At 40.5% G+C, this 72,089-nt stretch overlaps 3 protein-coding genes and 1 long non-coding RNA gene across 12 annotated transcripts in view; all 4 read right to left on the bottom strand.

Moving 5' to 3' along the window:
• LOC131463046 (heat shock protein beta-7-like) overlaps nucleotides 1–5,625 on the bottom strand; it is a 6,142-nt gene extending 517 nt beyond the window's left edge. The window contains exons 1-4 of one of the 3 annotated variants that reach the window (XM_058634708.1): nucleotides 4,750–5,625; nucleotides 4,456–4,634; nucleotides 4,066–4,374; nucleotides 678–838 (exon numbers count right to left, since the gene is read on the bottom strand). In XM_058634708.1, the coding sequence (XP_058490691.1) occupies nucleotides 678–838; nucleotides 4,066–4,300 (396 nt within the window). In that variant the 5' untranslated portion in view covers nucleotides 4,301–4,374; nucleotides 4,456–4,634; nucleotides 4,750–5,625. The remainder of the gene's footprint in view (nucleotides 1–677; nucleotides 839–4,065; nucleotides 4,375–4,455; nucleotides 4,635–4,749) is intronic. The other 2 variants (XM_058634705.1, XM_058634706.1) reach the window with 2 other exon arrangements.
• An 8,692-nt stretch (nucleotides 5,626–14,317) lies between these two features.
• fam131ab (family with sequence similarity 131 member Ab) lies at nucleotides 14,318–44,627 on the bottom strand. Of its 7 annotated transcripts, none has more exons than XM_058634691.1 (6): nucleotides 44,125–44,627; nucleotides 36,902–37,041; nucleotides 28,303–28,396; nucleotides 27,944–28,126; nucleotides 20,643–20,774; nucleotides 14,318–19,554 (listed from the first exon to the last, which is right to left on the bottom strand). In XM_058634691.1, the coding sequence occupies exons 3-6, from the start codon at nucleotides 28,370–28,372 to the stop codon at nucleotides 18,902–18,904; spliced, it is 1,038 nt and encodes a 345-aa protein (XP_058490674.1). In that variant the 5' UTR covers nucleotides 28,373–28,396; nucleotides 36,902–37,041; nucleotides 44,125–44,627; the 3' UTR covers nucleotides 14,318–18,901. The 7 variants fall into 7 exon arrangements, with proteins under 7 accessions (XP_058490674.1, XP_058490670.1, XP_058490671.1 ...); XM_058634687.1 differs by lacking the exon at nucleotides 44,125–44,627 and adding an exon at nucleotides 43,965–44,115; XM_058634688.1 differs by lacking the exon at nucleotides 44,125–44,627 and adding an exon at nucleotides 43,965–44,115 and having other exon boundaries at nucleotides 14,318–19,491.
• A 3,023-nt stretch (nucleotides 44,628–47,650) lies between these two features.
• On the bottom strand, nucleotides 47,651–49,787 carry LOC131463056 (uncharacterized). The gene is made up of 2 exons (XR_009240939.1): nucleotides 48,857–49,787; nucleotides 47,651–48,813 (listed from the first exon to the last, which is right to left on the bottom strand). It is a non-coding gene; the product is annotated as an uncharacterized LOC131463056 (long non-coding RNA).
• Nucleotides 49,788–50,156: 369 nt separating this feature from the next.
• alp3 (alkaline phosphatase 3) lies at nucleotides 50,157–69,738 on the bottom strand. The gene is made up of 11 exons (XM_058634400.1): nucleotides 69,630–69,738; nucleotides 65,548–65,664; nucleotides 65,212–65,327; nucleotides 64,090–64,264; nucleotides 62,282–62,454; nucleotides 61,599–61,739; nucleotides 60,302–60,371; nucleotides 58,360–58,520; nucleotides 54,350–54,389; nucleotides 52,347–52,463; nucleotides 50,157–51,563 (listed from the first exon to the last, which is right to left on the bottom strand). Exons 1-11 carry the CDS (start codon nucleotides 69,697–69,699, stop codon nucleotides 51,259–51,261), a joined length of 1,485 nt encoding a protein of 494 aa, XP_058490383.1. The 5' UTR covers nucleotides 69,700–69,738; the 3' UTR covers nucleotides 50,157–51,258.
• Between the last annotated feature and the right edge of the window lie 2,351 nt (nucleotides 69,739–72,089).

Below are 72,089 nucleotides of genomic sequence, written 5' to 3'. Positions count from 1 at the left end.
AACAACACACAGGAAGGAGAGAGAAGGGAGGTGAGAATGAACGTTGACTGCTTCTCTCTGAAGATGTTCTCCTGGATGTCACAGGCCTTTAGGTCCAACAGAACGATTGTGGATTTTTTACCACTGTAAAAATGATGGTCCTTCAACAATCACTTGATGCTCCTCCTTGATCTCACCTTTAAACATCATCACTAGGCATCAGTGGAGAGAAAAAAAACTCCCTTTTAACAGAAGAAGAAATCACTGACAGAACCAGACTCAAAGATGTGCAGCATCTGCCTCGACCGATTGGGGTGAAAGGAAAAATGGGGGACAGAGGAGAGGTGGGGGACAGAAAGGACCAGAGGGAGATGAGGTAGAGACAGGAGAGAGAGAGAGAGAGAGAGACCAGGAACAGATACACAACAACTGTATCAAGTTATAAGTTTAGACAAGACAGAGTCAGTGATGAACTATGATGTCATTTATACAAGCAGCAGCAGAGACTGTTATTAAACGTTATACTGGTATCAACTTTAATTATGGCATAATAATAATGATGATGATATGTATGATAATAATAATAATAATAATAGCCTCGAAACTGATCTGGATCTGGATCCTGCAACCTACAAGATGAGGAGAGAGAGAGAGAAAGAGAGAGGATCTTGTGTCCTCATAAGGACAAAAAAACACACCTTCTGGGCGTGAATGACAACATGGTGGTTGTAGGCCATCACCACGATGTCATGCGGCTCTAACTGGCTGACATCAGCTGATATGTAGTAGCTGTCTCCCAGGCAACACACGCTGCCTCCTGTGCCGCTCTGGCGACCTGTCACAGCGCCACACATAGGTGCTGCAGAGGAATAACACATGACAGGACACATAAAGGTTTGAGCAAACATCGGCTGTATATCACATGAAAGAAACAACAGCAGTTGACCAGAGTTCTGTACAGTAGTATTAATAATAATAAATACAATCAAAAAGATCAAGCTAGAACAAAAAAGATCAAAAAGATAGAACATTAATGGTTGGTGGGTACACAATATTAAATAATGACTCATTATGGGTTTGTTGAGAGGCTTTGGTCAGTGTAAATGTTCAAATTCACTACTATAAATATTATTTATTTATATTTCCTGATGCTCATCTTTATAATTTCATTATAATTTCATTATAATTTCATTTATCCATTTCTAAGCATTCAATTGAAATAAAAATGTATTGCAAGACAAATAATCATCTAAATATATTGAATACATTTTATACATTAAATAAAACCCCAATAATATGTAAAAATAATAATATATATAATATATTCCTGCGCAGCATCATAAAAAAGACAGCAGCTTCTTGTTCGGGCTGTAAATGTGTTTTAGTGCCAGTCTGATGAACGCCTCTTCCAATAAAGATGAGAACAGGTTGTATCGTCAAGCACTTGTGGGTGGTTAATTTATTTTTCTTTATTTAATATTTTGTTCAAATTGTGTGAGCCATTCACTGCTCATGTCATTTTATTACACTGTATTGATTGAATTTGCCTGTAGCATCACACCAACAATAAACCAGTTTTTCTTATTACTCAGAAGATTCTTTAATATCAGCTTTCATTACTTTTTTTCCTTTTATAATGTGACCCAGTAGAAAATGACTGGAGTCGTACAGGCTGCGGTGGACTGGCAACTGTCCAGGGTGTAACCTGTCATCCCCCTGTCAGCTGAGATTGGCACATCACCCCCGCGACCCTCCTGTGGAGGATAAAATGGTAGAGGATGGATGGATGGTTGCCAGTCCAGTACCCAGTCCAGTTCCCAGTCCAGTTCCCAGTCAGTGCAGCTGTGAAGCAGGCTGTGACACAGCTTTTGTCTCTAACGTTCCACTGGAGCTGTTGAACCTCCTGATCAGCAAGCCTTCAATAGTACAAAGTGACATGACCGGGCGACAGAAGCAACATGATCTGTAAGGGTCAACAGGTCATCAATCATGACACCCATGTTTCTTGCTATTTTGGAAGGAGCCAGAGATAGGGAGTCGATATCAATGCAGATGTTATGATGTATTGTTGGCTTGGCTGGGAAGACCAGCATTTCAGTTTTGGAGAGGTTTAGCTGGAGGTGATGGGCTTTCATCCATGCAGATGTGTCAGAGACAATCTAAGGTGTGGTTGTCAGGTGGGAATGACAGATACAGCTGGGCATCATCAGCATAGCACTGATATGAGAAGGCATGTGAGTGGATGATCTGGCCCAGCTGGTGGTGTACATGGCAAAGAGGAGAGGCTCCAGCACAGAGCCTTGGGCCACCCCAGTGGCAAGGCTGTGTGGTGCAGATGTGAGACCTAGCCTGGACACATTGAATGATCGCCCAGTGAGGTAGGCCACTTTTGAAGCCAGATTGGTGAGGGTCAAGGAGGTCATTTTGGGAGAGGAACTCAGTGACCTGCTTGAACACCGCCCTTTCAACGGTCTTAGAGAGGAACGGGAGGAGACCACCTGAGTGGTAGTGAGGGATGGTTTTTGAATACAGAAATGTAGCTGATGTCGAAACATTGATCACATGTGTGATTCCTGCTGTGACAGTCAACGATTGCATGTAGTAGGACGGCTACATGTAAGGAGTTTAGAAGCCTCGCTCTCTGAGAGAGGGGAAAATGAAGAAAAAGATGCAGCAGGACTTCAGCAGGAGTGTGTAGTTGGACTGCTACATGTTGGAGGATTGGTGAGGCCCATTACTGGAGGAGCAGTGAACTGACTGCTGATAGCTGCCACTTTGTCAGTAAAAAATAAGCGCCTGCTCTCAGGTTGATAGTCATTATATTCTCTATCTTGCAATTGTAGAAACACTTTTTTGCAGCAGTGACACTGGATGAGAAGGTCAGAAGTGACTGGAATTTGTTTAGGTCAGAGGAAATGTTCGTTTTGTGCCATTTTCTTTCTGCAGCTCTGAGGCTGGTGCGCAGCGACTCGAGGCTATCAGTGAGCCATGTGTGGGACTGAGAGGATCGAGCAGGTCTGGTGGATAGAGGACACAGGCTATCCAGACAAGATCTTAGCAGAGAGAGTGAGTGGCATCATTAACCTCCAGGGAGGAGAACGTGCTGGTGGAACCATGGAGTTAGAAGCAGATCTTTGTTCTGGGAGACCCACACTAAACTGAATTAAATGGTGGTCAGAGTAGTGTAGATGTGTGACCATGAGGGTATCCGTCTAAGAATTTTTGGTTAGAATGAGATCAAGCTTTGTGAGTTGGAGTGCTGTTAACCCGCCTATCGCCCTATGTCAGCTGAGATTGGCACAGCACCCGCAACCGTCCTGTGGAGGATAAAGTGGTAGAGGATGGATGGATAGATGTCAGGGCCAGACTATCATCGATCCTAGCAAGTTTGGTTCAGATTAGACCAGGATTTGCAAAGTTATAACAGGTTATCTTTTTATTACAAAAATCCAACTTTGCGCCACTGCCATAGCAACACTCATTTTAAGGAACATCACAGTCTGAAAGTGGATAGATTTACAAGCTAGTTTTAAGTATTTCTAGCCAAACAAAATTATCTTACCCCATTGGCAGATTATTTTATTTTTTAGAAAATTAAATACAAAAATTAAATAGCAAGCCCATGCTCCTGCCCCGCCAACCTGTCACATACCCTGATCACAAAGCTGAATGTGACAATGTTGCCTCATTTATCCAATCACAGTCTAGTTCACCACAGTGGAAAAAAAGCTGGGTTGTGCTGTTTCATAGAGATCAATTGAAACTGAGCTTCCACTGGTTTTAATGCACCGTGCTGCTGCGCGAATGTATGAGAAGAAAAGCTGATTATAAATGAATTTAGAGACTATAAGTTCATTTATAATTTCATTACTAATTTTCACTAATTTTACTAATAATTTTCATTACTAAAAGTGCGCAAGAACTTGATCAACTATAAGTTATAGTTGATCTGCTGTGTACTGCTGTTTTGATAATGTAAAAACAGCAGTACATGTTTATTTGCAGAGAGCTTCCCTTGATGTCATATAGCAATCACCTCTGTAGTCATGTAGTGTGAATTTGGATTTAAAGAAATCATTTCCTTACCAGTGTGTCCATATGAGGATCTGTTCTGCCTGGTAAATGGGGCCAAGCAGTCAGGTCCTCCGGGGCCTTCTTCTCCAAACAGGCTGGAATGATCTGCAGAGTCCAGAAATGGCTCAAATAGACAGTCTAGACAATCGGATGATCCTTCAGAGCGGTAGGAGCTGGAGGTGCTGTACCGCGACGACGAGCGGTAAGATGATGAAGATCTGCGGCTGGAGGATGTCAGAGAAGCCATAGCGGAGGATGTGTAGTATCCTTTCACACTTCTATACAGAAAAAAACAAACTCCCACTTGTTACGCCACCAATCCTAAGAAAACAAGACCTTTTGTCACATATGACTTCCGTTGAGTCGCCTAAGAATAAATTCTGATTCAAAAAAGAGATTCACCTCTCAGTTACTGCCCAGGAGTTTTTGTGGTGGGTTTTTATAACGTCCTGATGCATTGTGGGTCAGTAGAGCACTGTATGGTCTTTGCATTGTGTTCTTCCTTCATCCATAAATGGCATTTTCCAACCACTGGAGCCAAGAATGTAACGGACACACTGATAAGAAGGAGACGCCCACCTCTTATTTACACACACACACACACACACACATACACACACACACAGTCTGGTTTCTATGACTTAAGAGGACATTTCTTTGAGATTTACTCTAACCTTAACCATAACTACTACTTACCTAACCCTAGCACTGACCTCATCCATACCATGCAACATGTCCTTATCTTCAAATGTAATAACTGACATTATGGGGAAACACTTTTTGTCCCCATAAAGAAGACAAGTCTCCATAATGTGACTGTGTAAACAGATTTAGGTCCCCACAACAGGAGTAATACCTGGAACACACACACACACACACACACACACATATACAACATGGAGTGAGTGATAAAGAAAGATAGAGAGAGAGAGAGAGTAGTGATAAGGCTGAAGGGGGCCTCTTGCCTCTTGGAGGTGCTTCTGGTGTGTGGTCAGAAATAGCAAAGTAGAGTAGTGGTCAGGTCGTCCGTTAGACTGACCCTGCACACAATGTGAACACTTTATCAATAATGCATGAGGAAATTGGCCATTTAAGTTTCTTTCCTGCTAATGGCAGAACAGAAACACTCCAGAGTTCAGCTCGGAAATGTCGAGTGCTTCCTAACGGAACAGCTTCAAGGCCAGAATCACAAAAATGGACTGAGGAATAACTGCAGCCCTGGGTGACCTTTGCGTTCCCGCTGTAAAACCTTTAATTGAAGTGACATTTGCCTGTTGACATCACAATTGTCCTCGGAGCTCTGTCACATGTCAACAGTGACATTCAGTACTGTCATATTAAGGGTGTTTGTTTGTGTGTGTGTGTGTGTGTGTGTGTGTGTGTTTTATTTAAGGTTGTGAAACATGGCATTCAGCAGCACTACGTTGTGCCCTTCAGCAGAGACATGTAATGTGTGCGTGTGTGAGCTATAAAGTGGAAACAATCCAGTTAAAACCAGCATACGATATATTTCGTGAAAGGCCTTTTAAAAACATAATTAAAGCTGCAGCATGTAAGATTTAAAGACCTCCTTGTTTCTGTCTCTCTCTGATTGACTTCTTCTTCTTCTTATGAAAAGAAGGCAGTGCAGATGCTACTAGATGTGTTACTGCCCTCCACAGGACAAAACTTGATCAACCTCACTTCATATTTTTTGTAAGGTCCATGTTATTAAAACTTATCAAACCTGCATAATTTGCCCACTTAGTACCCAGGTAGAGAGAGATAAGAGAGAAAAAGAAGACAAGCATAGATCTGAGAGTCTCTTTCATCACATGGCGGGTCAGTTGCTAGCATTGTTGCCTCACAGCAAAAAGGTCATAGGTTTGAGGCGAAGTTTGCATGTTCTCCCCTCGTGTACGTGGGTTTTCTCTGCGTCTCTGACACAAATAATTCAGACAGGACGCATTTACCTCACCGCCGTTGCATTGATGGGACGCACACTGTATCCGGCCCCTTTGTTGTCCCCCTCCCCGTCTCCGCTACAGTGCACATAAAGTAATTGTGTTGACCCATTGCATCAGAGCCTACATTTCAATTCAATTTTATTTGTACAGCGCCAAATCATAATCATACATTATCTCAAGGCTCTGAACATAGACAACATCATGGAGAGCAGAGAAACCCAACAGTTCACACAATGAGCAAACACTAGGCATCAGTGGAGAGAAAAAAACAGAAGAAGAAATCTCTGACAGGACCAGATGTGCAGCATCTGCCTCGACCGATTGGGGTGAAAGGAAAAATGGGGGACAGAGGAGAGGAGGGGGAGAGAAAGGACAAGAGGGAGATGAGGTAGAGACAGAAGAGAGAGACCAGGAGCAGATACACTGTGTCAAGTTATAAGTTGATACAGGACAAAGTTTTCTGTCCACCATATTCAAATGCAACTTGATCCACGGCAGAAGGACAACGATCCAAGAGAGTTTGTTGATCTTACACCAGTAGAGATTTGATTTGTGGAGAAACAATGGTCAGAAAAAACAGGATTACAAACCACAGAGACAGAGGTAGACGGCCAGCCTCACACACACCACCAAGCTGCAATAGATAAATCTATGTGACTACAAGTGTTCCTAATAATATGATAGGTTGTCTTCTGCCACATATCATATTAGCACAATCAGTTCATATCAGTGGTGGCTGCTGGTTTGTGAAACAGGGAAAGATCGTTTCAGGCCCAGTTATTCATACATACATTTAGCAGGTGCAACCTCCTAACGACCAAACCAAAAATGAATGGACAAACAACTGGAACAAGGACATGAGATTAAATCTGAATCAAGGAAACAATATAAATTGTGTTTGTATTTGCAATGTATAATATGTACAAATGTAAATCTCTGAGCAAATAACTCACAACCGGCTGTTATTTCTTTGTAGACTTTCACGAACTCCGTATTGGACTGAGACAGGAAAAGGCTCCAGTGTTGTGTGTAAATACACAACAACACACACAACACTGAGTTTTTGCCACATTTATCCAATCACTGTCTCACTGAAAAAGCTGTTCTGTGATGTCTCATAGAGATGAATTGAAGCTGAGTTTCAACTGGTATTAATGCACCATGCTGCTACAGGAATGTATGAGAAGAAAATCACTTCAGACGATCTGTGACAAACAGCTGATTCTAAACAAACGAGTCTTTCATCGTGTTCTGACAAACATTTAGTAATGAATTGTAAATATTTGACCACTTATTTTATGGGGAAGCAGAGCTTCAACTGTGACAGTAGCTCAGTGGTAGAGCTAGTCGTCTTTCAACTTGAAAGTTGTGGGTTTGATTCCTGGCTCCACTAGTCTACATGCTGACACTTAAGCCTACATTGCTCCTGACAGCTCTGACAGCTGTGTGTGAATGTATGAAAGATGAGTGGTAAGAACAATGTGCTGTGTGAAATTGTGAGTGAATGGGTGAATGGTGTTGGGGATCAGCTCATTCAAGATGGAGTCACATGCATCTTGGATGGAGAACACATGGCCCCTTGCTCAGAGACAAAGAGTGTCATAAAACTCAGTCAATAAAGATCCCTTATCTTCCACACATCAGTGGGAAACCCACCTCAGTGGTCACTTTGTGACATGTGACCCCATGTCACAGGCAATACAAAAGCCAGGTTTCCCCTCCTTCCTTTCTCTTTTCTTTTCTTCTCGTCTCCATCTCACCGGAGGACACAGGCTCCTCTGCTCTCCCCTGCCCTTTTGGGTGCAGGAAGGACACAGACGTCAGCTCTTCGACTGAAGACCCTTCAGCACAGAGCTTAACAAGCTTCCAGCAGCAAGAGACCCTCTCTGCTGATCTTCGAGCAGGCCCGCTCACAGCAGCCTGCTATCCTCTTATCAGAGGCAGCGACACCAGAGCCTGCCTAAGGATCAACCAAGGATCCAGAGCCAGGTTAGCTCCAACTAGCTAACTTTGTGAGGAGGAACCTGAGCCACAGACACCAGAAACACAGTCAACCATCTACTGTTCCTGGACCAACAGACAGCACCTCAAAAGGACACTTTGGCATCTTTTAAGGACTTGGTAACGTAACTGGGCCTAGCATAGCATTACACTGCTTGGCTAAGCATAGATGAAATGTTGTACTGAGATTACTTGCTCACATAAAGTGTTGTTGTAATGCCTAGATTTAGGTTAATATGATGTTAGTTATGTCCATGCTTCTTAGCTCTCAGCTCTAGATGTGCATGCTTCTAACCTCTCATCTAACCTGACATCTCACTTTACAAAAGTAGTTAACCAAGAAACACAGCAGCCATGCGGTCAAGAAGCCATCTTTGATTCCACCATCTTGTTGTAGTTTCTTTGTCAGCCGCCATCTTGATTTGTAGTCTACCTCTATCTGACTTGACCATTTGACCTGCATACACACAGACTCTCTCTTTTTCACACACATACACTGTATATAGTTACATTTAGTAAATATTCTTGTTTATATCTTTGATGTCTTTTTAATAAATGTTTTATAAAATATACAGTCTGGTCTGATTAATATTGCACAAGTGTGTATATTGCCAACCTCTTCCCTGTAGAACTCCAATCCTTCAATTCACCTAACTATTGATGTAGAATTGTGATTTATCAATTATTAAGTTAATTATTAATCATAATCCAAATTGGTAGTCGGCTTAATTTATGAGACTGTTTTTGGAGGTTATGAATTAATGGTTCATTCAGAACCGATTGTTCTCCTCTGTTTGAGAGGAGTGGTGCCCCGATTTGAGTTTGACTCAACTTTTTATAAGAAATGAATTATTCCATAATTAATCAATTATTAATATTCTAAATTCATAACCAATCACGCCCCTAATCCCAACAATGGCAAAACTGTAGTGTAAAGCAGTTTTGAATGGTCATAAAGACTAGAAAAGCCCTATATAAATACAGACCATTTATTATTATAATAATCATAATATATTTTATTTAAAAGCAGTGATGTGGATGGAGGAGGAGGATCTGAGGGAGCGGGAGGAGGTGTTGAAGGGCCAAGATTGTGGATGGACTTGAAGGTGTATAGGAGGATTTATCATTCCCTTGCTGTCATAGAGTAAATTGCCTCTGATACATATATTTCTAGTTTTTCTGTCACCATTCCATTATCTTTGCTATCACTGCCCCATAAAGGGTCGTGTGAAAATCACCATAAGTTACATACTGCAGCTCTGAAGAAGCACTAGAGTCACTACAGTTCAGGATAATAGAGAGTGTATGAAACTTATAAATGTAGAGACTCTGCTGTCTCCTTCAAATGGTCACAGTCAGCAGTATGAGGAGTTCATGTGTTCAGCTATACTCTCCCTGAGGTCTAGTAAATCCACTGGGAGTATACTTTTATTCTCTCGGCAGCACGTGTCCTCTCCTGAACTCTAACAGATAGTAGCAGGTGCACCACCATGGCCGAACTGAGAAAACAGGGAATTATGATATGATGTTAACGAGGCAAAAAGCAGATAAGCCTGTGGAGAAGCCGAGGAGGGTGAAGGAACATCAAAGAAGCTTTGTTTGGCCTTTCTGAACATTAATTATGGTCACATCAACCATGAGCTCCTGTGAGTGAGTGAACCCCACAGTCGAGACAAACTGCTGTGTTGTACTTCAGTGATTTTATTTTTAATGCTGTGTCAGGATGGTGCAATAGGCAGAAACCCTGGAAACGTAGCAGTTTCTTGATTCATGTGTAAATCCTGCTGAGCCTCTTCCAAATTTAATCCCTGACACAAACTGCAGGGATGTTGCTCCGTCAGTTGGTCAAGACTTAAGTTCAGACTGAAATGGAACTTTATTTTCAACTTTAAAACATAATTTAAAGGTCTAGTGGATGGTTAATTGGCAGAACATCATTTTCTACCCATTTGTCTCATATTTTGTGTAAATTCTACGATTTTACAAGGGCCACAGAGAGTCAACCATTCACTCTCACGGTCAGTTGAGAGTGTCTAATTTACCTCATCAATCAACCAATCTAAGTATTATGAACACTATTCAAGACGTTCATTTTGGGTAAAGTGGGATTCAAACTTGCGACGTTGGAGCTTTGCTCCCAATAATGAAATGATCCTCTACAGCCATTGGTGGCTTGCCCCTGTGGCAAAGACAAGAGTGCTAGCCATTACACCAACCATGTGGCCCCACATGATGACCATTTTGTAAAATATAACATTATCACATTGAGTCAAATGTAATAAAGTGGGATATCAGCAAACACATCTAAATACTGTTACTTCTGGTTTCATGGGAATGTCACAGTGGGTTGCCACTTGATTTCAACTTGTTATAAAACCAGTAAAACTATAACGGGGTGGAGTGGCTCAGTGGTTAGGACCGGCAAAAGACATCATGTTCGCAATGGTCGCAAGTTCGACTCCACCCTTGTCTGATTGTACTCAGTTCCATTGTATATCACTTTGGATGAAAGTGTCTGCTAAATGACATGTAATTTAATGTGTAATAAATTGTTATGTGTTAACATTCAGTTGTATTCAGCAATATATGGTGTTCACTAACCACAGCAGATGATTTTTATTTGCAAGATATTTTCTTTTACACCAGATGCCCTTCCTGACACAACCATCCCTTGACCTGCTAGGATTCAAACTGTCAGCCCTCCATTTACAAATCAAGTTCCCTTTCCCCTAGGCCATGGGCTGCCCAAATAATGAATAGAAAATAATAAATATATGAATACAACATACAATGTAATGCAAGATAAATTAATGCAACACACATTTTTTTTTAATATGATGCAATGAATATCCATGCATAGATAGTTATAAATTGGCAGTGGGGAACCTTCAGGGCCTTCTACACTGTCAGAGAAGGCCCAAAAATAACTGTGGACTAAATATGAGTTGATGTTGTCTGTGTACAGAGCCTTGAGATAATGTATGTTATGATTGTGCTATACAAATAAAATTGAATTGAATTGAATTGAAATGAATAGTTAATCAAAAGAAACAAATGTGCAAAGACTTCATGGTCACAAGTTGAACTCCACCCCTGGCAGGTTGTACTCAATTCCCTTGTAAGTTGCTTTGGATAAAAGCGTCTGCTAAATGACATGTAGAAAAGAAAAATATGAGTCAGAGAAGATAGTTAGATATATTCCTCTTTGCAGTTGCAGTTGTGTGTTTGGATTGAAAATAAAGTGGAGACAGCAACAAGTTATTGATTTCCTGCTGGCGATGGGTTCATGTCAGGTCTGGATTCCTTGCATGTCTTGTGTACCTGCCCTATTCGTATGTATGGTACGTTAACTGGTCTCATCAGTGACTCACCATCAGGGTGACCTGAATGAACCTTTTTCTTCATCTTTTATCTGGATACCACTTCACTTATAGTTAGGCACATGGAATGGACTTGTCTTTCGCTCACACGTCCAGAGAACACACCACTGACACAATGTGATTGGACTTGGAATGAAAGATATCATGGTCAGGTTGGTCTGAGTCCTTCTTGTGTATCTTGTGCTTCTAGCTGTAAACATGTAAACACATAAACATCTATTTGGATGGTGTTATTTACTCCCTGAACTACTGTGCATCAGTGTTAGAATGGATGGCAGAAGTTTGTTATTTTCTCTTTTGGATTTACTTGTACTTCAAGTGACATAAAACCAGAGGTGGAAAGTAATTCATTACATTTACTCACGTTACTGTAATTGAGTAGGTAAGTCATTTTTAAAATTTGTAATTTTACTTTTTTTTTTTTTGGTAGTACTGTACTTCACTACATGACAACCCAAACCCTGGTGTGCTGTGGCGTGGCGACCCGAGTGGAAAAGGGCCATTAGCATCTCAACATCATGTGACGCCGATCACAAGACGCGCGGTGGTGTTTAGAAGCCAGATTCTGTCACCCTAACTCAGCGGTTCAGACAATGTTGACTATCGACTCGCTAGGCCAATGTTTGGGTGTGTCGCTCCATGTGGTTGTCGCGGTGTCATCAGTGCTGTTGTATGTGTGTGTGGTGAGGGCACGCGCCAGCTTACCTTACAGTGGCAGTGAGTGGTGATGTCGGTGCCAGGCACCGCTCAGGTGTGTCATGCGTGATCAATGGGAAACAAGCTTACCATCATGCCGGGTGGAGTGGCTGTCGGAAAGGGAAGCACGTACCCTGACTGCAGAGCTTTATCTGGTATTTCCAGATGTACCGGGAGCGCAGTGGTACAATTGGTCTCGATTTACGTCTGTATTGTGTGTATCTCCTTTTCAGTTGCTGTATTTAATGTATTTTGATTTTCTATAACAAATGCGTTTATTGTTGTGTTAATAGTGTAGTGTATTGATTTGAAACTGTCCAATCTGATCTCACCTGTAAAGTGCAGCCAAAGCTCCTTTAAGAGAGGAAGCTCCTTCATTCTCTTTTTATTATTTTGTTTTTACCCCTTTATAAATCTAAGTCATTATTATTATTATTATTGTGTCGGAATGTTTTTTTTTTGTAAATACAAGCATTTTTCCCCACTTTAAATGACAACACAGGTTCAACTTTGGTGGCTGGCATATAGAAAAACAAAGAACCTCCTCTTCACAACCTCTGCTGCATCATCTTTGGCTAAGCCAGACCTCCTGTCACAATACCCTTCCACAGTCTCTGCAAGTTAAGAATGTTGCATGTGTGTGTGTGTGTGTGTAGGTAAGAGAGGCCCAGATGATAATACACACAAGCCATGGCTTGAAATCAACAAGGTCCTGCTCTGATATTCCCCTCTCCATCCCAGCTCACCAAATTGATTAGCAAGCTCCCCGAGGACAGATGATGTCATGGAAGAAATGAAATACTCACTGTAGAATCACTGAGACCAGCTCACTGCTGTCCTCTGCCCTGGTAATAACTTAATAATGATGATGTCTTCGTGTCAGGGAGCTAATTGCAGCAGACTTTAGTGTGCACCACAGTGAATGTACAGTAGTAAATGATATTGAAAGAGGTGAATGTAATAGTCCATTAAAACTCCTCATAGCCATTAAACACTGTGTCTCCGCTTTTGCTCCCATCTCTTATCGAATTTAAAAAAAACAAACCACATCACACAACCTGTTTTTTTTGCAAAGAACAATGACAATATTTTATTCATTTGAATTAAATTTTTTTTATTAACTTAAAATCATATTAGATGCAGCAAACAATCATCAAAACCAGGTGGGAATATTCAAATAATTACATTCAGCTAAAAGAGGAAGATAATTACTATAAATCATAAAGATTTCAGAGGGACTGTGAAGACAAGTGTGTGTTTGACTGATGAAACATAATTCAGTTACGATGTAGACAAGATGATACATTCATTTAGGGTCATCTGTTTGCCTCTCACCCTGTTAGTTCATGGTGACTTTGTCTCTGTTGGGGAGCGGTATGGCTTTGCTCTCTGAACGCTCATGTGCCATCTGTGTTGTGTGTCTGTTTCCAGTATGTGTGTGTGTGTATCCAGTGTCACTGTGTGTACACATACCGCTCGAGGATGGTGGCACATGTTAATTAAGACGGAGGAGGCTAATGTGGGTTAAACACAGATGCTCTCAGTGAAGATTAGACTCTGTAAGTTCAGCACTTTTCCCGCCCCAATGCCTTGTTTCCACGTAGTTTTGTTTTGTATCCATAATTTATGCATTCTGTCCCCCATGTTCAAAGCATGGAAAAACATTTATTTTTGGATAAATATAGATGCCAATGCAGCTTTGTGGAAAATCAATGAACCTGGTTAGTGGTTAAAGTACATTGTTTAGGTCCATTATAATACCCTTACACTGTATCTATTGATACACACAAATAAATAAATGTAGGATGTATAAATCGCAGCCAGCATGGCCATGTGGGCTCCATTTGGAATATATTTGGGCTGAAAATATGGGTCAGCACAAATATACGGTTTGGGCGGTGTGTCCGTGGTTTCCATGCTGGCCCCATATGTGTTTGCCCACTTCAAGCCCATGCACACTTAGGCTACCTGGGTACTATCTTATTAAGTGGGCGTGGGCAAATTATGCAGGTCCCATATGGTGTCAAGAACATGGGCCCCACATGGGACACACATATGGACAAACACGGGTGGAGACACCATGGAAACTACAGACAAATCCACTTGGGACTCATATTGTCAGCCCAAATATAAGCCTTATGTTGGCTGGAATGTAATAATAATAATAATAATAATAATAAATAATAATCTTTTCCATAATAAAATGACTAACATATTTTAACCACAATAACATAATTAAAATGTGTTCAACTAGCTGACAAAGTCTTTATTTAATTATATAATCACACACATTGAAAAAGAAAATGGTTGACAGGCAAGTTCACTCAAACTAACTTTAGCAAGGAGATGTTGACAACTTGCTTTCTTAATTTGAATGCACTTCATTTATTTAGTTGTAACCATTATAAAGTTTGTTTTCTGTTTACTTGGTTTTTTTCTGCAAAATGTGACTTTTTCAACTTACAAGAGGCACATTTCAGCACAAAAATTAAATAGGTTGTCTCGCAAATTGGACACAGAGATATGTGGAACTGAGGCATCTGTCTAGGCTATTATTACAGGTTAGCTCCCAATATTCACTGCTGGAGGTCTGCAGGACTGGTCTCTGGCCTGGACCCTGCAGCTTTGTTCTAAAATGGAAAGTAGGCCATGTGATGACGGGGCGCATCACCACCAGTTGAATATTCATGCACCCATCCTCCTGCCTTGATAATGTCCACCAGATGTTTTGATGTCTTTTCATAGCACTGGGTGCTTCCGTCACTATCACACAACGAGACTAACACACACACAATCTGGGTCACTTGATAAGTGTCCAAGGGCATGGCAGTATGGTAGGCTTAGCAGGCAGTTGCTTGGGGCCCCAGATCTCAGTACTGAAAGCTGCTTTCAGACCTGCACTGAAGCCCATATATGTTCTTGAAGTTGTACACGGTAACTGTATGTCAGAACAAAAATATTCACAAAAGTTAATCTGGACTTTTCTGAACTTCTCCTTCCAGCAGTCCTGGATTTAAAGTCCTGGTTTTCAAATATTCACCAGCTCCTTTAAACATCACACATGTCATATGTGAATGACAAACTCTTTACCAACAACAAAATGTGCAAATCCAATTTTCCATGTTTTTTCCAGACTGCACAAAAATGAAAATAATCATTTAAATACCAGCAACAGTTACTTGACACCAGTCAACTTCTGTATAAACTATTAATGCATGAACTATTACTGTATTTGCTGTCGTTTTTTGCATTTTCATTGTAAAACATTATGAAGAGTATAAATGATCTAAAGTCTCAGTTGTGAACCAGCTCCTAAAGGGTGGAAATAGTAAGTGTTTGCTGTGTCGCATTGTTCTTTGCGGAATTCATTAACGGGCAACACTGTGTCACATTGACATCAGGCTACTAACATGGCTGACGTAGCTATCACCATCTGACCCATACACTTTAAACTGTACCATTTGGATTGGTGGAAATGAGCCTTTAGTTGAAGCCGCCCAGGACCCTTTTTTTACCTGGGGCCCCCGAAACTCCCTTGGATCGCCGCTAGCTTGATGCAACAAACCAGAGCACACTGTCCACAGACACACGCGTGTCTGACTGTCACATGTCATCTGTCATTGTGCTGTGAAATATTATCACCTGTCCACAAACGGTGGAGAGTTTCCTCAAAAAATGCCACTTAGAAAAGCTTGTGGCAGCGATGAAGGGAAGTGAAGGGGAAAAAGACAGGAGGGTTGAGAAAATGAGGCAGACAGGAAAGAGATACGCATCTCTTGTTCGTCAGGCGCTTTTATAATTGAGGCTAATTGTCTGTCGGCAAAGGTAGCACTCAGATGTCCTCCTGGTTACGTAATGTGCCCCACTGTCAGGATAGAGGGAGGGAAGGCGAGAAAGAGAGGAGCGAGGGAGGGAATGGGAGAAAAGAGGGAAGGATGCAGAGAAAAGGGGGGGGGGGGGGGGGCATGGGAGGATGAGGAGGCAGAAAATGACAGGACAGAGGGAGAAGGATGGCGAGGGGAGACATTCGTCAGGCTGTCTTTGTGTGTCAGCGGGAAATGCTCCGTTCCTATGGGGACAAGATGTTCTCAAAAAGGCCAAGTAGATGGGGAACTCGGCCAAAGAGCAATTTCTACAAAGGGATCCATGTTAGACAGTGGGGAATGAATGAATGAATGAATGAATGGATGAATGGATGATCCTCATAAGTAAGTCACTTCAAGGAACACGTCTTCTCTCGCTCTTTCTCTCACTCATTCATAAACTTACACACTCATCTCTTCCTGGGGACAGGACAGGGAAACATTCACCAAGACAGACAGGGGAAAATGCAGTGGACAGAGGACAGAGGACAGAGCAAGCTGATAAATGAAAAGAGGAACAAACGATGCTGCACTCACGTCACCATGCAGGTCTGCACAAAAGCATCGGCCCGGCTTTTAATGTCAACTGTGACAGTCACAGAGATCGGCGGGCTGTAACCTCCAGCTGCACTGAGCGACACACGTAGGAGATACACACAGGAGGCGCACAGAGGAGACGCACGTAGGAGACACAAGTAGGAGACGAAACAGGATACATGGAGGCCTCGCCCCAACTCATGTTAGCAGCATTTTACACATCTCTAGCTAAAAGAGAAGGGGAAGGAGGCCAAGCTTTGGACTGTGAGTGACAGAAGAGTGGATGTGATGATGGTGATGATGATGATGATGATGACAGTACAATTTGGGAGGTGAAATGTGACAAATGAAAGGCACAGCTTCAATGGTTCCCCCTGAGTTGCCACTGTCACTGAGTCTCTCCATTAGCAATGTTATCCTCCTTACCATAATTAAAAAAATGCCTCAAACTACTTTATCTTTGAATTTTCTCTTTGATATTTTTAATTTCCAGTGCCAGGGAAAAAAAAATCTGCCTCCAACGAAAGCCCAGCTACACCACACACTCTTTTAAAGGGAATTGCTGCATCTGAGGGGTTTTGGAATGAGACACACACATGCAGTGCAAGCTCCAGTAGCTTGATGACATCGTACATTACAGCCACACAATAACAGAACGTCGACCACACCCACTTTCTGCACAGTCACGCCACATGAAAGAAGAATGCAGGGAATTCATCTGTGCTTTAATTATTTGTAGACAATAACTTTTGCACCAATCACACACGCACAAATATGGAGGATCATGTGGTGTTATGCGTTGATGCTCTGGTCCAATGGGATTTCCTGAGTTGTATGAATGACAGTCCCTCTGGGGGAACCTCAATGGGGTTCCTCACATCACCATGGAGATGGAAGTTTCTGCATGTGTCATGTTAACATGCCCTTTTGGAAACATCATAGAAAAAAAGGGAACGGTGTATATTAAGAGGCAAAGCTTTTTTTTTCACAAGTCAGTATGAGAGAAAAGAAATAAGATAAAGAAGAGCATTTTTTTTTAATTTTTACAAAAGAAAATCAAGAGCTCTTCATGAGGATGGTGACAAATGGCGATAACAAACCAGATCACAGTATCCTCTTTTGAAATGAAAAATAAAATCATAGAAACGTTTGTGTTCACATTGGTTAATCGTTTTTTCCCAGTAGACTATATCACATAGTGATAACGAAGAAAAAGAAGAAATCTACAGCCACAGTAGCTTCGTGCAAAAAACCACATACACTGGCACGCCGCAAAGGCAAAGAGATCAAGCAAGACAACGCATACAAAAATATAGAAAATCTCCAATGCAACTCATCTCTCGCTTCAACCTGTGCTACTTCCTGCCAAACACGTGGTGCGGAAGAGTTGCTTCAGGAACATTCTCTTTGTGTTTGTTGTCGACTGTTGGCTGCTGCTGTTGTGTAATGTTTTTTTTTTAAAGACAACCAAAGTTCTCGTGACTTCCACACAGGAATCCACAGAACCTCAAACGTATCCAGTAGCTATAGCTGATCATTACGGCAGATGTCCATCATAACGACGCTCAGGATGATTAGAACAACAACATGTGTTTGGGTGATAAAAAAACTAGTACAATAAAATCATTCCATCATTCCCTTTGTGACAAATCTTTTTTTTCAACTTTACATAAAATACATACTATGCCCTGTCACTGTAAAGACATTCCAGCATTTGCTCATAATTGGACGTGACAGGGTTAAAAAACGGTTTTGGCAAACTCAGCAAGCCATGCCCAAAGGATGCGATTTTGTCTCTTGCAAAGGAGTGGGGGAGGGAGGGAGGGAGGGAGAGGTGGAGGAGGTAAGGGCAAGTCCAAGGATGCAGTGGTCAACCTGCCCCCGCCCCCCACTGGGGGAGATGCTGGAGAGATGGGCGTGGGTTACACAGAAGAGCTGAGATTATAAACCGTGCTCGGGACCTCGTCAGCCCATCGGCGTCAGCACTTGAGAAACACATGCACAAGAGAAAAGTCAGAGTTTTGGACTTGGTCGTTCTGTCTGCCTAGCAACACAGCATCAATGTTTGGAGTTACTTTTCACAGGAGGGAGGGGCCAAAAAACTGTGACCACAAGTACGTCATTGATCCATTTCTCCTGTTCTCACACTGATAAAAAAGATTGTTTGGACGCCTTCAAAGAAATTAGTGTTGATACACTGGCGGAGGGCGAAGCAGTTATGAGGTGGAGAGGAGGAGTTTTAACCTGCTGCAAGTAAGGCAAAGACGAAGAAGATGATTTACATTTTTAGACAGAGGAGGAAAAAAACCATACATGCGCAATTGTTAAAATTTAAAGAAAACACCGCGGAGGGTGGTTGATGCAAAATAAAGAAAATGCTCGTAACAGTTTGGAGGCATGTAATGCTGATGTGGAAAGAGAGGAGTCATTGGTTGTTTGGTTCTCCTGCCCTCTCTTCATCTTCCTCTTCTTCATCCTCTTCATCAAGTGACACCACACCAGAGGAGGCCACGTCAGAGACCCTCCGGCGTAGGTCGTAGTTCGGCGGGAACTCCACCCCATTTGCCTCTGCCTCCACCTGGCACACGGTGTTCTCATAGTCCTTGCAGGGGGTGTCGTCGTCCTCCCCTGGTGACAGGTACGTCTCGGAGTAAGACATGGAGAAGCAAGGAGAGTCCTGACCCCTGCAGGGCCTAACGCCCCGCCCACCTCCGCCCAAGCTGTGGAATACACAGTCCCCCCCACCGGGCCCACTCTGCCCCACTCTCTGCAGTCGGGCCAACAGCTCCTCCCCTCCCTGCAGTGCTGACAGGATCTTTGCAGCAAGCTCGGCGACATTGCTGTGGGAGTGGGTGCCATGGTGGCCGCCCAGGTCACGCAGCAGTGGGTGGTGCTCATCCAGGCTGCAGAGGCTGGAGCACAGGGTATCTGGGGAGCCTGCCGTGGGGGACGGCTCTCCGCTGCCACCTCCCTCGCCACTTCCACTTCCACCCTCGCAGCAGGGACCTCGTAGACCTAGATGTTGGCAAAGATGGCTGTGGATTAGGTCCTTCAAGTAGGGAGGATATGAGGGCACATCTAAAGAGAAGGATATAGACTGTGAATGTGAAGTCCGGGAGACAGCCGAAGAACACAATGAAAATGTAGCCTAACGTGTGGTTCATGCTTTATGTGTCTGTGTGCCCACAGAGGTCCACGAGGGACCGCGTAACGTACATTTATCAGAATTAATCAGCCACCATTTTGCACTTTGGATCAAGCAGAACCTACTTGGCATGAAATTGTAAATGATTTATGATAAGAATAAATCTGGAGTCCAAGCATCTAAGTCATTTGATGTACCATCAAAATCATCTTGGAGAAGTTTGCTGAAGGTTGAAATCCTACATTGTGTTGCTTTTAGGACTGACTTTATGATGTCTGTCAGACAATATATCCCTACTGGCATGCGGTATTGTTTATTTTTGTTTCCCTTGTTAGATCACCTCTAATGAATGTAAAGGAAAAAGTGTGGTCTGAAAATACGGAAATCAAAATCTATAGAGCAGTGATTCCCATAGTCTGGGTTGGGGGTGAATTTGTGTATAATGTGTATATATTCTGAATAACATACATACAATATATACTTTTTACCAAATCAAAATATGGCTGTACATTACATATTTTCACTACATAATGAACAATGAACAAATGTTCTGTTTTTTCCCAATTTTTATTGTGATTTGGGTCACGACCATTTGTCATCTTTAAAAAGTTTGGGAACACTGCGATAGCATTAGCATATCACGATACAACAGCCACATTGCAGGGTAGTATTGGCTGCACAGGTTAATGCTGGTTCAGTGTAATCAAAGTGAAAGCATTGGTACACACACACACACACACACACACACACACAGGGTCCCCCCCTCACAGATCATCCTCACACACAGACGCTGTCTCTGCAGCAAAGCCAATCATATTAAACTTGCAGGAGGGAGATCATGTTGCACTGAGGAAAAAAAACAAAACGTCGCGAGCGGATGAAAAGTAGGGCACTAGGACAAAGACGGACGCAGAGAGAAAGAGGGTTAGGGAGTTTGACAGAAGAGGGCAATATGAAAGCAATAAATATGATTTAGCCTCACCTCGGCTATTGTAGTGTGTGTGTGTGTGTGTGTGTGTACCTGTGCTCTGTGTGCTAGGCTCGTTGGCAGGCAGAAAGTCTTCATCATATGAGTCATCGTTGGACTCGTCACCATCCACAGAGGACCAGGCTCTCAGCTTCGCCTCTGCGATAGCGAACTGCTCTGCCACACCTTGGAACACACATGATTACACGTTATCCACACCCACATATTTGTATATGGAAGCAGTTAGATGGTTGGCACGGTAACAAGTACATGTGGCTCTTTTTCGGTTTTCGTTGGCAGGTCCGAGTGAGAAACCGCGAGCACTGAGAGGTCTTTGGATCTCTCCTGTGGCTGGTGGAGTAAAGATGGCTGTCACTGGACGTTTGACAGGTTACAGTCTGTGCAGAGTGACGATGACAGCAAATGTCTGGAGAAGAACGTTAATATAAAACAAACACTGGTTGAGTCTGTCATGGTGGGGATTCTTGAGAGAATCAACAACGTTTTCTATCTTGATACAAGAACAGGAAACCAACCGTGGTCAGGCTAATGAGGCTAATTTACGACCTCTACTGTAACACTTAGAACAAAACAAACTTTTCATATGCTCTTACTGTGTATTTGTCAGAGCAGACTCATCAGTGACACGCCATCACTGTGAAACAATACAAAACAGAGTACATTTATAAGATTGTCATTATTATTAACCTGATTTTCTCCAACAAGTCACGGCCACTGATTAATCCTGATAAATCCTTAAAGGGGACATATTATACCTTATTTCCCCCATTAAAATAGTTCCCTGGTGTCCTAATGAACATGTCAGTGACATGCTTTGGTCAAAATACCATAAGGATGAAGCACATTAGCAGTTCAATAACCCTGCTAAACCCGCCCCTTTCAGAACGCTCGGTTTTCGTGCATGGTCCCTTTATATGCAAATGAGACACAGGCAAACACACACCCACTTCTTCCAGGGGGTTTCTGATTTGTCCTCTTTACAGCGCTCACTCGCTCAGCTGCTTCTCGTCTCCCCCTCCCTCCACTAGTTCTCTGACAATATCAACATGGCAGCGTGCGCAGAAAACAGCGAGAGTGCCGTCACAGGAAGAGACGTCCTACATAAGGATCAAGCCGAACACTGCCCAACTGTAAATCAGTTAAAACACTTAGGGACAGCACAGCTGATCGCCACCGCTGATCGCCAGCAGCGCGCGGTGAGCTGAATAAACTGGCGCTGTATCAGACCGGTGACTGTATGCTCCGGAGCTGGCGATCAGTTTATGTGACACAGCTGCCGCTGTATGTGACTGTATCAGACTGAGTCTGTGCTCCGGTCATGGAGGACGTACTGAACAAATATGTTTAATTAGGACGTGTCAGAATGGTCAGTTATGAGCTCTATGTGACCTTTTCTTAAAAATGTGTGTGTTTGTACGTCGGTGAAATACGTTCGCTGACTAAATACAGCGACCGCTGGCCGCAGTCTGATGTGAAGTGGTGCGAACACACAAACACACGTTTGCTGACTTTATCCGGCACATTAGCTTCATATATAAAATCCTCTGAGGCTGGAAGTTTGTGTAAAACACTGTGCTCCACTGTGCAGCCACCAACAGCACACTTGTCCCTCCGCGTTGACATAATACCTCTCTTCCTCCCTCGCCTGCACTCTCGCAGGGTGGAGCTAAGGTGGAGCTCTCCAAGTAAACTTACTGGTGGGCGGTAACAATCGCGGTGAAATGCGCATGCTGCCGTCATAAGCGCAGGGAATTCAACATCGCGTGTTTTATCGCCTATACTTACACTAAGGGGAACCACGAAAACATGACGGAGTATTCTTTTTCCACACTTTGGTGACTGGTAGGGCCTCCAGAGTCCCAAATATAAGTATTAAAATGGTTAAAAAGTTGATTTTGCATAATATGTCCCCTTTAAATAAGGGAGAAGTAAAAATAAATAAGTGGACATAATGATGTGTAGTTTGAAATCTATGTAATTTTTATTGTATGTTACCAATAATGACGAAGCTCATTGTGATTATGATTTTCTTTTGTGAGTTCCTTCACAAAAATAATGACAGATCCATGTCATTCTCACTATCCCCACCACTGACCACTGATCATTTACTTCTCCAGTCTCTGGTTGGGCTTTTGTTTGTAAAATAGATTATAAAGCTGACAATGTGATGCAAAGCACATACACACATAAACCATACAATTATAACAAATATAAGTTTAGCTATTTTTAGTGCCTGAATATATAGGGAGTGTAAATACACTCACACACTCACATGCATGTAAACGCACATAACAGTAAAAAGACCAACATCACTGTTGGTCACCGTGTGTTTGACCGGAGGTGACTCAGCATGTGCCAGAGCTGGTAAACCACAAGGTCCATGAAACCAATCACCGGCAATTATCATCAGCAGCTGACTGAGTCCCACTCTCCCTTTCTCCTGCCTGGGTCTCTCTTATCCATCTGTTTTGTATTCATCACCCGCCTTCTTCATGTCATGCTTTTCTTCTAAGCTGCTCTCTTCATAAAATGCTCTATCGACTCACCTAGCTCCCTCCCTAGCCTTGTCCCTCACTTCTAATTTGGATTTCAATCTCTCTGACTCTCAGTGTCCCCCCTCTGAGTCTCTCGTCTCTGGTTTTTACTCAGTATTCATGCGTTGTCTCCCACAGAGAGCGATCGATGGACTAATTCATCTTCCACTGTAGCTGGGCCCTGAACTCTACTCACAAATGCTGGCGTGTCTTCTGACAAATGCTTTGAAAGACTTGTGCAATTCTTGTGAGTGAGAAAGAAAGAGAAAGAGAGTTTTGACCTGCACATACTTTTTAAACTGTACATCACTGACCTACCGAACCCCAAAAAGTAACACTCAGACACTCAGATCTGTACTGCTGTTCTCCTGTATCTAAACTAAACTTTCTATATGTGGACCCACTTTTTTGAATTAAATCTTCATTTTATGTGTATTGTTCAAAGCATATACACATACATCATACGAGTAAAAAGTTTAGTTTAGGGACCCAAAAAAGGAGGTTGAAGTAATGGAAAATGACACCAAACCGAGTTGAATCAAGTAGCGCTAGAACTGTATAATGGTAAAGTGCCACATGCGATGATGAAGTAGAGCACAAAACCCTCAGGAGTTAGTGTAAGACTTGCATACAAACTAACTTTTTTGCAACCAGTGGAAGTGCCACCTGCTGGCCATTCAAGAGAATACTGATTTAAAGGGGAAGTTTGTAGTTTCAAGTGACATCGAGAGAAAGGCTGAAAACACAGAAGTGCTCCTCTGCTCACCATCACATAAGTTAAACTTGAGTATATTGTTATTGTATAGATCATAGACGTGTGTGACAGACAAACTTACTGTTGTTTTTTTCATATCCTGTTAGCATATGTGCACTACCTGGTCTACAATATGTATTTATATAATGTTAGCATCTCTGTCCATTAGGGCTGGGCGACATACCGATAGTAAGAGTTATACCGGTATATTTTTGAAAGAGATATGTAGTTGAGACAATATCGCCATACCGGTATATTATATATTATGTTTATGTTGCCTTGCGAACGCTATTTAATAAAGCCAACAGCTTCTCTCTGAGCCTACAAGCCTAGTTCAGCTGCTCAGCCACGCCCCTTACATGTACGTACTAGGTAGTGTTGTCCCTACAGCGCTACGCATCACAGCAGACATTTGAACGAAAATGTGGTGGACACGGTGCAGGTGGAGAGTGAGCAGAAAAAGAATAATGAACTATTCTTAAATAAAATGTGTACTTTTACTCCAATACATTTTTCTTAAACATCTTCGTTACTCGTTAATACAAAATAAAAGTTGAGTTAGTTTTTAGCGGCAACAGCTGTTAGCCGCAGATTTAGGCTCCAAGTGGACTTAAAACACACCAGCGGCTCGTTGTTTACCGTGTCCGACACCGAGGCTCTGGTCTCAGGGTTTCTGGTCTCCTGTCTCTGGGTTTCTGTTGTACACGCCGGATTTCAGCTACCAGCTGTTTCAGCTCTCAGGTGTCAGCTGAGCAGCCAACCGGTGAGCAAGCGAGCTAACCCGTTTTGTTCAAAATGTCGTTATAATATCGCCATTCAAACAAAAAATATCGCAATATCAGTTTTGGTCCATATCTCCCAGCCCTACTGTCCATCACATCATACTGTAAACGACAGTGTAATCGACAACATCACTTTGATGGGTTCTCACATTACAACAGTTGTTGCCTGAGTAACTTCAGCTGAATGATTATGAAAAAAACAGGAAGGAGAATTATGACTAATATTTATGTTCCATACTTTTATGTTACTGTAATACTGAATAACCTACAAACCATCTGATTCTGATTCTGATTCTGATTCTCCTGCTGGTGTGTCAGAGGTAAACTGGTGTTCTTGTGCCAACTGTAGGGACATGACTACAGACCAGGAGAGGAAAATCTAAGGCCAGATTCCAACCGTGTAAAACTACAACACTGCTCCCAGTAACTGCCTTGAAGGGTTTTGTACATTCACAGACACTGGGAGGATTTTACCTTCATTATCCTGCCTGTAGATATTTCATATGTTCATTTCAATTCATAACCAGAGCTGGGTAGTAACGCGCTACATTTACTCCGTTACATATACTTGTACTTATACACGTACTTTTACTTTTACTTGAGTATATATTTGAACGCCGTTCCATTTTGGCTAAGTGGCGGTTGTTACTTTTTTTTTTTTTTATTACATGCGCATACATACATCTATTTCTCTCCCTGTTGGCTATGGCTGACAAAATCTTTCTCCGGGTTTTGGTCTCTTATCTCTGGGTTTCTGTTGTACACTCCTGTTCTGTTGTACTTTTACCGTGCCGATGTGTCTGAATTGGATAATCAAAATTTGTTGTACTTTTAGTCAAACGGTGATGTAGGCTAATTAATTTCCCAAAGGTTATTTATTTTATTATAAAGACCGTATTTATTCTTTATTTAAAATATTATTATGTAACATATCACACAAGGACGCTTGCAGGTAAAAACGACAAAATATTTTATCGGAAGTGCCTTTCGTTTAGACGGTGACAGCGTTTTTGGGGCTTAAAAACGCAAAAATCTGAAGCCACCCTCCAGAGTGGAAAACTTGAATACGCTCCGCCGTATCGTCTCCGTCTACACTGGCAAGAAGCATCGAGTTTACATCACAACGAGTTTACATCACATACATGTGCCAGTACAGGGAAATAAACAAACATGTCAGATTATTTCCATGGGACGGACTTTCAAGCTGCTCTGGCAGCTCTAATAAACGTACAGGAGTCTTTCCACGAAATGTACACGATATGTACAGATAATATTACTGAATAATCTGTTTTGCTTTTCGCGGAGAGGAAAGAAGATTTTGCACATGCGCTCATACATGGCGGTGTTGTGTGATAGTGTATCACAGCGCCACCTAGCCGCCTGGCATGCATACCCAATCGAATTCCACACACTTTTGTGTCACCGTACGCACGCAGATTTCCTCCCGAAAACGCTCGTCTAAACGCGGAATAAAAAGTGAAGACGCGACGCCGCTTTTGCGTCTTCTGTTCAGACTGTCATCATGTAAACGTAGCCTTAATTTGAACATTGCTGTTTTATATTATAGTGTGTCTATTTTGTACCGTTTGTGTTGTTTTGAGTATTTCAAAAATAAATCCGGAGAAACTCAGTACTTGTACTCTTGAGTACTTGAGTAGTCTTTTTACTGCATACCTTTTTACTCTTACTCGAGTAATTATTTTCATGAGTACTTTTACTTCTACTTGAGTAATTGTTATCTTAAAGTAACAGTACTTTTACTTGAGTAATTGTTATCTTAAAGTAACAGTACTTTTACTTGAGTAATTTTTTTGACACATCTACCCACCTCTGTTCATAACATACATTATTAAGACTTTCTTTGCTAATATAGCCCCAGAAATACTACAAACTGTACCTTTAAGGCACTTGTGCCCTTGCTTTCTCTTTATTAAAGCTTCATCAATTGATGTATTAGGCCAGATTCAAAGTAACTTGTTTCAAAAGACTACCCATGGTGTAAAAGGACTACCGTCTTTAAACAATGCACTGATTGTTTCATCTGCCAAATCTGAAAATTCACTTCAGGTTCTCTGAACTTTAACATTTGTCTTGTTTGATCCATCGTTCCAGTTTCAAATAGCCAGAGAATACTTAAGTGGATCTTGTAGGAAAAGTCATGTAAATATTGAGATAAAAGAGGACAGAATAAAGAAAGGAGGACAAGAGGAGGCACAGAGGAAAAGCGCTCAGTCACTGTGGCTATAGCCAGGAGCAAAACCTTACTGTGCAAATTAACCTTGAGAGTCTGCATTGCAGGGGGTGAGCAAGCGAGCGGGGGGGGGGGAGGCTTCAGGAAGGCCAGGATGACAACGAAAGAATAAAAGATAAGAGAAAAAGACTGAGGGGAACTTTCACAGGATATGAACGGGAAAGAGGAGGGAAATGCAGAGAGCAGGAATGCAAATAGTGGAAAAGCAAAAGTTGAAGTGAGTTTTTGAAAAAAGAGGAGATGGGTTAGTGGTAGATGAGCAGTACTAATTGTAAGATATCTTATGATATGTTCACTGCTTCATCTCACTATTGTACAACCTTTTCAAACTGGAACATTTATTTCACTTTCCCACACCAAAGTCCATAGAGAAGTCAGTGGTTTTAGCTGACAGGAACACAGGAGCTGCCTTCTTTTATTTAAGTTTGTCACTTAAATAAATCAGAACGAAGGATTTTTAAAATCAAAGACACAAAATAAAACTTTTGAACATACTTAAACAGTGGATCCACAACTCCTATGTGCTGTGATGTAAAATCATTGATTTTGTCCATAGACACTGGTGAAGGAAAGTGACACAATCTACAGACATATCTATAAGATATATCATGCACAGATTTTTAATAAAACGGATTCTGATTTTCAAATCAGAGTTAAATCGCTATTTGGTTCTATTTCCAAAATTGCAGTAATATCATTTTACATTACAGTCTTTTAAAAAGGCATCATTTACTACATCCTTATGGAATCGTTTGTAATCAGCAGTATTGATTGTTCTTGACCAAATACATTTTTAAATCTTTACCCTTTTGTTATGATACTTACTGTCATCCCTGCTGAACGTTCACCATTGATTTGTATATTTACATTTTGTATATTTACATGAGGCCTTTGCCATAGGTGTTTTTATGAAATGGCTAAAGGACAGTTGGACATTGCAATATTTGTGTAATGAATAAACAAACTCTACACACGGCACCAGAATAATAATGATAATACAATAGAGGTCTTACCAGCAGCAAATCGTGCCTCCTGTTCTCCCTCAGTAAGATCAGAATAAGAATTGAAGTCTGGTTCCAGGGCTGCTTGAGTGTCTATAGGCTTACACCAGCCTTTCCACTCAATCAGGTGGGCCACTCTGCCCTGCGCCATTGCTGTGGGCTTGGTCACATGGTCTTTCACTACCTGGGAAATACCTACAAGGCAAACATTAAAGGTTACGCCACAGCATAGCTTCATAGCATCACACACCTCTCATTGTGTGCTGTGTGTCATCTCCATTTGGTGTGACAGTGTTCTTTTTATCTTCAATTGCATAATGTTTGCAAGTAAAGTGCATTAAAGAAGCATGTGTGTTAAATGTTGCACTCACCATGCAGGGAGGATCGCGCTAATGCAGCAATCTCTTGAATGGTAAGAGCTCTTCTTGATTTTGGTAACATTTCAACGGTGTCGTCAGCATTCACCTGCAATGACAACAGTGAGAAAAGTGTGATTCTTTGGATAAAAGTGGCTCGACTCAGCAGCGTTGAATTACTAACTATTTTTTCTTTTTCAGACACTAATCAGAGTTTTTACACAAATATAATGTGCATGGCAGCAATGCACACACTCACACCCAAACACACACACACACACACACAGATATTCTTCTTAGGACACTGCATTGACTTCCATCCATTTGGACAGCCTAAACAAAGCTGTATCCCTATTCTTAACCATAATCAGTTAATGCCTAACCATAATTCAATTGCACTTAAAGTTCCTCAAAAATGAGGTTCTGCCTCATTAGGACCAGGTTTTGGTCTCCATGAGGACTACTGGTCTGGACTAAGGTCAGTGTTTATGCCAGAAAAGCTCCTGAAGAGGTAACAAATGCAACACACACACTTCTTACTTTTAAAGGTCAACTTTCTGGGCATCTTTGTTGATCTCCACCTGTGTTATTGTATGTTCACTAAGTACCTCAACAACAGCCAGTTAACTGTTATTGTTATATACACAGAGTCACAACCAAGGAAAAATGATCACTGTAACAAGAGGCATCCACAAACTGCTTTCATCTGGACAATGATATTAATAAATAATAATAACACTAATATACTTAATTTATCATACAAGATAAACACAATAAAAGGAAAATAAGATTTAAAAAGCAAAGACAACAATGAAATACAACAGTAAAACACAACACAGGGTGGAATGAAAAGGAAAGGTCTAAAGTCAAAAAGTAAAAACCTCGTTTTAACTTTGAGATAAAACAAAAGATGCAAATAAAACCGGAAAATACAACAAAGGGTGGAATTAAATAGGAAAAGGCTAGAGTCAAGAGGTTGAAACCCTGTTTTAACTTTGAAATAAACTAACACACAACACAGGGTGGAATAAAAAAGAGCTAGTTGAAGGCTAGAGTAAAAAGCAGAGCCCTAGAGTGTTTTAGATGAGCAGTATGTCAGGGGTTTTCTTTGAGAGGCCAGTATAAAGTACATTACAATAGTACAATAACTTGAAATAAAGGCATGTTTTAGTTTTTCAGTATCTTTTTTTTTGCGACCAATCTTTTTTTTATTTTCATTGGGACGGTTGATGAGTGAGGGGTGGACTTATGGGTATGTGTGGTTGTGTTTCTATCCTGTGAGGCACATTGTTTCTATGGATTTTTATGAAACATGCTGTATAAACAAAGTATGATTGAGCCATTGATTCAACAATCAACATTTTTTCTTAACTATAGCTTTAAATATGACAATTAAGTAATGTAAGCATATTGTAATGCATGATCACACTGTCAATTATTATGGGCCACCATCCGTTCACCTGGCACTTGATTTGCATGTTAATTTATGCAGAAGAGTAGAAACAAATATTTCGACATAAAGTCCACAAAAATGAGACTGCATGTTACTTTACTGGTCCGTTAAATTAGCCTCATGGCTAATGAGCACACTGTTGAGTTCTCTCATATTACAAATAATGTTTTGCTGCAATTAGAGAAGTACTATGTGTACTGAGGTGTAGAATGCTATGTTTTTGCACATCATATGTGGACAGAGCTCTGGGACAGCAAAAGATGTGAATGAAGAGAATTTTCTTTCAAGTCTGAATGAATTACAGTATGTAATAAAACCTCTTGAAAGAAAAAGTGATGGAGCTTGGTGTCCAAATGAGCAGATAGGTCATTTCCTTGCAGTGAGTTAACAGAACCAGACAGTGACAGGGCTAGAGCTGGATTAACTCTGTCTGCACACTGTAAGTCGAACCCCAGAGGGAGTATCAGGTGTTGACTAGTTCCTTTATCCGCTAACCCCTTTTTTAGTCCTACCTGGACTCACGTGGGAAACATGCACGTCAACAGCAACGGCCGCATGCAGCACTCATGCTCTTGTTGTTGTTACCTAATATGGGTCAACACACATGGCTGACTGAGCCCTTTAATGACAGCTTCAGGTAGACAAGTACATCTCACCTGGTGGTACAGATTGTTTCCAGTCGTATGGCCACAAGCACCTCAACAACATGCAAGGGTTCATTTGGGAGCAGCACCAAGTGAAACCTGAACAATTAGTAAACATGATAGTAGTTAGATACTTGTTGTGGTAGAATTAACTTCTGGAAGTTGTTTGCAGCCATATTGTTTACTAGTGCAATATTGCTGTTGGCATCGTGTCTTGACGTAAAACAAATCACTTACTGTGTGCTGCATGAAAATGTCGCCAGGGGATACAACATCTAAACACTGCTATGGTGGAGCTGTCTTAATAACCATTGTGTGAATGGACATGTATTTAATATTCAAAAAATTTTGCACAACAGCTTTAAATACTAGCATTTTAGGATCTTTGATCCCAGCTCCTGCTTTCAGATAAGCAGACACAGACACATTCATTCATACATGATGGGCAAGCTCTCCATCTCTGAAGGGCTCTGATACTGACTGTGTTTATAGCGCAATTCTATTTTACACTTTTATTTCATTTTATTTCATGCAACGCTGAATAATGCTGGAATAAAATGATCATTAATAGGACATATGCGTGCAGTTGCCGGGTTAAACCATCCTCTGTCTGTTTCAAGTGTCACGTCACAGGCCAGATTTTGCCAAAGCTTTATATAGAGTGAGAGACAGGTGTGTTGCAGGATTCAAAAAGAAAAAGAAAAAGAAAATTGGGGTCCCCAAACATCATCCATCCAGGTCACCAGTCCACCGCAGTGCCAACAAACATGGACACATAATAATAATGTACTCTCACACCAGTGAGCAATTTAGAGTGTCCTATTTACCTCTGCGTGTTTTTGGACCATGCACATTCATGCAACAACATGCAAACTCCATGCAGGAAGGCCCTTGTTCCAACCAGATTGTGAACCAGGCTATTTTTGCTGCAAGGCAACAGCACTAACCACTACCCCACCTTGTGCCCAATTCCTGAACAAATTTGCACAATTTTCCCAAATGTGTAGTTTTATGTTATTGAATATTACGATTTATATGTATATGTTTAAAATCTCTGAACATCTCTGGAAAATGATTTGTTAAAATAATATTAGCTTTAACAGCTATGGCCATAAATTAGTCGCTACATTATGTTCAAATTTGCTCTTGTCATGAGCCATTTTTAAGAAATGCATCTCCACATTGAGAGTTTGGGAAAAGCTGTAGAGCAGAAGTCGAATTCTCCCTTAGATCACTTAATTTACATTTTGATAAGGTTTAAGGACAGCATTTCATTCAGAAATGCCTAACAAGATTGATGACCCAATTTTTCCCTGATGAGGTCACCCTGACCTTCTTCTGTCAATTCCACTGAGTGACGACAAAGAACCAGAAGAGCAAACAATAGCCATGCCAACAAGACGTGTCTATAGGAAGTGCCCTGCAGGAGAGAAGAGAGAAGGGGGATCCTGAACTGGTGACGACATCAGCAGCCATTGCAAGGTGTGACGATGATACTCCTCCTGTGCTGCTCACAGATCAGCGAGAGGATAATATGGGGGAGACATGCCTAATACCCTTGAGGAACATTTCAGTGATGTATAGTGTTGGTCTTCTATTAAAAACCAGATGTCAGGCAGGTAACGTTGTTCCACCCACAACTGAATGTGTTTCATTTCTTGTCAAATGGTTGCCCAGAGAATTCACTGCATAGCGTGGAAGGATTTTATACATCTTCGGGGCTACCCAACCTTAAAATGTCTGTCTCACTCTGCTCGCTGCCTCGTCTGCACTTGATATTTCTTCCACTGGAGTATCCCATAGTGACAGGAATGATATTTCAGCGACATGTATGAGAACACAGCTCGTAAAGACAACTTGACATTCCTGCAGTTTGGAGGGGGATAAATTGAAGAATACGTACAGTATATCAATATGAGTTTTTTAAAAACCAGGGCTCCTTCATTCACACCTCCCTCCCCTGCTTCTCTACTACCATACTGAACAACAGAGGAAGACAGCAATTGAATTGGTCCACTGTAGCATATCGTATTACTACACACCCTAATATGCAGTGTATACAGACACACATGCTAATTCATATGCATTGATTATCTCAAACATAAAACCTAATTTAAGATTCCCCCTAACATTAAAGGGACTAATTGTTTAAAAAAAAAGTATTATAAGTAATAAAATACCATAATATTTCATCAGAGATTAAAACAATAAACAAAAAAACACGTTAAATTAAAATACTGGCCACATTAGATACCATTGGTGCATACAGTATATCCATGTATACTTAACATTTTTAACAACTTCCGCACACCAGTTGACAGGAGTTACTTTAACACAGCGAGTTGCAGCTATGGGTCATAAATGCCGAAAGTTACCAAACCAAAAAAGTCTCACTACCCCTCTCAAAAACATCTCAACCAGAGGAGAAACATCGAGGGCTTGCTGTAGAGACACAGTAGAGTCAGTATAGACGACTCAAAGTTGTAAAAAGATATGCCAATGTGGATACTTTTCTCCTGGATGGAGGGAAGCAAAGATTCAACCACGGTTATATCACATCTCCTCTGCTGTTGCTGCGGCTAGTCTACAATTTCCCTTTCCAGCTACACCTGTTGCTCTAACAAGAAAATGACCTGATGATTATTAAAAAGGAGTAGAGCAGTTGGCTACGGTATGCATTTCTTTGCGTTTTCCATTAACAGTACCAAAATAACCCCTCCCTCGGTGTACCAGGTTTGTACCAGTCCAAAGGTTTTTGTTAGTAGTTATGTGAAGCAATGACATACAGTCAGTGCTGACAGTGCTAGGACTACCCCAGACTCACCCCATGTCCCAAGAACCAGCTTAAGATATAGATTCTCGCTCTCACTGAAAATATGGCTACCATCTGGGACACAAGGAAAAGCTGATTTTGGCCTCTTTTAAAACAAGCTAACTGAATAAAATCTATGCCAGCTTAAGTCTCTGCGGACTGAGAGGCTGCGTTTCATAATGGATCACTTAGGCTCTGCTAATCATCGCCTGGCTCTCTCACTGCAACACAGTCACACCCAGATGGTGCACAGTGATGTACAGTGTAATGGAGGCAAGGTGGAATCATCATTATCACCATCATCACTCTCATCATCATTTGCAAGACAGTTTTAGGATTTAAAAATAGCCTTAATTTAAAAATACACAGGCAGGATTTTCCGCTAAAATGATAATTCACATTTTTGGTTTGAACCAGTCTGAACCAACCTGAGGCATGAAGGCTCACTTTTACTGTAAACATGGCTGCCAGTGGTGACACAAGTTAGCCATTTAATAAAAGGCTCCGCTAATAAAGTGCAAGGCTTCTTAAAGTTTACATTATGCCTCTGTAAGGTGGCTTTTTTGTATTAACTGCTAACACACTCACCCACACCAATAGACAAAATCTGTGTTTTTAGATATTGATTTACAGGAATGGTTGGTTGATTTGTTTGACTTGGGTAAATACATGTAAAGGATTTCAAACACCAAAGTCACAAAACAACACACTATATATTTGAACTATGAACTATAAGTGAATCAATAACTCCTGTGTGCCTTGGTGTAACATTACTGCTTTTCTCTATGGACCTTGTTGTAAGAGACTTTATTTTCCAGTCAGAGAAGGTTGTCAGACACATTCTAAAGATATCACAGACTTAAGTGGGCACAGATTGTTTTTGTTAAGTGGTTTTTCACTTTCACCTCAAGCAACCGCACTTCAAAAAAAAAATCCAGATTATCACTTTAAGTATGAAATGGTCATGGTGGAGTATGGAGAGTGGAGAGTATGATGATGAATGTTAGTGTTACAGCAAACCGACAGTCATCAACTCCCAAAACACATGATGCCTGTTGCTTGGTTGGTTCTGTGAGTTCCCCGTTCCCCCCATACACACCAACCCACACCTCACACGTGCACACTACTTGTAATTCAAAACTGTATTGAGTGGAACAAGCTGGCATGACTCCTGCCTCCCAAAGTGGAAAAGAACCTGAGCATTCTCTTGCTTTGACATACCAAGTTTCTGCCTCGCTGTGGTTCCCCCCCACACACAGTCTCATCCTCCCTCTGCTCTCCATATCTCTCCATTCTCCACAACTGGTCGCCATGGAACAATTCCTCATGTCATGCCTTGCTTGCCTAATACACTGATGATGTCACCCACTCAGAAACCACCCGACGGCCACAGCAGACGAATGAATGGCTCTCACACACACACACACAGGCCCTTCTTGCTTTTTCCTTAGTGCTGATACCACTCCCCCGTTAACATGGGTGTCACACATGAGAATCTTTGTCATCAGATCAGCAGGCCAGCCGACCTGTCTCTCACCACGGCCAGTATTCAATAACAGGCCCACCCATGAAGACCGAGAGGCTGCGTTTCATAATGGATCACTTAGGCTCTGCTAATCATCGCCTGGCTGCCTCTCACTGCAACACATCACATTCACACCCAGATGGTGCACAATGATGTACAGTGTAACAGATGAAAAGGTGGACTCATCATCATTATCATCCTCTAGTACAGGTAATATTTGTCTTTAAAGGGATAGTTCAGCTGTTTTTGACACAATCTGTCATCTGCCTGATAAACGGATGATAACGAGGCTGCTCCTGGTGACACAAGGGAAGATAGATTTGAGCCACTTAACAGAAGTATCACCTCATAAAGTCTAGGTTTGTTTGCAGCTTTATCTCACCATTAGACTAAATCTGTTTTTGCCTCACAGCAACATGGGGGCTGCATGTGTACTGCTGCTCTGTTTTGGTAAGTTTGTGTCCTGAAGCATTAAAAACACCAAAGTTGCAAAAAGACACGTTTGAACTTTCTGGTGGAGGCAACAGTGGCTCAACAATGTCTGTGTTCTGTGATGTAAAATCACAGATCTTCTTCATGGACTTTGGTGTGGGGAGTAAGCAGTTTGCAAAGAAACACAAGCCTCAGTTTCCTGTCAGAAACGTCTGTTTGATAACGAATGAAGTGACAAAGAATATTAAAATAAAAAATACAACAAATATTTCATTAGGTAACCATGTGTGCTCAGAAAGTTCTGTCTTCATGAAATCACAGTAAAGATTATGTAGCTTTTAATTCTTTTAAAAATCCAAGAAGAAAACAAATTTAACTGAACTTGCACAAGTACTCTCAGTATAACCAGAGAAAGTGATGTTAGGGTATGACATATCATGGAAACTGAACAAAATCACAAAGCAAGAGGTTTAAATCCCACTGTGACAACATGAGGTCTTTGAAAGCTTTATAGGCTTTGGTTGTCTTTGTAGTGGCACCACCTAAAAGCCATTAAAGTCATTTATTTTGTATGGAATTCTTACTAAATCAGGGCTCTAACAGACTGTCAGGTTGGGAGCAGGCTCTTGTTTTAGTCCACCTGTCTTTGCCTTACAGAATCTTAATGAAATTGTCATAAATGGTGATGAAACCAGCAGAAAGGAAAAGTTGTCTGCAGAGGACTTTTGAATTAAAACTAACAGTTAGGTAGCAAATGTAAATCATGTGGATCTGAGCACGTGTGCAGGGACTAACCGATCAGTGACCACACCACAGTCAACTGAAAGACTTTGTCTGAGTTTGTTCAAAGACAAGAAGCATTACACATCATGTGTCACCATGATTCATTTAAAAAGCCTCAATCAAAAACAAATTATTCTGAATGACTTGCCACACGGTGGTGTAGTGGTAAGCACTCTCGCCTTGCAGCGAGAAGACCCGGGTTCGAGCCCCGGTTGGAACAAGGGCCTTTCTGCATGGAGTTTGCATGTTCTCCCCATGTGTGCGTGGGTTCTCTCCGGGTTCTCCGGCTTCCTCCCACAGTCCAAAAACATGCAATGTGGGGATAGGTAAATTGGACACTCCAAATTGACCATAGGAGTGAGTGTGAGAGTGAATGGTTGTTTGTCTCTATCTGTGTGTGGCCCTGCGATGGACTGGCGAACTGTCCAGGGTGTACCCCGCCTATCGCCCGATGTAGCTGAGATTGGCACAGCACCCCCGCGACCCTCTGGCAGAGGATAAAGCGGTAGATGATGACTGACTGACTGACTGACTTGCAAATAATTAGAAACCAACAGGTTAACACTAATGAAAAGTAAACTGATGAGATGAAACTAACATCAAAGACTTGGATAGCTCCATTATTAAGGTCATTATTATAGTTGAGGAAGAGTTGAGGAAATCATTTTCTGCTTCATTTCAGACTGTCATCTCTGACAGACCAGGTGATGGTACACAGGGTTGTTGTAGCCTCACATCTGGTGAAGTGATAAAGAGATCATCTCAAAATAACAAAGTAACAGTGAGAATAGAGACAAAAACCCAGCAAAAGGAGAAGCACAAAGCTATGTCTCCTGAAGACTGAACAAACACCGTGTCAGGTTAGCTCCATTAGCCATGCTAATTTCTATTAGCTATAAAAAAACCTCCAAAAATTTCAGAGAGAAAGAGAGGGAAGCAGAGAGAGAGAGATAAATGAGGGGCACCTCACTGAAGTCCAGTGCGCCCAAAGGTGCTGTCTGAATCAGTCTGCGCACCAAGCGGGTCCGCGTGTTCCCCAAAAGCGCGAGGTCAGACAGGGAGCTTGCAGCACTCCAGTCCACGCACAACGAACCGTCAATCGCCACTGTCAGGAGGAAGAGAGCCACAAGAAGGTAACAGCAAGAGAAGAGAAACCGTAAAACTAAAAACAAAAGGAAGTAGCCCCCGTAGCATGTTCTTGCTTCAAAATACGCAAAACAAATGACTTTAATGGTATGACAGCGCTTCCTCTTTAAAGGGATATTTTGCAGCGTGGTTTTATGAGGTATTGACAAAACAGATTGTAGCCACTTAGCAAAAGGCTCGCCGAATCAAATCTATGGCTGTTCTACATCTACAACATCGCAAGAATATGTTTGCTGCTTTATCTTGCCAATAGACTTGAAGCATGTAAATCACACGCCCTCCCACTCCATAGTGCATACAGAGTTGTTGATCCACTACTGCCTCCATCAGTAATGTCAAATGTGTTATTTTGTTTATTTGGTGTTTGAAATCTTTCATTTGAATTTACGTAAGTGGCATAAACTTACAGTTTTTGGGGATTTTTTTGTTTTTATTTTCAGTTCAGCACTTTGGTCAACCTCGGTTGTTCTTGAACATGCTCTATAAATAAACATTGAGTTGAGTTGAGCAGTAAAGCAGCAGCTCCTTTGTCTCCAATGGCTAAAAATGCAGATTTTCTGTATAGAGAATGATCAAACTTCAGTTTCCTGACAGGAAAGGTTGTTTGGCCACTAGATGAAGAGGAAAACATATACTTAGGATTGAACTCAGACTACAGAGCCATTGTTAGATTTAAGGTGGCCTAGATGTGATGTATGTGTTTGCAGTGAGAGTGTGGGTCTGTGTCTAATGTTGGTCCCCAGAGAAGGCGGGCACAGTGCAAAATGTCAATACCTCATAAAACCACACATCAAAAAAACCTAAAATATCACTTTAATGTAGAGGTATTTTTATTCCTTTTTTATGATTATTATACAGTATATCATCCCCAGTCACTACAGGAACCCTTGACTGCAGCATACTCTAAAGGCTACGTGAGAGAGCGATAACACGAGGGCACAGGCACAGAGCACTCGCTTCCATGCACTTTAAAGCCATGCCAGGTCATGCAGGTAAGGCTCTGGCAGCCACCTTAGCCTGTTTTTCATATTTCATGAAGTGACTTGTGCTTTGTCAGAGGGAAGAGTACATGAAGAGCACATGATCGGGGACATGCGTGTAGCAGCAGAGAGCAGTTTCACCCCCTCTGTTGTTGAACACACGTTTGTTTCTCTGACACATCAATACAGCACAAATAAAGCTGAGAAACCAGCATGAGAGCAAACGTCCTCCTGAATCTGCACTTCAGTCTAACCTTTAAAACAGCTGCACTCCATCACCTGTAACAGCTGCTGCTGCTGCTGCTGCTGATGAAACCTGCTGTGTTAGACGGATAGATGGATAGGTCAGGTTAAAGATACACTGCGTAACTTTTGTTAAGCACTTGTTGAGATGTTATTTTTCTGCCTCTGTTTGGTCTTTGGTCAGAGATTATTTTACGTTACATTACGTTACTTCTGTCCTTCAACTGAAAAAAGGCTCCTTCAAGCATCACTAACAGACCTGACTAAGGGAGTGTGTGTGTGTATACAGCAGCAGAGCAGGGGCATGCAGGGCTCATTTAGAGCAGTATATAGAATTCACTTCTGAAACTTGTCTGACTTTACGAACACAATGACAAAAATTTAATCAGCATTGTTTGAACATATTTGACAATTGTTTGAATGTTAATGAAATTTGCTTATATTTAAAAGTTACATACACCAGCTTTAAAGGTGAACATTCATGTGGAAAATTGTCTATGGCTATAAAAACTAGTGCTGTCAGGATTAAAATATTTAATCGTGATTAATCGCATTAATGTCCTAGTTAACTCCTGATTTATCGCACATTTTTATCTATTCCAAATGTCCCTTGTTTCTTTTTGTCCCATTATTTCTTCTCATTTTAATGCTCTTATCAACACAGAAAAGTGGATCAGCTTTCTTTGTGCTAATGTTTTTTTTTTATTGAGACCTGCATATTTTGAGTTATTCCTCTTATTGTGAGAGCCGCACAATAATAAGAGCGGCTGTGTATCAGCCTGCAGTGTGTGAATAAAGTGCCGGTCTGTCCCGTGTTTTAACGTGTTGTTGCCGTAACGAGCTAATCCGAGCTAAAGGAGCTAGCGGTCTTCGGAGGTCTCCTTACTACGGTTCAGGGGTCTGCCTAGATCCGATGTGGTGTTGTAGTTTTTCTAACGTTACTACTTGTTGCAACAGCATGTGGAAAAAAAACTAGTTTGCTCGACCAAAAAGAACGTTAATCTTGCGATAAAAAAATGTACGCTATTAAAATGGGTTTGTGTTAATAACGTGTTTAACTGACAGCACTAATAAAAACACAAAATCATTTACAAAAAATAATTTCATCAATTAATAAAAAAGCATAAAAATGAATGTTTTGAAAATGGACAGTATTGTTGAGATTCAGTTAAGTATAGCACTTTCTACGGTGTACAATTTAGCAATTTAATTTGTTAAACAGGTTCTCACAGATATACTTTGTAGAAGTCTTCGTAAATGTCTGCCCAAGGGAAGCAGTTCAAACTGAGAGTGCGATGGATGAGACCGATCGCTTGTTATGTCAAGAGCTTTCTGTTTGAGACTCACTTTATACCTGTCACTCAGCTGCATCTGTGCTTTCTCTGTGCTGTGTCTGGACAGTGTCACTTTACACTTGACCTCCAACTGTACATAACAAGACTCCATGTTAAAAGAGACAGTGCCTTGTACCAGATTGTTGTAAACCATCGCAAAAAGAGATCCTCACTCTAGACATCAACTGATGTTTGTTTGTATGGCCTATGCTGACCTTTAGAGACCAGTGGAGCTGGTGAACAGTATATGAGGCCACTATTTTAGCTGGTTTTGTCAATTTTTTCCTCCATTTGTTTATTATTATTATTATTATTATTACATAATAATAATAATAATAATAATAATACATGTCTACCTATTTAACACATAATAAAGGTAATCCGGAAACTAAATGTTATCAAATATACTTTTGGAAGAAAAAACTAATGTGTGAATCCACTTAATAGCTTGTTTCTTAGAAGAAAATTGACAATTACCTCTTTAACCTAGGTATATTATTGTATATATGATTTCTTTTTTATTATTATTTCTATTTATTATTATATATCACTGCTATTAGAGTAAAACGTCGACCAGTATAGGTTTTTGTAGTTGTTCTTATTTTATATTGACATTTTTTAAAAGCTGGTATTGGTAATGTTACATTCATAGTGTGAATGTGCATAAACTTTTGGGGCCAATATTTTTGTCCAATTTACATTTTCTTCCATCATCTGATAAAATATAGCTGTTCAGAAAAAATTGACAAATACATTTGCTCAAGTTAAATAAACAGATATTAAATAACATATGATCCATCTCTTCATATGTATTTGCATTTTATGTTTGCACAAATAAGTGACTATAAGTACATGGCTTAGAATTACACGGCATTTATGTGAACACAAATGTGTATACTTAGGTTTACGAAAGAAATAATGGCAGTTATTTAAATGTATTTCATTGATTTATTTATTTTCACATATTTTTGTGTTGTATATTTGTTTATGTTTTGTATTTTTGGATAACTAACTGGAAAGAAAGATTCTTCTTTAGCTGTCTCAAGTTATTACTGTTATTGTGTATTGCCCTCATCACATGATACATCTTTACAGTTTCTAAAAAGCCTTGATTTTAGGTATGACAGGGGATGACATATGTAAGTGTGGTAGTTCACTGCATATGATCATTTGTTTGGCCACTTGGTGTTTCCGTGTCTGTAAATGACCTTTATGGTCAATTGCTTTGACTGTTTTTGTATGTTTTACAGGTGCATTTTGAAATAAACAAAAAGCTGAGTTTTAAATTCTGATTTTTTTTTTTTGGATGGATGGATGGATGGACAGAACATTTCACTGGACACTACACAACAGCTCACTCTGTCCTGCACACCATAGACACAAGCTTGCCCTTGTCGCCACTGTCTTCAACTCACATTTGCCAAAAAAACAACAGCAAAAACAGATTAAAATGGTGATGCCTCCGTGTCTGGCTCCTCTTTCCCGCCACTCCAATGCAGGGAAGCGTTTCTGGTTACTGTCCGTGAAGAGGAAATTGGCTCGATCAGTTTATCTCCTAACACCCACCCGGGTCAAACACCCGTGGTGGTTAGCGCGCCTGCAGCGGCTCAAGTTGCCCACCAGCAGAATTCAATATGTGCCAATTTAATTGGCTTTGATGAGATCAGGTGCCCGCGGGTGTACTGTATCACTGCATCACCTGCTCAATCAAAGCATTGTTAAGAGGAGTGAGGGATGTACTGTATGTAACACACACACACACACACACACACACACACACGTGTCATTTGAGCCTGCAGTGGCATGTGCAGCCCGTTGTTTTGTTCTGGATTGTCATGAAGACACTCTGTAAACCTGTAAAATCTGTTTTACTGCTCCATACTCAATTCATCTCTGGAAGTTCATGGTTAATATCAAAATAATATATGTCGTTTGAACATAAGAAGCAAACCATTGTTTTTAATATATTGATCTTGTGTGGCAAAGAGTGATGGGACAATATTATTGCTTATTGGGATAAAAAAAATAAAACACATGGTTTCTATTATCGTGACAATCGTGAATGGGAATACAAATTAATATGTCCCGTCTAATTGACCAACATACAGTGCTTATGATTTTTTTTATGCCACAATGGGGATCTACATCTTTCCTCGTGACTTATTACGACGTTAATTAATTATTATGATCACAGTCTGCAATCCACGTGCAGCCTCCTCCTGTCTGTCTGTCTGTCTGTCTGTTTCTGACAGTGGCTGCGTACTGAGCAGATTCATTTACTGCGACACACACACAGTGATCCCCACAGCCTCATACTGTAGATGTGAAACTCCACTGCGCACATTCTCTCTGGAACTACAAGTCACTGCTGTGCAGCCCGTGATTTTTACAGCAGTGCCCTGCAGTCACAGCAGAGGTGCCGTTTAAGTGGCATGTGCTCACAATCACATGATGGACAGAAAACACGTTATGTAATCACATCTCATATCATATATCATATCATGCCATGAATTGTTTTTCCTTTTTCTTTTCATTTTTTACTGAAGCCTGAGATGTGGTGGTTCTCTCGGAGGTGTGCGGAGTCATCATCTATCTGTGGTTGATTTATTAATTTGTCTTTTGTTCTTTGATTCTTAATGCGGCTAATCTTCCTTCCTCTGAGTGTCTCCTCTTCCCTCATGGAAAACAAGCATTGGAGTCATTTTAATTTACTGTGTAGGTCCCGTTGTCGTGGAAACTGAGAGACTACCTCTCTCCCTGAGTGACTTATGAGGGAATCAACAAAATTAGGTCAGAACCAGCATCAGTGAGGTGACACACACACACACACACACACACACAGCTATTCTTGTTATCACACTGACCTCATGTCCGTTCATTTTTTTCCAGCCTAACCATATTATCCCTAAACCACAGTATGATCCTCAAACTTAACCGTGACCGCTTAATACCTAACCACAACCTATCTCGTTTTAAATCTCACCTTTAATTTTAACTAGAAAAGGAACGTACACACACACACACGGATTTTCATAGAGGGAGAGTCAAACAGGTGGCTGTTGTCGACGCGCTCTTGGCACGCGCTTCATGCAGAAACGTGCGCGCAAAGGTGTGATAGTTGGTTCTTTATCAAGTGGCTGAAACGACGGATTACACAAGCAATTAGACGCGGAGGAGACGCGAGGCTAGTGTAAACATGAGGCGTGTGTGTGTCTCTCTCTATGTGTGTGTGTGTGTGTGAGAGAGAGAGAGAGAGGACACAGCGGCGGTGAAATCACAGCGTGGATCATGACGAGATGTGTGATATTTTCATCGCATGAAAACAGATTTGATTTGAGTGAGAGATGGGTGGATGGATGGATGGATGATAGATGATGGATGGATGGATGGATGATAGATGATGGATGGATGGATGATAGATGATGGATGGGTAAATGGATGTATATACGTGTATAACGTGTGGAGCCAGGCGCCACAGCTGACGTCTAGTCGTCAGTGGAGCGGATGGTACATAAACCTGCTGTAAAGGTGTAAACAACCGTTAGGCAACAGGAAGCTTGTTTCTTGGCAACAAGCTGCAGCTGCATCTGTGTGTGTGTGTGTGTGTGTGTCCAAACGGAGCCCGACTAATATGAGACTAATGTGAATATGAGCCTAAATGCCAAGGAGTTCTTGCAATTAAAACATACCCCATTGGAAGCATGTGCGCGGATGCGTTGGAATTAGAATACGAGCAAAAACTAAAAAGCGTGTCCTACCTTGAAACTAAACTGGCTGAGGGCGCTTAGAACCATCGTGTCCTTCCTTATCTTATCGTATCCTCGTTACTAATTCAAACGGCGTTTAGCAGCGCATCCTTCACTGCTGTAGCCTCTGCTCTCTGTCTGTCTGTCTGTCTGTCTGCTGCCAAAAAAAAGAAAAAGAAAGAAACAGCTCCTTGCAACTCTCGAAGCATCGCGATGTTTAGGCACTTGGCTCATTCCCACCACGCACCCATGCAAACACACACTCTTCAGTCTTTAAACGGTTATTTTTGTCTGTATTAGGCGTAACTTTATTGTTAATATGTGCGTTAATATGACTCAGCAGGCTAGGTTAGATGTCTCACATTCTCGCATCACACCTTTCTGTCTGCGCACATCATGCTGTGCGTATAACCCTCGCACATCAGCTCCCGCACCCGCTAAAGGCTGCATAAATTATAAATAAATAAATAAATAATAATGATAACAATAATAAAAAAAAAATAAAAAAAAGCGAAAACAAACCAGAATTCCCCCAGCGTGCTTTATATGAAATAAATAAACAAAAACAACCACTCTTACCAACTGGCGCTTTGGAGCTGACGCAGCCCATTTTCGCAGCTGCGTGTGTAAAAGCTAATGTATTTTACATGTTTTCCCGATAATTTCCTTCCTTGCATTAAGAGACGCCCATGATGCAGCAGCAGCAGCAGCAGCACAACCACCACCAGCAGCAGCGTACCTCACTTATCGAAAGCCTCTCTCGCTCTCCGCATCTACGGAGGCTCCGCTGGGTTCCGGTCCGGTGCGCCGCTTTTGGCTCAGACCGCCGGAGTGACGCCGCGGGCGGGGGGAAGTCCACTCATCATGCTGCCTGCCGTGTGTTTTACTGGCTTCAGATCCGTATACATGCATGTAAACACATGTGTAGGTAAACAGTGAGTTTTTTTTGTTTACTTTACAGCTGAGTCTTGGATGAGCTCCTGCGGCGGCTGCGCGTTACTGCGTCTTGCGGTTGAGTTCAGCACCAGAGCGGGTGGACAGCTCCTTGTCAGGCGGCGGCAGCATGGGCTTGAATCACAACTGCACGCGCCGGGGTTCCCCCTCACGGTCACTGCCGGTCAAATCCACTCCACATCACAACACACATCATCCCCGGTCCTTCTGCGCACGCTCTCTCTCTCTCGCTCTCTCTCACACACACACACACTCTCTCAATCTCTCTCCACTAGAGATTTCACACATTCACGCGGACAAAAAAAAATCCCCCTCTGAACCTCTATATATACGGAACCTCGACGAGTTTCCGCCTACTGGTGTTTTTTTCTCTCTGTCAGGTAGAAGCGGAAAGAGCCGTGATTGGCTGGTGTCGCCTTACATGCCAGCTGACATGCAGGGAGAGGAAGGCGGAGTCTGCACGAGAGAAGCAAGTCCTCAGCGAAAGAATTGTATTTTTCTCACTACTCATCTACAGGATGTAGCAGTAAGCAGTTGACATAATGATAAATGAGGCGCACAGTACGTTTTTCAACAAGTCTAATAAATCAGCCTGAAGCAGAGTGTATACTTAAATCACTGGTTACATAATGTTTTTATTGTAAATAAGAACAATCACAGAGTAACATATTTTGCAGAAGGTTTAGACGTGAATTCAATGTTTCCTTGTCAGGTGTGTTGTGTTGTGATGTAATGTAAATGTGGTGTTTCAAGAGGTAATTTACAGAGGACTCGGAGTCTCATTAATTTGAACATTTAAACTATCGTTTGAGTATAGTTTTTATTTTGGTGTTTTTCAGCAGGTTGATTGTGGCCCCGGCTCAGCTTGGGGCCCCGGGAAATGACCTGCTTTGCTGCACTGTTGCATCAGCCTTGGACTTTTTTCACAAACCTGCTTTCTGGCATGTTTATTTCAGAACACAAGTCTTTCAGGCTTCTCCCACACAGTACCTGGTAAACCATGACATTAATGCGATTATGTTTACTTCACAAATGTTTATGATACAAAATTAAATCTATAAATATATAGAACAAAAAGCAATGACTTTAAAATTAAGTCAATAATAACATGGATAACTGTAATTAAAACACCAAACAAGATTATAGATATAATTCAATGTTGTATAATGTAATACATGTAATAATGTGATAATTACACCCAAATGTCTTATTATTACTATTGTAAGAAATATTTATTTTATTTCTTGCAAATATATTTTATTCTATGACCCCACTGGCAGCTGTGCTTAAGCCTGTGTTTAAATGAAGAGGGACGTGTTTTTATTATAACATGATATTGGGCCACATGTAATCAATTGGGGGGCTACATGGTGTGATTCACACAGGAGTGAGCACATAAGAGTGAGAGAGAGAGATGTTCCTGTAACCACCAATAATGTTTTCCATGTGTTGCATGATCATATTATAATCTTTCCTATTCATGTCCCATGGTGGTCATTATTGAATGGGAACATCAAAGGTGGAACAAAGTTGAATCAAAATTCAAAGAAAGTCATGATCAGCAAAGTTGTGAAATGGGTCAGATTAGACCAAAGACTGGATGAAAGGAGAATATGTCAGCAGCATGTGTTCCCTCTGAGTATTTTTAGAAGACAAACCAGTTTACTGCTTTGACATGAATCTAGTTCAAGTCATGAAATGTGCACAGTGAACGCTTGATTCTTTTTCCAGTTCTCCTTTTGTTTTGTATGTGAAAGCACAGAAAAACACGCTTTTCTGGATCAGTGCAGAAGAGGAATCAGTTGGGAGACTTGGAATCAGCGCTCCAGGTCCTGCACCAGGCGCATAAGTGCGTAAATACACGCAATGCAGACAAGGGAAAAACAGGAGGAGAGTGAGAGTGAAAAGCCGGTTTCACAGATGAAGGATTTCTCCACACTTTGAATGTATACAGATACGTTAACAGAATATTACAGCAAGTGAGCTGTAAATACCCTGAAAGCAATGTGTAAACAAGTGATAGATAGATAGATAGATAGATAGATAGATAGATAGATGGATAGATAAGTTACAAACAGCTGGACAAAGAAAAATAATTAAATAAGATAAACCTTTTGATTATTTTCACATTGTTATGTTTTAATTTATTTATTTCTCTCTCAGATCCTCCTTTACTTTTACAGTAAACGATCTCCTGCTCCCTCCTCTCCTGCAGTGCGCCATTCGACTCTCGTGATTTCATAACACCACAAAGTTGCGGCAAAGCCAGAGCTCAGTCCTCTCTCTCTGGCTCATGGTCCTTTAACCAGTCCTCCAGCGCCACCAAAAGGACGATTGTAGCAAAGGCAGCTGAGGGAGTCCGAGGAATGCAGGGAGACTGTTGCTCAGTAGGGGAGACCAGGAATGGGAGGAACACTTTTTGTCTTAGCACCTATTCACTTATATATATTTGTGAATGAGCACTCCTATTTTGACACAAACTACCCTCATTTGTCTACAAATAACAATGTTTCAACAGCTCCAAGAATTCATCAGATACAGAAGCATTTACACATTTAAACTCCAGACATGTGCCTTGACTTTTCCTGTGCTTGGTATCAGCAAATTGGATTAGATTTGCTTATTATATTATAGTTATAGTTATAAACTAGTCTGACAAACAGGGTTAACATACAAGGAAAAGTATGAGAACCCTTTGGAGTTATCTGGATTTCTGCACAAATTGGTCATAAAATGGGATCTGATCTTCATCTAAGTCACAACAACAGACAAACACAGTCTTCTTAAACTAATATCTCACAAACAATGATGTGTTTTCATGTTTTTATTGAACACACATGTAAAAATTCACAGTGCAGGGTGGAAAAAGTATGTGAACCCCTAGGCTAATGACCTCCCCAAGAGCTAATCGGAGTCAGAACTCAGCCGACCTGGAGTCCAATCAATGAGATGAGGTTGGAGGTGTTGCCCTGTCCTATAAAACACACACCAGTTTTGAGGTTGATATTCTCAAGAAGCATTGTGTGATGTGAACGATGCCTCGCACAAAAGAGCTCTGAGAAGCCCTACAAGTAAGAATTGTTGACTTGCATAAAGCTGGACAGGGTTACAATTGGAAAGCCTTGATGTTCATCAGTCCACGGTAAGACGAATAGAGAAAGTTCAGGAGTGGCCTCCCTGTAACGATGACTGTAAGAGCACGGCGCAGAATGTTCAATGAGGTGAAGAAGAATGTTAGTGTCAGCTAATTTCCACCGGCTCTACTCGCCTCGCCTCACCATGCCACAGTTTAAGTAACGTTTCCACGAGCATAGTACCTGCTCTGGCGAGGTTCCAAGTGTGCTTAAGTAGGTACTATCCGATGATTGGTCAGACTGCCGGCCACTCACTGGCCAGAGTGTGACGTCCCACACACAAATCAAGCCGAACAGCGCTGTACTGTAGATCACTTAAAACTACTTAACAATCCTAACAACGTGGGTTAATCTCCAACAACTACCAGTGAAACCTCTATACAAGTTTGCCCATCACCCACCGCTGTGTGCAACATCTGACAGATAGGGACATTTTCTATTGGTCTTTTTTCCCTCAATGACATCAAGGTGTGACCGTTATAGACAGTGTAGTCAGTACAGGTGTCTTTTTAACCCTTGGTCTGTGTCATGTGATTAGTGACCTGTGATGCTCTGCTGTCATAGCTGTTGTGAACAATGTGAACCCGTTCTGTCTGTCAGTGAAAAGGTGAATTTATTCTGCTACTTCTTCTGGTTTGTTTGTTGGCGAGTGGAGATTTCTTGTTTAATTGAGCCTTGAACAGCATCAGTAGACAATATATCACTCAGCCGGTCGGATGAACCACCTGCTGTCAACTTACTAGTGACTGGAGCTCAGGCCAATATGGTGAAACGCCATTTCAACAGTAAATCCAGGCTAAGAGATGTTGTTATCCTTTGCTTCAGAGAGCCAGAACAACAGGCCAGTGAGGCCAGTGCTGAAACACAAGCTTTCACAGCTAACAGACCCTGACATCAGACTCACTCTCATATCAGTGCTGAGGCTGTGGATAAGAAGAAGGTCTCAATTAAGACCCTGCTGACTCAGCTGCATGTCTGAGGACAAATGGCAGTGGCAATTTTTCATTTATATAGAGCACTATTGTGTGCAGCTATCTGCAGCTTCTCTCTTTCCTCTCTCTCTCTCTCTCTTTCTTTCTACCTCCACACGCATTAGCCTGTAGGCCAGTCCTGGATAAGCCTTGTTGAAGAAACACATATACTTCCTGTATTGGACTAAGTGACACCAATGCAATGTCAAACCTGTTGTTGTTTATCTAATATTTACGATCATGTGTTGTATAGGATGAGAACGTGAGATCACAGAGGGCAGGGTTGTACCAAGATATGACTGAAACACTCTCTCAAGCAAACTGCAGTGCTTGAACCTGATGCTTGGCTTGATCTGTGCTCTATACGAGCTTTGTGTCAGCGGAGTCTCTTTCTGCACCATCATCTCACCACCTGTCGTTTAAAGAAGGAAGGCCCGGTAACAGTGCTTTCATTTTATTTTATTACTGTTTCTATTTATTTATGTTTTTAATTTATGTTTTATAACTCATTATCATTATTATTTAAAGGTCTGTATTTGAATGGCGCTTCTTTAGTCTTGATGACCACACAAAGCTGCTTTAAATTACATTGTTGCCATTCACCGAGACTGTCCAATGAAACATACACAGGAATTACGACCTATGTCTACGTTTTCAAAACCAGCGCCCAAAACGACCCAGAGTTACGGTTCAGTTGGAGGACAGGTTGCATTCACCTATTTACACACAGTCAAGCCCCACCAGGAGCAACTTGACGTGAAGTGTCTTGCCCATGCAGGGACACATTGGCATGTAGGTTAGAGGAACTGGGAATCAAACCCTTGACCTCCAAGTTGAAAGATGACTCGCTCATCCACTATAACCACCAGTTATCATTGTTCTAAGTGACAAAAAGCACCATAGAGCTGCAGAGGAACTATTAATTTCGCAAGTGCTATGACCTGGGCTGAGGACCACCTGGAGAGACAGCATGTCCATTAGCTTGAGGACATTGTCCTGCCCCCTCAGGGCTTCAGCACAAGGGCCAGCTGCCTGCCCTCATGTGGGAGAGCTGTGATGGACAGGACTATTCATTCAGAGAAAGAAACCGGTGGAAACAAGTCAGTGATGCCATTTAAGAAAAATAACCCAATTTCCTGCCAAAAAGAAGGAAAATAACGAGATGAAGGACAAAGAAACCTTTTAAAATAAGCTATGTGTATTATAATCCAGAATGTTTTTAGTATTGTAATCTTTTCATTTTAACTATCACTTGAAAATTAATTTGAGGTCAGTTTTCTGAATGAGAACAGAACAGTCTTGTCGCTCATTTCACCAAAATACCTTAATTAATGTTTTTTTTTTATTTTTTTTTTATTATGTCCTCAAACAAAAATGACAAAACAAGTAGTGATTTTATGGGGAAATGTACTCTGGAAATACTGCTTGGCAATCACAACATACCACCAACAGAAACTCTACGTTCTCGTACCACATTCAACAATTTTTGCTTGTTAATTTCCCTGTTCCTCAAAATGAAGAACACTTTGTTCGGATGAGGGGAGGATGAGAAGCCTATGAACAGAGGAGTGTGAGACATGGCGTTTTCAAAGTGTAACTCGTGACAGAAGGAAAATATTCAGAAAATATATTCAGATGATTTCTGCCCTTCAAAGCAGCTTGATTGACTGAAAAATGCAAAAACCAAAAGAAATACATGACATACTGAATACTAAATGTCAAGGTCCACTTTATTAGAATGACACATGCGAAAACTGCAAAACAAATTGTCATTCAATGGATTTTTATTCCAAAACTTGTAATGCCCATCCTCATTCACAGCATAACATAATGATTCTTTGTACTGGACGTCTGGGAAACTCCTTAAAGCCTAGTTAAGGTTTTATGACATGTTGTATACGGTACTATTGACACATCGTTAAGCTCAAGACATGGATGCTCACTGAAAACAGGGATTTTAGCAGCTTAACGAGAGGTTCATCTAATAAAATGTTCACCTATGATATCTTTAGAAAATTGTACACCATTTTATCCATCACAAGAGGGAAACTGAAGTTTGTGTCACTTAGTAAACTACTCACTTCCCACACCAAAGTCCATGGAGAAAATCAGTGATTTTACATCACACATGAGATGTTGATCCACTGCCTCCACCAACAAGTTAAAATAAGTAATTTCATAACTTCAGGGTTTCAAATCCTTTCTTATTTACTCATGTCCCACAAACTTACCACATATGGCAGCAGTATAGAACATCAGCTCCCAAATATCTGTTAGCCAAACACTGTGATTTTCTCTATGGTCTTTGGTGTAGAAGAGAGAAAGGTCAGTTTCCTTCTGGATGACACTAAATTATGTTTTCTAGTGCTGCCAAACAATTAAAATATTTAATCACAATTAATCGCATTAATGTCATACAGTAGTTAACTCCCAATTAATGGCACATTTATATCTATTCTAAATGTCCCTTGATTTCTATTTGTCCCATTATCTTTTCTCATTTTAATGCTTTTATCAACATAGAAAAGTGGTGTTGCATTTAACTGACAGCACTAATGTTTTCACATTGTATTCCAACTGTGACTACAATTTGATTAAAGCCATCATGAATATTTGATATATTAATCATGTTTATAAACAGCAAACATATTCAGAGGATACACCACTGACTTTGAGTTAACTCTTTGTTAAGTGGCTAAAATCCATTTTTACTTGTCTCCCTGCTGGTCGTCATGTTTTGAATAAGAGAAAGCTTACATGTCTTAAATGTCACATGTGGTGTGAGATCATTAGGATTTGCAGATGAACAGAAGCTTACATCAGCACCACTTGAACCACCAGACAAGTGAGGAGGCTAGTGACCAGAACCACTGAGCTATGAACCTGAACGGCCATATTTTCACCAGGTGTGGTAGCTTCGACTACATTTAGGCCCTGGCAATGCCTCTGGTCAGTGCCCACACAGGCAGCGTAGGCCATGGCGTGGGCGACATAGTTTTGCTCATTGACGCCCTGGAAAATGTGAGCCATGGGTCCACGGGCCAGCACTGCCACATCCTCTCCACTGTGGGTGGCCGACTCTGTGGGCACTGCCGCCAGCTGGACGTAGTCTTTAGTTTCTGGAAGACACCAAATTATCTTTTCACATTATATTCCAACTGTGACTACAATTTGAGTTGACATTAAAGCTGCTATAATGAATATTTTATATATTAATTATGTATAAAATAATTGACCTATTCGTTATATGAACACAAACAAATATAATCATTCTTATGTCTTTAAATTGGCATAATACTGTATACCTGTTTTGACATTTGTAAGTTTTTTTGTGGCAAAAGAAACAGTAAATGCAGCTTTAACTGAAGTATATCTCAGTAACTCTGATAAGACAAGATTACAGTGTCTGATTATGATTTCACCTTAAACCACAGTACGTAACTTTGCTGATTTTTGTTTTGATTATTATTCTGCCTCTGTTCTGTCAGGCAATACTATCAGACCAGACTGAGGAGGCATTTTTGGTTCATGAAACAAATCATGACCTCTGAGTCTTTAACAAAACACAGCATATACACCCCACCCCCCACCGTTGGCCATCTGGTCAAAGCTCCACCCCCAAAAAGTGAAATTTGACTGTATATGGTCTATTCTTCTGGTCATGCAAAACATTCTCTCTCTATGTAGTTCTATACCGTATGTACAGTACATGTATTACGAATACATGACGTTTATATATGTAAATGGACACTGGAGTGTCAAATGTCATATTTGTTTTTACCTCATATGTACTGTACATATACTTTATATACGGAAATTCACTGTATGCACATATTTTACACACTGTACCTTTACAGTGTGTTGAACTGGCCTGGAATGAAGAGATACTGAGTGTGTCTTACTTGTGTTGACATTGCGGATATCAGGGCGCGAGCCGTTGATGAGTTTGTGTCCAGGTCCATTGCCGTACATCAGGATGGTGTAAGGCTGTATGTCTGTAGCCCACAGCGGGGATTTACCTGGAGGAGGGTCCATCAGAAATCTTGTCTTATTTGAGCTATCGTTACATGCAGACACCATACACACACACACACACACACACACACACACACACAGAGACACAGGTCTCTTGGGCTGTGAAAGGTCTGGAGAAGGTTGAGTATCTCAGCATTTCTCCCAGATGAGCCATTAGCCTCCTGAGTCTCCACACTGATGAAGAGCTCCGAGTTTCACAAGCACATTAATCACCGCTTCCCCTCTGGGAGGAAGAAGAGGAAAGAGGAGGAGGAGGAGGACAGGACAGGGCAGAAAGAGCGAGCAGAAAGATGATAACAGCAGGAGGATTACATAAATGCACAATCAATACAGCCTGGAAGATACGCTGAATTTGTGGGCATGAATTTTTAAACAATCTTTTCGGTTAAACTTGTCATTATGATGTTAAAACTGATTCTACAGTGTAAAGGTAATAGAACCCATGCCCACATTAGCCTTATACAGCCTGGCTTTCACTATGGCATTATCAAAAACCCATGGGACAACATTTTTGTGGAACAAGAATTTACCTTTCCTAAAAAACACATTTGCTGTGCATCCACTGTGCCATAAAATCTACAACCTGTCTTTAAAGAAAAACTGTGCTGACCTCTCAAGGTAATCCACACACTTTTCAGAGGATATCTCAACATTTGACCAAAAATTCACAGCTACATAACATTCAATTGAACTTGAAGCTCCTCTAGATTTTGGCCTAAATGATTCTCTGGTCACATACACTCTATACATTTTACAGTGTCACACAAAACAAGACAACCAATGAATAATTTTAACCCTTCATATTAGACTCTTTTCTAGACATCACCACTCAAAGTGCTTTACAATATAGTTTCTCCATTCACCCATTCATGCTCAGTGCATCTGTCCTCGCCAGTCACTTCTTAAAGCAGAACAATGCTGCTAATTTAACATCTTCAGAGTCATTGTGATGGTTAAATGTCTGTTTAACCGTCACCCACTGTCTGCTAGCAGAAAACGAGCCTTGCAAGATCAGGGTCGCCGAGAACAGTCCTCCGAATCAGGGGGTCTCATGAAGTCTCGGGTCTTGGAAGAAACACAAATTGCTTCAAGGCACTACACAAGCATACACCAGGCACTGGCGCTAAGATCAAGGCAGCAATAGTCTCAAAAATGCCATTTGCCATCAACATGGCTCCACGGCTTGAGTTTAAGGAATACGTTGAAAACAAATGCACATGGTCAGGAGAGGGGACAGGAGGAGGGAGTGTCAGCGGTGAGTTTTTATATCAGTGAGGATAAAACAATAGAAAATGGATGGATGGATGTTTATGGTGGTGTCATAAAAATGTGTAATCCAAAACTGGAGAGGAGTTTCTGGAAGAAAAAGGCAAAAAAAACTGAGGCTGTGGCAACAGTTCATTAATTGTTAATTAATGCTATCAGGTGAGAAAAGCCAAATTGAAGTGAACATAGAGAGAATCATGTAAGTCAGAGAGGGGCATCAGGGTTGATAATGAGACAGGTATAGACGCTGGAGAAAAGCAAGGGACTGAAATAGAAAGGCAAGGAACAGCAAGGCCGCTGGCTGTAATTGTTCACACAGGCTGTAATTGCAGGGGAGAGCGAGCGGGGGAAATGTCAAGCTCCTGGTGACAGAGGCACACCGGAGCACCAGGAGGAATCTCACACACACATAAAGAAAAAAATGCCACCTCAATGTGTCTAGTGTCATGGCGTACAAACACACCTGCAGGGGGAACAGCTAGATGGAGCAAAAGATGGGGAGTTTTCTCCCTTCTCTCAAAGGAGGGACAGTGTCATCCAATGCATGAAAATATTCCTACTAAACTACAGAGGAAAGGAATTAAAGTCATAAGTTCATAATTACCCAGAATGCTTTGTCCTCGGAAGGGGAATCCATTGGAGAACTACGGTGGATTTCACACACCAGAAAGGATAATGTTCTTTTGTGTCTTAAGCTTCAGTCATAAGCTTTAGCTTCATAATGAAAAACACAGACCTGGCTGGTTTTATTTTGTAAGTCGGCCCAATATTGGCCTATTTATGTAATATTGGTTCAGCTGAAAAACCGATGCCGATAAAGTAACACCTGGATTTTTGCAAAACAAATGTTTGGTTTGCATTATAACGAGCTTAAAATGCAGTGTGCATTAGAGGATGGATGAAATTCAAGTGAAGAGGAAGTGCTTTTATTTTGATATCCAGAGAAAACCCAGAGTGTAATTAACTGCATGAACACCAAAAGTAGCAGTAATCTAGATAACATGTATGAAAACAGATGATTACTGCACCATGCCTGCACAAACATGCCGTGTTTAGTTAACACATTTATGCTTAACAAACTCAAGACGTGCATCACACCCAGAAGCTCTGCCCGCTTTACCAAGTATGCATCAGGGTTGAGGATTTTTCGGAAAAGTGAGATTTCTCTCAAAATCCTCTATTGTAGTGAAAACTTTGGGACCTCTAGCTTTGGAAATGGTTGCCGGCGCCGGCTTTTCCTTGGCAGCCAGCCCTCAGTACGTCACTTCCAGCACCACAGCCCTCCTCAACCCTGCATCGGGTGGTGACTTGAGTGTATTTGGGAAAGCCATGTATCCCAGAATGCATTTAGCAAGAAATACAAACCTGAAATAAATACATTTCTGTGTTCCGGAATGCAGTTTTAAGATCACTTGAGGCGAGAAATGTGTCATTTAGAAAGCATGTATTTATAGTTTGGCAGCGATGTTGTTGCCTGTATGTGTTGGACAATATCGGCATATCAAATAAAAGCCAATATCAAACATCCCTAATAGTAACAGTTTAATTCAATCAGATATGAGTGAATCATTTGTCTTTGTGTAATTAAGAAGACTCAATAAGAAGAATTATTTAAATCTTAAATCTGTATCATTCTGGCATGCTTAATCCCACTCCATTCCATTCCAATATTATCCAACTCATTCCAACCTGGAGCATGCACATGGGGAACTGCATATAGGACATGCATACCTTCATAGACGTGGGTGGATGATTATATTTTCTCACACAGTAGTGGACAGCTGCAGACTTGCAGACACAGGCTCTAGATCTAGCTAGATAGATCTAGAGAACTAGATCTAGATAGTCTAGCTAGATCTGCTGTGATGTTGTACTTTTTCTAACGTTACTAGTTGTTGCAACAGCATGTGAAAAAAACTACCAAGTTTGCAAGGCCAAAAAGAACGTTAATCTCGCGATTAAAAAATTGACGCCGTTAAAATGTGTTTGTGCATAACTGTTAATAACGCAGTAACTGACACCGCTAATATCCTCATTTATATACTGATAAATTACATGATGCAGATATTTGGCTTGACCTGGACTATATAGTCTTTATTAAGAAAAAAGTACATTTTTAGTGACATTTAATAAGCTATGACTTATGTACTGTATTAGAAAACCCATTTACCATGTTTAAAATTGGCACACAGCCCATGTGAGGTAAATTACCCAGGGCCAGTGTTAAAATACACTGCATCTCCCTCACTTATTTCAGATGGCGAGGAAAAATATAAAATATGGGAGTAAATTGTAATTTGGGAAAGAAGTTCTTCATTATATAGTTCTACTTTAGCAGAGTCTTGGCGCATCTATCCTCTTCATCAGTGATACTGGAACATGAAGGGAGCTGCTGTTAATAAGTGGTGGTCTTGGTGAGCTGTCAGGGATTGGGTGCCATATTTCTGCTACTATTTATACTCTTGCCTGTTATTTTAAAGTCATTGTGAAGAAGGCGCGCAGCCGCATTACAGAGTCCCCAGGCATGTGCCTCGGATTGAAGAAGAGATGAGGCGAGAGGTGGCCATGTGGAACGAAAATCACGTCAGCCAACCACACTACACACACACACGCACACACACTGCGGCAAGCCTCACTAAACTGCACTCAGAATCGACGTTCAGCAGCTCCTCTGCAAGTACACACTGTTCTCTACTGCCATATATTCAATGATGATCACCACGACACCGTCTCAGTGTTTTTCTGGAGCATTGAACAATAACGTTAGGTATCATGGAGTTATCTTGTCCACATACTAGTGTCACTGATTGCGTGTATAAATTGATGTTTATTCTTTTGTTACATGGTGTCCATTAATTATAGGGGAGAGTTTGTGTGAGTTCTCTGCGTGTGTACGTGGATTTTCTCTGGGTTCTCCGGTTTCCTCACACAATCCAAAAACAGGCAAATTTGGGACACTTTGGACACAGTGAGCGTGAGAGTGGACTGTTGTTTGTCTCTATGTGGCGACCTGTCCAAGGTGCACCCTGCCTGTTCCTATGACAGAACAGTGAACAGTGAGTGAGAGTGAGTCTGACTGTGCTCTGTGCTAATTATCACCAAATGTATCTACCTTTTTCAGCAAATTTGTGTCCATTTGATGGACAAACGCACAATTTCAGGCCAATTTAAGAAACAACTTAATGGACAGAAATAGCCTTTCTCCAGTTTGGTTGATGGATAAGTGATAAATAAATTTACTACGAACTTAACGTGAATCTCCTTCACACGGCGAGATCAGCTGTGCACATTTAGCACCAAACGATGTTCTTTGAAGGCGTTCGTGTAAAGTGCTCCCATACTTTTGACGACCTGGGTCGTACATTTTTCTCTGCTGTTCTCCGTCATTTTTCAAACGCTTCTTCCAGAATCACGTCACGTGAGCTACACAAGGCGTGGCATTGGTTCTCTACTTCTTCTTCTTCTTTAACGGCAGTCGGCATACAGCTTAATGAGGCACACTGCCACGACCTTGTTTTCACATTTTTGACCATTGTATGTGTGAAAGTTAGCACAGTTTCAGGAGGAAGTGGATGTGACGATGGAGTTGCAGTTGCTGATTGCTCACCCCATTTGGAGCATGCAAGAGAAAGATGGACTTCAGCTATAGACGTCAGGACAAATTATTTTACTAAATGAGTTTGTAGTTTATGTGTGTGTGTGCAGCTGTTTATTAAAGTTTCTTCAGCTGTGCGTGGCTGTTGCCTGTCTGCACTGAATCGTCAGCAAGACCTGCCACAGTATGGTATTGATTCTGAGTCTGGAGAATCAATACCAGTGAATCTGACAAGCGTCCGTGGCTCCGCACGTGTCTCTTTGGTTGGCCACGGACTCAAAGCCACTCCACTCTTACCAACCCTTTGCATAATAAAGGCACTGACATGTTGCATATAAATGTATAGTCAGCAGTCCACAATGGACAAATCAAGCATCTTTTGAGTTTTGATGTAGTTGAAGGTTACATGGGTAGTTTCACCTGGAAGAGGGAGAGTGAGGGAACTTCAGCTGCATCATACATGTTCACCAATAAATACTGCTAAATTTTACACACTGTACCTTTAAAGCTCAATAATTGCCTGAAGTACATATTAAAGTCTTATTCTATTCTATGGTATTCTATTGTCTGTAATTTGGTGATGAGGCCATTTTAGAAAACACTTTTGATATGTCAGCAAACCACCACAAATACAAAATTACAGTACTGTGTAAAAGTATTAGGGCACCATTAGATGTGTTGTTTTAGCAATGCTGTAACGAATAATTATAAGAAAATACTGGAAATGTGTATGCAGATTTAAAAGAACTTATTTTTCTGAACTGACTGTTTCTGTTTTAGTGTCACGTATTCAGTGTGACCTACCCTTACACTTTAACAACAGCATGAACCCTGACCCTCTTAAACCTGGAGGGGTTGCTAATCTATGAGACCAACTTTCAGTACTGTATATGGTTGCAACATCAGCCTCCTTTGTGATTATTACTGGGTAAGTGATTCAATTAATCCACCTAGATCTTTTTTCCACAGAAACTCAATATAACATCCAATTATGCAATATTTGATCAATGCATTCATTACTGGTTGTGTGTGGTCTTGTCCTCACCCTCTACTAGCAGGAAGAAGCCATTAGGATTCTTCTGGAGAATGCGGATGGCCTTTTCTGTGGTCTCAACAATGGAGGGGTCCATGCTTGGGTCCCTTTCCACCTCGAAGCGCAGATCACCAGGTTCAAACAGAGCTGGGGGATGAGATGCATAAAAAAAATAAAACAGTGTAAGAGCCCAGGCTTTGTGTGAAAATACAGTAAATCCATTTCATCGGCCCACAGTGGAGGAGCAGCTGAAAGGAAAGTCCTGTCCTCCCACCACGATTGCTATTTCCAGCTCACACCAGAAACTGCATGATGACTGAATCTGTAAATCTCCTTCACACCACCACACAACACAAAGAACAACCTACGTTTGCTGACATGATACATGAAAATGACTGTCCACTTCCCACCCAGTAAGGGTCGACCAAATTAGACACTGTAGCTGGGGAAAATATTGGAGAGCTGAACTGCTGCATTTGTTGGAAACCAAAAATGTTGTTAAATGTTCGCCCCATGACTGCTGTATACTTAAATAAGCAACTGTAAGCTTGCACATCTACATTGACAATTGTAAACCCTAGTGTTGATGGTGACACAGTCCCAAAGTTGCCAAAAAGCTAGAAAAAAAAGAAATCATCAAATTTTTTTATGTGTATTTGTAGAAATTAGTGGCGTATTTCCATATTTACTGGTTCTACTCGCCTCGCCACATCACGGCACAGTTTAGGTAGCGTTTCCACTAGCATAGTAACCTGGTACCAGGTACTACTTTTAGTACCTGCTCCGACGAGGTTCCAAAAGCGTGCTGAGTAGGTACTATGCGATGATTAGTCAGACTGCTGGTCACTGACTAGCCAGAGTGCCGTCATAGGAAGAGACGTCCGACAAATCAAGCCGGACAGCACCGAACTGCAGATCACTTAAAACTACTTAACGATCCTAAAAATGTGGGTTAATCAACAACAACTACCATGGAAATCTCTACATTTATCAAAGGAGTCTGGTGTGTTTAGGGACAGCGATGACGATCGTAAGTGGCATCACAGACCCTGCTGCTGTCGTCTGTGGAGTAGGAGTCTGTGCTCCAGAGACGTCCGACACACAAATCAAGCCGAACTGTAGATCAGTTAAAACTATTTGACAATCCTAAAAACATGGGTTAATCTCCAACAACTACAGGAGTCTGGTGTTAAGTCACTCGTCACTCGTTTGTGTGTGTGTGGCGTATAAAACAAAGTCACCGCAGTTTCACGCAGCCGCGCAGTGATGACTCCGCCCATGTTGAGTAGGTACTTTTTATTTTAGTGAAGATGCAACCTAAACCATGTCCTGTCGTGCCGTGCCGAGGCGAGTAGAGCCGGTGGAAATATGCCAATAGTCAACTGACTGTGCTCTGTGCATCCCAGCATATCCAGACACATGGATGCTCACAATCACTGAAAACAAATCTACTTAACTACTTAACAAAAGACTTTCCTAATACAATCTATTCCTACTGTATTTAAGTTTATGATGTTTCAGAAACTAAATGTGTGTATATCCAGCCATCATGTGGGCCCCATACGGATTATATTTGGTCTGACATTGGTCCAATGTGAGTGGTAAATTGTGATTACAGACATTTACATCATCACAGATAGGTAGTGGTTGACACATGTGCAATTTTAATATCTATAAATTGCAGGGACTGAGTGTTTGCAGGAAGTAGAGCACACACCTTCTTCTGGGAATGAACTTCTATGAATGTATTTAGACCTTGAAAACATTATGTAGGTCAGGAACAGTTTGAATAGTCTATTCAGACTATGAGTAAACCAAGGACACTACATGTGTTCTTATCTCATTGAGAGCAAGGAGGGAAACACATCGTGGATGATGTCAAATGCAGTGTCTAACTGAGGGGAAAAGAAAAGAGAAAAGAAACTCACCCATCAGGTAATCTGTTTTTTCCGGGTCAACAGCATCAAAATCTGTTTTATTCCACACATAGTGCGCTACCTGTTTAACACACAAGGCGACACATTGTAACACTGAGTGGGAGGAAAAAGCATGTATTGATTTGATTGATTGATGAAGTGTTTTCATGCATGTAACATAACAACTTGGATTCATACACAGCACCAGTTAAGAAACCCAAGGCTACTGTTCGTGTGTCTGTATATGTGTGTTGTGATCCTCCAGTCTCTGTTTTCAATAGCTGTTCAGTGTGCAACCAATTATGAACATAACACTGATACAGTTGAGTTCACTGTCTTTATCAGATCTCTGCAGAAAGATCTCACAGTCTATCGAGCAGAAGAGACAATGGATTTGTTTGTTTGCTTTATTGGACAAAAATGAACCATCACGACCTCTATAACCCAGCATGGACATTCAGTTTTCTTTTGCCTGAGTACACTACCGGCCCAGGGTATGATAGTAGTCGTTTGATTTAGTTAAGTTGATCGAGATTAATTTTGAATATATTTTTTGTTGACAAATGGCCACAACAGTAACTATGTATAGCCTTTATAGCTGGAGTCTGACTCTCACACATTTCTACCCCTTTATCTTCCACATGAGGGGCCTGAAGCCAATCACAGTTGACATAGGGCCAAGTACAGTACATGTAAGACTTTTACTCAATATTCTAAAAGGTGACTTTAACTTCTACCAAAGTCATTTTCTGGTAAGATACTTGTACTTTTGCTCAAATATCGCTTTCAAGTACTTTATACAAGACTGCCTCTGCACGCTTTCTTGGAGCTAGAGAAAACACATGCACACACAGGGAGAACACAGAAACTGGCTGAGCCAGGATTCAAACCTGGGATTCAGACTGATGACTTTCTTGCTGTGAAGCAACAGTGTTAGCCACTAAACCACCTCTGTTTATAACCTTGAGGAAATCTTGCCGGAGATATTTGATAACGAGCAGCCCAACAGACTTTGACTTATCACAGGGACATTCTTACTGCATATACAGTAGAGTATGTACAGTATATAAGTATGTGTGTGACTCTCAGCTAAACCTAGCCCTCACTGTCATCTCACTGTTTTTGTTTTTGGGTTGTTTTTTTGGCAAATCTGCTTACTACAGCTTTAAACGCTCTGACTTCACACCTTGTTTCCTTCTATTAGCCATTATTATTTTGCTACTTCACTTTCCCATGACTCAATAAAGTAGTTTTTTTTCTTTTAAAAGCGTTTCATTGCTGGTCACTGTGCCTGGTTAAATAGAGCTACCTTTCCCATTTTCATCTTCTTCCACTCATTGATGAGATTGTGTCCATCCTTCCTCTTGCCTCGAGAGGAGAAATCTCTGGGGTATTCTGGGTCCTTGGTGCCTCTGGGCGTCATGTACTTTCTGCCACCACCGATGATCACCTGGAAACACAATCACATATCACACATTGAAGTGGCAACCTATGTGCCGCTCTTGCATGACATAAAGTTTATGTACTTGTGCTTTTCGTGAGGCAATAAACTCCAAAGGAAATAAAGAGGGAAACGAGGCCCACGTAAAAAAAAATGCTGGGATTTATTCTCAAAATATAATCCACATTGACCAAAAAATAAAAGCCTTCAAGTCCTGGGTATCCGAATAAGTTTCTTATTAGAAAAGTGTTGCTCCCGTCCTGCTCCAATAACTTAATTAGAAAACAGAGATGCCGACAGGTGCCTACATGGCCCATTTACTACAGTTTTACTACAATAAGCTGTGCTTTATGGTAGTATCGGTTTGCGGTAGCAAGACAAAATAAGAGTATCTACTGAATAAACATTAATTACATGAAGATAAAACAAAATATGAGTTATGATTAATCATTATAAATTAAATCAAAATAGATATTAAGTAATTAGGCTCAAAAGTGCAAACATAAGCCTGAAAATAACGTGAATTTGTATATTGTGGCAAATAAACTCACATCAATGTCAGTATTTTTGAGAAGCTGGGAGGAGATGTCAGTGCATCCATCCCTCTTGGCAGCATCAGGCATGTCAGCGTCACTGTACCACTTCCTACTGGCACTGTGGGCATAGCTGGCAGCTGGAGTAGCGTGTTGCACCCGTGTGGTTGTGACAATACCAACAGACTTACCTACAAGATCAGTGTGTTTCACGGTTAATATACAGCAGCATAGTATAAGTCTGTGTGCTCAGAACATTAAATGTATGATGTAATCATCAGGGTAAATATTCATATATATTCATATCATTTAGGATTAAAGGGGGTATATGTAAGAAATGACTATGATGTGTCATCAGAGATTAAGGATACATACATTGACAAAGGGGGAAGTACATTATATATATGATATGTAAACTAGGTTGCACAGTACAAGGTCCTTGTCAAGGTCCAACAATCATAAGCAATAGATAGACATGAAATACAGTCGCCAGTAATTAGGATATAAAACCATGTTAACAGTGTTAAAGCTGAAGGTTATCATCAACACTATCAAGGCCAGTTTTTTAAAGTCTAACAACAGCAACAAAGTGCAAACAGGTTGTGAATTTAAAATAGCTTATAAAAACTAATAATGTTACAAACATGTTCTGGTGGTAGCTGTTCTCCACACTGTTGCACTGGCTGTAAAGTATTAGAAGAATGAGTGAACTTTTACCAAAGTAGATCATTTTAATCCACAGACGTTTTGTCTTTGACAACAAAAAATGGCAAAAAAACAAAACCAAAACCATATGGAATTAGTGTCTTGCCCAAGGACCCATCTGCATGTAGACTAGCAGAGCTGGGAATCAAACCCACATCCTTCCATTTCAAAAATAAGTGTCTCATTTGGAAGTTTATGTTCAGAACTTGGAAATTTCAAGTTCGGACTATAAATAGAACGCGACATTACACTTTTACTTTTAGCCCGCGGTTAGCACACAAATGCTAACAGGATATGAAATAAATATCATTAAGTTTGGGTATCATACACGTTTATGATCTCTACGATAACAATAAACGCAACTAAAACTTATAAACGTGTCTGTCCTCATCTGCTGATACGGTCACAGGTGACGAGGACGGCATTTGATCGGCGGAGGCCACCGTAGCGCTCAGGGAAGGGAGGAGGTGAGCACAGGAGCACTTCTGCATTGCAAATTTCAGCCTCTCCTCTAGAAACTAGAAACTAGAAACTTCCTCTTTAAACATAAACAATCTGTTACAATCAAACCATTGTCAAATGAGGTCACTGCACAGTCTAAATGCTCCTCTATGCACTAACATACGCCTGGCCACATGAGCTGCCTTATGTGGTTCTGTGGTTAGCCTTTCTGCACCACACAACTCAATGCTCAGGTAGACGGAAGCAATAACAATACTGTGCTAGTAAAGAGAGGCGACTGCAAACACAAAGAAGCGTCCACAAAAAAGATTCAGGAGTAAATTCTACAGCTAAAAACAACGATTTGTTAAGATGTTTGATGGGATAAACCACCGCCCCTGCACTGCTGCTGTATGCACACAAATACTCCCTTGGTCAGATCTGATAGTGTTGCTTGACCGCGCCTGTTTTCAGAATTTTTCAACTCATTTGTATTTATGAAGACCAAACAGAGGCAGAATATAAACATCCACAATACTGTAACTGTCACGCACTGCGGCTTTAGACTCATGAATGTTGTTGTTGGCAGAGTTGTTTATTATGTATACATGCTGTAGTGTGTGTTCTCAAACCATATTCTCGTCTATGCCCTTTTTTTGACATGAAGCATGAAGCATTACCGGCGTCTTTGGCCCATTTCAGAATAGATGTGACCTCCCTGCCCTTCTGAGTCTTGCATGCTCCGTTGCGTGCAGCTGCACTCACTCCGATGGTGTTGAGGTTGGTTTTCACTCCACACAGGTAAGCTGTACCTGTGGCTGCACTGTCAGGAATCTGAAAGTCCACACTATAGGTCTGCACACACACACACACACACACACACACACACAGAGTGTGTAGATAAAACATGCAGCATAGAAGCTAAAACACTGATGTTCCCACGTAAAAGAAAATCATTTAAAATTAAAGAAATAAGCGAATGAGGCATTGAGTGCAACATCATAAATGATTACAGTACTGTAATTCATCAAGTATGAAATATCTGCATACATTTCAATATCAATTGTATATTTAAAAATGAATAGAAAAACACAGCACAGAAAGTAATTTAGAATTAAACATTGTAAACATACAAACTATAAAATCCATGACATTGCACAACAAAGAACAAAGAGATTTTTAAACATTAATGTAAATTCAGAAACATCGAGTAGTACTTCGAGAATAAAGTCATAGATTTATGAGAATAAAGTCATAAATTTCCAAGATTAAAGTCGTACATTTACGAGAATAAAGTCGTAAATTTACGAGAATAAAACAACAGGTTATAATATTACGACTTTAATCTCATACATTTACGACTTTAACCTCATAAATTTACGACTTTAATCTAATTAATTTACAATTTTATTCTCGTAAATTTACGACTTTAATCTAATTAATTTACAATTTTATTCTCGTAAATTTAAGACTTTAATCTCGTAAATTAAGATTTTATTCTGTGTGTCCTTGGGCAAAGGACTTAAACCTGCGTACCTGGTGGCTATTTTGGCAGCTTGTGATTGGGCATGCAAGATGTGCTGAGTGAATGAATGAATGGCAAAACTGTATTGTAAAGCAGCTTTGAGTGGTCAATTAGACTAGAAAAAAAAGAGTAGTAAAATTGGTGTATAAATACAGATAATTTACCATTTAATATGACAAATTGAATAATTTAATTCAATATATACACACGTGTGTGTGTGTGTGTGTGTGTGTGTGTGTGTGTGTGTGTGTGCATGTGCGTGTGTGTGTGCACACACCTTTACCAATCCCACATTTGGGAATGTGTCCATGGTCATCACAGTCTCTTCTCCTGTCTGGTTCTGCAGTTGACCCTTGAGAATACGAGCTGCTGTAAAGGTTGTGATCCCCATTCCTGACACACACACACACACACACACACGCAGACAAATACACAATTCTCACACTTTATTTTTTGTGAAACTGGGACAGGAAACAGTGTGGACAGGTGGCAAAATTACTTTTTAAAGAAGTCAAGCACCAATTCCTGATTTTGATTCTCTGTATTCACCCATCAGGAAAGACTGTGTGATGTCATTCGTGTGAGGAAGTGACTGTGTTACTGTGTAACTCACCATCTCCGAGGAAGAACAGGATGTTCTTGGCAACGTTGGTATTGAGCTTCCTGTCCAAAGCTTCCTGCAGCGTCTTCCGGGCCTGTGTCCGCCAGAACTCTGGGTTCTCCTCTTCGACTGATCAAACATATAAATCAGCAGGAGCATTATAACTTCATTCAACCAAGTCATTCTCTGTTGTTTCTCTTTCTTTTTTCTTCCTCTTGCCTTTGCTTTGTTTTTTGATTCCCTTGAAGTGTGTTTAATGGTTTCCATGTTGCCTCTTTGTCATTTCAAAGCACAAAGCTTTGGTGACAGGGTCTTGTGAGGAGATTTCAAACCACAGTGTTGTTGCACTCGATTGCAGAATTTTGGTTAATTTATTGATTTTTTGTGGGCTAAACTATATCATCTGCTCTTGAGGGGGGCCCTCTAACCACGAGGCCTCAAGTAGTTACCTGCTTGAGGTTTAATTAAAGAATTAAATAATAAGTACCTACTATCAAGCATAAGTTAAGCATGAATACATTATGAATTCATCATTTATAACGCATGAATACTCATTAGTATGTAGTTTATAAACACAGATATAACTCATCCCATCAGCTGAGGAACAGTGTCCAAATAGCTGCTTTAATCCATCAGCTCGGTCCAGCAGGAGGAGCCTCTGTACTCAAGGAGCCAATCAGCATTCACCTCCAACAAACGAGTTTGTTGATGAAGTTTAGTACATGCCAGCACTGTGTATTTAGCGCCTTGCTTATAAATGATGAGTAAAACATTTATAACTGTGTTTATAAACCGTATACTAATGAGTAATAATGCGTTATAAATGATGAATTCAATATTTATTAATGCTTAACTAATGCTTGATTAGTGTGTACTTAATTATAAAGTGTTACCGAGAAGGGATGTGAATTAAGGGCCTACGTGGAACTGGTGACCTGTCCTGGGTTTACACTGCAATTAATGAACATTGTGAATTAAATACATTTATTCAAATACAATGAATGAATGAAACAGTTTTGCACAAATTAAAAGAAAGACAAAAAAAATACAAATAAAAGGCAAGAATAATCAATAATATAAAGAAAATGTCATCATATTTGCAGAATAACAGATCTAGACGGAAGGAGAATAAAAAAGAAGAGAGAACTCTTTTTTGAAGCCAAGCAACATTAAGTCTTTAAAGTTTAATGTAAAATAATCATTTTTGAAACTTTCAGATTCAGTTATTCATATAACATCCATTTGAACCTATTGAACACCAGAGTGAGTAGAATCAAAACACCAGTGGGCGCTACTCTTTGTTTATTAGCATGTTGGATTGTATCCTCATGCCTCTGTCATTATGCTCTCTTACCTGCTGCACTTTTATTTGCAGCCAAATGCAGCCACTTACACAACTGTGTGACTGTGCTGCTCTGAAATGTTTGAAGCCCCTTACAAAACAATATAGGTGATGAAATGAGGGCAAAGAGGAGAGAACAAAGTGAGAAAAGAAACCAAGTCCTGAACTGGATATGAACATAGTTTTAAAACAATGCAGCGAAAATAAAAGATCAATGTGACTCCGGGGTAAGAAGGTCATTCTTCAAGATCAACATTTCCAGGCCACTGTGAAGTATTCATGGAAAAAACAACAACTGTGTGAAAACAAGAATAATTTGAATCGCTGGTTGTGGTTGTGGAAATGGAAGCACTTCACAATAAAGACTGAAGGTATCAAGACAAAGTTGTGTATGAACTATAAAAGAACGCTTTTCTATGTTCAAAGGTGGTGATCAGAACATTGAAGTCATATGTAGGTACGTGCATGTAGATCACTTAGACCCATGCTTCTCAAACTGCCAGGGGACAACGCACTTGATTTATAACACCAACATTAAGTTGATTTCAGTTCTTATAAATTAAAAAAAAAATTACTAGAATGTGATTGACAGCTGGTATTGTCCAATAGGAGCTTAGATGCAAGTGATGTCTGTGAACCTCTGGTTCCAAAGAAAGAAAGAAAGATTGTAGTGCAAACTCAATTTTAGTAAAAGACAAAGGTAGTTAAAGGGATAGTTCATGACTTTTAAAGTATGGATATATTGAGCTATGAAAAAGAGACTTGCCTCAAACATTTTATACATGTTTATTATGAGATCTTAAGAATATGAAAACGTTTTGTGAAGTGACTAAAACATGTTCTCGTGTCCCTGCTGGCAGCCATGTTGTCAGTCTAAAGCTGATTCTGGGCACATGGGTCATGCTTAACACATTCTACACAACTGCACTCAGGGTTACCAAGGGTCCTTGAAATCCTTGAAAGTTTGTGACTTTGAAAGAAAAAATGCTCTAAAGTAGACATGGGTCATTGAATTTTGCGTGACAAAGTTAAGTTAAGTTAATATTTAGACTAGAGCTGCAACTAACGATTATTTTCACAATCGATTCATCTGTTAATTAAATTCCCGATTAATCGTTTGGTCTATAAAATATCAGAAAACCTTAAAAAAATGTTAATCGTGTTCGTCAAACCTGAAAATGATGATGTTCTCAAATGTCTTGTTTTGTCCACAAACCAAAATGATTGACTTTTAATGATTTCTTTGTTATCCAGAGCAAAGAAATGAAAAAAAAAACTCACTTTTAAGAAGCTTAAACAAGCGGAAATCTTGTTTTAATCATGAAAAAGTCTTCAAAATAGTTGTCGATTAATTTAGTAATCGATTAATAATTGATTAATTGTTTCAGCTCTAATTTAGATAAATGTCTCCCTTGTTTGTTATGACACCAAGAAAATGACAAAGACTGACTTCTCCAAGAACCAAAGGGCAATCACTGGTCCAGATGCAGAGCGAGCTGCAAATGAATTAAAGTGGACACTGAAATGGATCGTACAAGTTGCCCTCCGGTCATGTCAGCACATTTGGTTCCTTGAATTTCTGGAAAGTCCTTGAAAAGTCTTTGAATTTGATATAAACCAAGGTGTGAGAACCCTGTACACCTACATAAAAGCATACTCAAATATAAATTTAAAGCTAGAATAGATGAATCATAATGGTCCATTGCTTAAATCTGCCATTTCATGTTTAACGGGAACACTTAGCGACATGGAAATTGTCTATTTAAAGTTTTGGTTGAGGTGAAAAGTCTGGGGAGTGGTTCACCCTGAGCAACTGAAGTGCATGATCTAGTTCAGTCATCACTAAAGAATAAAGGTCAAGATCCACAGATGGGTCGAAGGTCTTTTTTCTATAGCTAAATAAATGTGCACAGAAGTACACAACTGTACATATACACAATACTAGTTGCATTACTTTCACAGCAAACGTGTGCATATTTACAGTAAAGTATTGTCTCCTACATACTTTCACGGTAGGTCCCTGTAGCATTACTATAGTAAATGACGGTAAGTTGACAGCTGTTTACTATAACTTCACAGCTAATGTAATATAATTCATGTGATTTAGTAGTACAATTAAATTGTAAGTGATCATAGTTAAAGCCTGTGAAATCCTGGGGGAAAGAAACTATTTAAATTCTACACTTAACAGAATGAGACTTCTAATCTAAAAATAAATTACAACATATAATATATAATATAATATAATAAAGTACAACATTACACAATAATTATTTAAAGGGAAATTAAAAGAGGAATTATTATGATGCTTTTTTTTTCCAGTCTCTTCAAGTTTGTGTAAAAATTAAAATTGTGATGTATTTATCAGACAGATATCTCTTGGAAAAGGATGCTTTATCAATTCAAAATATTAGCTGTTACAGTAAGACAGGTTACATTATCTGACTACAAACTTGCTATTGTTACCATTTTTATTGCTAATAGTTTCACAACAGTTAGTATTGACAGAGGAAGAGAGTGAAAGCAGCTGTGTCAGTTATTACAGAGAGAGAGAGGGAGATAAAAAAGATATAAATAAAGAGAATGTGAATGTGTTTTAAGTCACAGGACGATTGAAGAAGATCTGAGTGTGTCTTCCTTGAAGTTTTAAGAGAAATCCAAAACAAAGAAGCAGCTGGAGATTAGTAACCTCAAGTATGAGCTTCAGACTGAGCACATAGCACAACAAAGATAAGTCATTTTCCTGCCTTACCTTTGGCATTGGATGAGGAACATGCCACCAGCAGAAAAACAACCAAGATGGCTCCTCTAGTCGACTCCATGGCCAGATTCCGAATGGAGACTCACTCCTGTCCTTCCACCACCATACACCAGCTGATAATCATTTTTAATCAAATGTAATAAATGCATATCAGTCCAATAGAGAAGATTGGCAAGTCTATGACCTCTAATCTCATGTTGTGGGTGGAATGGGACATAAAATAGTGAGGGGGAAAAATGGAATAAAAATAAATAAATGTTGCTAAAAAATAACCTACGATATTCAAAAGAGTTTTGATATTTTTTACTTGATTTAAAACATAAGAAATTCAGATATAATCAAAATATAAGGAATGAATTATTAACAGGAGTCAAAGCTTTAACGATATCACTCTAAAGATAGTGTTTATTTGGGGCTTTCTTTATGACACGGCACCAAAGAACTAGTGACAGTGAATGCACAGTTAACAAAGGTGTAAGGGTTTCAGATAATGCTGTGACAGATAATGTTATTATGAGATAGTTATTATGTAAGAGGCAAAGTCCACAGGGACGGAGCTGGACACACATTTGCACAGCATTTTTAGTGAGGACACTATTTCTTAGCCCCTAAAACCAGGTTTTGCTAGGAGTGTGTAGCCAATTCTTTGTTACATATTTAAGAAATCTAGATATCTGAACATATATGCAGATATCTAAATAGTGTTTTGTTTTTGTTTTTTTGTTTTTTTTAAATATTTTTATTGAGAAATATGGCACATTTGGAAAAACAGCACTGTAAGCCACAGTTGTGAAAACAGAAAAAAATAAATACTTGTAATGTAATGTGCATCACAAAGGAGTAGTAAAAGAACCATATTACTTTCTTGTTTTTTTTCCCTCTTTCAAGGTGAACAAAATCCAAACAAATATTCATAAAACTTATACATTTTTTATAAAAAACAAAAGGAGAAAATGAAAAATAAATAAATAAATAAACTAACACAAAACATAATCAAACTAACTACCTACAGGGGGATCCGTCAATCGAGAGATAAGGATGGAAGAGACCTGAAAAAATCTAATAGAGACTGCCACTTAGAATTAAATTTAGCGGAATCAGATCTTAGTGAATATTTAATTTTTTCAAGCTTCATAAAAGACATAACGTCCTGGAGCCATTGGGTACTGGAAGGAGCACTGGTTAATGATCTAGTTACATTGATCCCTAAATACTTAAAGCCAGAGGGGCTCAATCTGAAAGGGACGTCAGCTTGATCCAGTTGTAGTGCTGAGGCATTAACAGGATAACAGTCACTTTTAGCAGTATTAACCTTATAGCCAGAAAAAGACCCAAATTTATGTAGAAAGGATAAAAATGCTGGTAATGATCGGCCAGGGTCAGAGACAGCAAATCATCAGCATAAAGGGATAATTTGAATTCCATTCCTAATCTGGATATCCCAGTAAAAATAGAGGAAGACCTCAAATGCAATGACAAAGGCTCTATAGCGAGAGCAAAAAGTAAGGGAGATAAAGGACACCCTTGCCGAGTGCCACGAGACAGAGTAAAATATCTGGACTGAATGCCATTGGTGAAAATACTGGCCTGTGGGGATGTGTAAAGAAGCCGTATCCATGAGATAAAACCATTGCCAAACCCAAATTTATGCAGTACAGCGAGCAGGTAGTCCCATTCAACCCTATCGAATGCCTTCTCAGCATCAATAGAAATAGCTACTTCAGGGGTTAAAGCAGTAGTTTTGGAATAGATGATGTTTAGCAAAGTGCGCACATTGTAAAAAAGCTGACGTCCCTTAATAAATCCAGTTTGCTCCTCTGAAATTATGTATGGGAGAACATTTTCTAGACGGCGGGCAAGAGCCTTAGCAAGGATCTTAGCATCAACGTTTATCAGAGAGATAGGTCTGTAAGAACTGCAGAGATATGGATCTTTATCTTTTTTCAAAAGCAGACTTATGGAAGCTTGTTTTAAAGTAGGAGGAAGAAAGCCATTTTCCAATGATTCCATATATTCAGAGTGCAACAGTGGGGCCAATTTAGATTTAAATCTTTTTAAAAATTCTACCGGATAACCATCTGGGCCAGGAGCCTTATTATTCTGCATAGTACTTATGGCAAAATTAATTTCCTCCAAGGTTAATGGTGCATCAAGTTTTTCCGCATAGTCTTGGCTTACGTTGGGAAAATTAAGACTATCTAAGAAATCACCCATTTCTGGGGCATCAGGTGGAGATTCAGACTCGTATAACGAAGAATAGAATGAACAGAAGACAGAATTAATAGCATTAGGGTCTTCATGTAGCAAGCCCGATGAGTCTTTAATCTGAGGAATCATGCGAGAGGCGGTTTGGCGACGCAATTGGTGGGCTAGGAGCCGGCTCGCTTTGTCGCCGTGTTCATAATATGTAGCACGAGAGCGTAATAAAAGGCGCTCTGCTTCACTGGTTGA

This window comes from Solea solea, chromosome 7 (genome assembly GCF_958295425.1).
Source record: "Solea solea chromosome 7, fSolSol10.1, whole genome shotgun sequence".
NCBI classification, from domain to species: domain Eukaryota; kingdom Metazoa; phylum Chordata; class Actinopteri; order Pleuronectiformes; family Soleidae; genus Solea; species Solea solea.
This window is presented reverse-complemented; position numbering and strand designations above follow the sequence as displayed.

Bases quoted from the DNA above. Each gene is read 5' to 3' on its own strand.
- fam131ab (XM_058634687.1), bottom strand. From the start codon at position 43,995: ATGGGCTGCGTCAGCTCCAAAGCGCCAGTTG. The intron at 37,042-43,964 runs GTAAGAGTGGTT...TCCTCCTGACAG, and splicing joins CAGCTCCAAAGCGCCAGTTG to TGGCGATTGACGGTTCGTTG. The intron at 28,127-28,302 runs GTGAGTGCAACA...TTTGCCTTGTAG, and splicing joins AGCGCGATCCTCCCTGCATG to GTATTTCCCAGGTAGTGAAA.
- alp3 (XM_058634400.1), bottom strand. From the start codon at position 69,699: ATGGAGTCGACTAGAGGAGCCATCTTGGTTGTTTTTCTGCTGGTGGCA. The intron at 62,455-64,089 runs GTAATGCTTCAT...CTGATCTTGTAG, and splicing joins GAAATGGGCCAAAGACGCCG to GTAAGTCTGTTGGTATTGTC. The intron at 61,740-62,281 runs GTGAGTTTATTT...TTGTGTTTCCAG, and splicing joins TCAAAAATACTGACATTGAT to GTGATCATCGGTGGTGGCAG.